Raw genomic sequence first — 72089 nt, forward strand, 5'->3', positions numbered from 1 at the left:
GATTTCACTCATTGACTCATTTCAATATCGGTCACGAATTGGATTAACAATACCAAAAAAATTAAGTAGAGGCTTGTCGAAAAAAGTACACAAGTCTCCCACAACTTAAAATTTTGATATTTGATATTAATTTGTCGCGTGCCTAAGTTATGCAAATTATATCCCTTTAATAGGAAAAAATGCCAGTGAAAGAGGGAATATATGCTTCGAAATTCATTGATGAATACACGCATTCGTCAAACAATGATGATGAAATACAAAGTATTATTCGAAAACGCATTCTTGAAGTTATATAATTTCATCAAAATAGTGCTCCCAATAGTATTCGGCACCTCAAAACGTGCATCAATTATACAATTTTTTTCTCTTGGGCAACTTTTTTTAACTTTCAGCAAAAAAAAAAGGTTAGAGAAAGCATGCCCAGCTAGTTAAAAGTGATACATAAACTATTTTTTGTTACCCAACCAATTAAAGCGTGCCAAGCCATTTTTTATTTTATTTTTTATTCTTTCTTTCTTTCTTTTTTGCTTTTTTTTCCTTTTCCTTCTGCCTTTTCTATCTATCATATTATTTCCTGCATGCTTATTATTTTTTACCCATTAGTCATTTGAGATAATAGATTACTCACTGACTAGTTAATCACTATATTTATTCCACCAGTAAAATAATAGAGAAATTTCTTTCAATGTAAAAAAAACACCTGCTTGGTATATATGTTGTTGTGCCCTATTTCTCTTTGTCTTACTTTTGTAATTAGTTATGTAATTCAGTCCCGCCATTTGGTTAAATGTTTAAGGTGCATGGATGGTGGATACTTGGACCATAAAATGAAGAACCATTGCAAACTCGTAGCTTTATGCCAAAGAATAAGTAGTTATAATTGTTTGGAAAATTTGCAACAATAGAAAAATGCATCTTTCATGATTTGAAGGTCTTAACAAAGGAGAATTAGAATAGTACTCATTTAAAGATCAACCTAAAAGTTTCAATTTTCCATCCTAATCTAGTTTATAGAATTAGCCCCAGCTCGTATCACACTTTTGAGTTGATAAAAATCTCCATTATATACACCCTCAAAGCTGTCTCTACTTCTTGCTGCCCAATGTGAACTGAGATGTCTGATTCTAATTGCTTGGATTATTTTCCCTAGAAATTTAAGTAAAATGCCAATTTGAATTTGAATTAGTCAACGCTTGTAAAATGAATTTTTGATCATAAAATAATACCTAGATTACACATATTTTTCTTTGGTAAAACCATGTATAAAAGGAGCATAAATAAGCATTAAAGACATAAGGAGCAAAAGAAAGAGAAGAGAATATATATATAAAGAGAGAGAGAGAGAGAATTTTTTAAGGCTAAATTGCCAAAAAGGCCACTTTATTTTTAAAAAATTGATGAAATAGACTGATTTTTGTGATATTTACTTGAATAAGTCAATTTTGTAGAGAGAAGGTGAAAATGCATTCACCTGAACACGTGAACGTGTTTTCACTCTGATTGTGCAGGAAAACGTACCCCACTAGATGCATTTTTCCCCAATATTCAAATTGCCCAATGACTACAAAAATGGCTAATTTTATTGTTATATAAACCCAAGCCTTGTCCTCATTTTTTCATTCAAATCCATTTCTATCAATTCTCTCAACTCCCAAGTCTCTCAACTGTCTTAAGATTTTAGTTCTAAGATTATCATTAAGTTTCTATCAAATTCTTGTTGTTTTAAATCTGTATTTTGTATTTTATTCATTTTAATTGAATTTTATAATGGCAAATGCTCTTATTTGTTTGGATGATAATCACATTTATGCAGTCCATTTGCAAATGGTAAGAAAGTATTTCTAATTTTTATAATTTTATTTAATTTCATTATTAAGTTGTTAAAAAGATTATATTTAATTTTTAACAAGGTGGGGAATATTTATCTGATGAGTTCTTAGGGCACCTCATAGAGAATAAGATTCTATCCCAGTTGACCGCATCGGGCACTTCACAACAGAATGGCGTGGCAGAAAGAAGGAATCGAACATTGTTAGATATGGTACGTTCGATGTTAAGTTATTCAAAATTGTCAATCTCTTTTTGGGGATATGCGGTATAAACGGTCTGCTATATTCTGAATGATGTGTCAACTAAGGCAGCATCAAAAACTCCATACGAATTGTGGCACGGAAAGCAGCCAAAACTTAATCATTTAAGGATTTGATGATTCCTGACCCACGTATTGAATAAAGATGTGAGAAAGTTGGATTCACGAATAGAATTGTGTATGTTTGTAGGATATCTAAAGGGAACAAATGGTGGTTTGTTTTATAACCCAAAAAAGCAAACTATAATAGTGTCAACTCATGTAATGTTACTTTCCTTGAAGAAAGCTACATGGATGACTTCAAACCTCACAGTAAAGAGGTACTCGAGGAACTTTCAAGAAATATACAAAACCCTACAAAAAAGTTTTAGAACCAACTCCTAATATTAGACTTGCAAACAATCAGCAGCATAGGATGCTTCGTCGCAATGGGAGGGTATCTCGTAGGCCTAAGTTCTTTCAATTTGGTGAAAGTGTTTTTAACACTAAGTCTACTTAACAGGAAGATGATAACCCACTCATGTATGATGAACAGATGCAAAGTGTTGATTCCAAGCTCTAGGAAATAACTATGAAAGCTAAGATGGACTCTATAGACTTCAACTTAGTGTGAGAACTCGTAGACTTACCGAAAGGGATAAAACCCATAGGATGTAAGTGGATCTACAAGAAGAAAAGAAATGCGGATGGAAAAGTGGAAACTTATAAGGCTAGACTTATACCAAAAGGTTATACTCAGAAAAAAGGTATCGATTACGAAAAAACCTTCCCTTCGATTGCCATGCTCAAGTCAATCCGCACATTGTTATCTAATGCAATGGCTATCGATTATGAGATCTGACAACTGGGTGTCTAGACAGTATTTTTAAATGGCTATCTTGAAGAGAACATCTATATGATGAAACCCACTGGATTTATAGCTAAAGGAAACAAGCATAAAGTTTGCAAACTGCTTAGATCCATATATGGACTTAAGCAAGCATCCCACTCATGGAATTAAAGATTTTATTAAGTAATCAGAACTTTTGGATTTGAGTAAAACATAGATGAACCTTGTGTTTATAAACGTTTAAGGGATGGGAAGGTGGTATTTCTCGTTCTATATGTCAATGACATTCTACTCATTGGAAATTATGTAGGGAAATTATCATTGGATAAACTGTGGTTAACTCAACTGTTTAGCATTAAGGATTTTAGAGAAGCTAATTTTGTTCTAGGCATTCAATTTCTAAGGGATCGAAAGAACAAAGCAATAGCACTATATTAAGCTTCATACATAGACAAGAAATTGAAGCGTTATGCAATGACCAATTCAAAGAAGGCAAATCAACCTCCGTATCAGGATTTCATCTCTCTTTGGAGGACTGTCATAAGACAGCGGAAGAAAAAGAGAACATAAGATAGGTTCCTTATGTTTTAGCAGAAGGAAGTCTCATGTCTGCTATGTTATGCACACGCCAAAATATTTGTTTTGCAATGAGGTTAGTAAGTCAATATCAGGCGAATCCAAGATCAAGATACTAGCAAGCAATTAAGCATATACTCAAGTATTCACGAAGAACGAGAGACTAAATACTTGTGTATTCTGGAGGAGATCTTACTCCTTAGGATATATTGATTTTGACTTCCAAACGTGTCATGATTCAAGGAAATCGACATTTGACTTTGTTTTTGTCTTAGGCGACGGGTCCATTGTGTGGAGAAGTGTAAAACAAAATTGTACTACTGACTCCACTATGAAGGCTGAATATGTGACTGCTTTTGAGTCTTCGAAAGTTTTTTATAGATCTTAAAGCCGTTCCTAGTATAAGAAAAGCTATAACATTATATTCTGACCACAATGCGACAAGAGCTAATACCAAGGAAACGAGAAACCACAAGAGGACAAGATATATTGATTGGAAGTATCATATCATAAAAGAGGCCATTATAGACGATGAAGACAACCTTGTGGACTCGTTTACAAAGACTTTACTTGCTAGAAGTTTTGAGAAACACGTAGAGAGCATGGGAATGCGTAACATAACTCATCTACTTCACTATGGCAAGTGGAAGACTATTGGATCTGGTGCCTGAGTGTAATATATTCGTTTGAAAACTTACAATTTTTTCAAACAGATTGGTTAATAAAACAAATTCATTAATTACATTAATATACTTTGTATGATTTTCTTCATATGTTTTTTGCATCCAAAGCAAAATGGAAGCAAATTTTACTAATTGGTTGTCTAACGTATAAACTAGTACTAAGTGGTATTACGTGATTGGATCGTAATATAGAAAAACAACTTATATTAGTAGATAAACCTAAACATGTCCTTAGCCTAATCAGAAATAAGCAAATTGATTGAAATACTAATATGTCGTTTATCAAGTCCAATTGGGAAGTTTTTTGTTTTGGGCATCGAAGCGGATGACTTCCAAAAGATAAAAACATAGATGTGACTGAATGGACTGACAGTACATCAAACTGGACCCAAGAAAAATAGATACTGAATATGTTTATGGATTTATTCACTTGTGACATTCATAATGTGGCATACCTAAATCCTAAGTGGATGATGGACTATATATGCTTGACTCGTACACTTTAATGTAAGTAAAAGCCTGAGTTCAAATAGATAAAGAACCAAAAGTTAGTGCGTTAGGTGTACAACTTCTTTAGTATGTACATCATTCACAATAATGGAAATCATAGCCCGATACATGGGTAAATGATATCCTCTCAATGACATTACATGGTTGATGAAAAGTAAACGTGGCCACAAGTCATTGGTCTTTATGATGGATTACTTTATTACTATTTGATAGTAATTTACTTTTCATGAAGGAAGATGTAATGGTTACCATAAGATAAAATATGGTCATATTGGGAGAACTAATATTATCCCAAAAAGATTAAGGATATCCTATGAGGGTAACACACTAATGATAAGGTCATTGGACAAGCACTAATTGAGTTGCTTTCGTAATGGTATGCCATTGGGGAGAGCTCAGTCATTATACTATAGTGGAATGACTTCGTAACTAAATGAGTTTATAATTAATAGGTGAAAATGGAACTTAACTATAAATCATTTAAGCCTTAATTGCATATGTTCAATTAATCCCTTCGTTAGCTCATTGAAACCATAAATGAATTGCATGTTGAATCAAATGAACAAAAATGAATAGAAATGGTGAAATGGAGAAATAGGAAACATTTGGAAATGATTATGGTTTTCTCCAAAATGAAAATGAAAATGGAGAAATAAAATCATTTGGAAATGAATGTGGTTTTCTCCAAAGTGAAAAATGAAAAAGACTTGAAAAATGAATATATGTTTTCCGAATTAAATAAGTTTCAGAAATAGAAATAAATCATTTGATCATAGTGAACCGTTGAATGCAGAAATATTAAATATATTTTCTCATAGATTTGTTTACAATAAAGTGTCATGATTTTAAAGGAATTAGACTTGGGTTGAGAAAATTATTTAATTGGAAATATGTTAAAGTTTATTTTTGGGAAATAGAAAAACAAATATTAGGTTGGATCAAATTATAAAGTATTGGGTTAATACCCCGGGAAGTACTTGTAATTGGACTTGATATGGAATATGCCCAAAAGATGTACTAATGGGAGACAGCAAACCCTCATATAATTAACTAGGGTAGCCACCCTCTACATCCTATTTGAACTAGGATTTCATTTTTCTAGTTAAAATAAACTTCTCTGATCCAACAAGAGTTCTATATTCTCTCCCTATAAATAGATGACACCGATAGGGCTATTAACACAACTTTAAGATATTCTTACTCTACCAAAAAATAGAGAGAAATTATTTTTAACTATTAAATTTATTTATTTGGAATAAAAATTTTGTCGATTTCTATTTGAGAAGAGAATTTTTGTTTTTACCCTAAAAGAAAAGAAAACTATTTCTAGTTTCTATGTTTGATTCGATTTGTTCGAGCCTACTCTCGAAGCAGTTCATGGTATGATAATAGAGGAGAAGATCATTTCGTTGAAAGCCGAGAACGACAAGGATCCATCTATCTTAAAACTTATGTGCGATTTCGGTCTAGGGTTTATTGCTATAAATATCACAAACTGGGTTAGTTTTCAAAATTTTTATTTTTCTTTGTTCAAGAAAATCATTTTTGAACTAGATTTTTTTTCCAACAATTCGTATTAGAGCAATGATTGTTTTATGTTTATAGTGTAAGCCGAGACTGAAATTCTCTCTCTTCTTCATGTATAATTATATTTGATAAAATGTGGTATTCTTGTAATTGTATGCACATTTAAGGGAATGTATGTGAATGAATATATGATATTATTTTATGAATGATAAAGTAATTTCACCAAAGTTGTGATTCTTAGAAATTTAAATGTAATTTATTATTAACTCAGGCATGTATATTTTAGATCGTGGGCTATCATCCATGAATAAACTAACATTGCCAAGCAATTAAAGCATGATAGTTGAAATAGTGGCGACAACATACTCATGCTAATGACTTGTGTCAGTTGACTATCCAAATGGTATTGTTTGTGGTAGTTAGCAGCTACATGCCTTAGACAATACCTATAGTGTGTGCAGTCTCGAAGGCTTACGTGCCATTCAATTGCGGCCAATATTCCGAGTGATTGATAATAATTACAAGAATTTCTGTTATACCTTTTCTCAAGTTAGACAGAAAGATATCTCAATTATCTGCCTTTTCTCTCAGCGTTATTATGACAACTTTAAAATACAGAGTAATTTTAATACCTTTTAATTTCATACAAGTTAAAGGTGATTGGTAATAATTTCTATTGTAATTATTCTAATTTATGTTAATTTTAATTTGTTATTAGAATATTTCACTTTGGTTGATTTATATACTAGAAAAGGAAATTTTCATCCATAAAGGTGACCGGTGGACTCAGAGGAAAAAAGAAATTGAAGTTCACATGTTGATGTTCAATGTCGTAGTAAAACTGTAGCATAGGACCTACACGATTGGGTTGAGTTGTTGTCATCTTTGGACACCCCAAATTGGCTTGTTGGACCTCAGAATACTCCTCAACCCAATGCTGGAGAGGACCACTAAGTTTGGACAACCCAAACCATCCACAAAAGGGTAGGAAGACTTGGTTTACACCTACCTCAACTACATGGGAGAAAATCAAGCAACTATCATCCACAAATGAGGGAATTTCGACAGCTGCCAATCATCATGGAGAAAATCAAGCAAACTTCACCATGAATCAAGGAACATGTTGGATCTAGTGCCTTAAGTTGAGTATTTTCGTCAATATACAATTGTAATTTTTCAAACAGATTAGTTAATAAAATAAATTCATTGATTACGATTTATATACTTTGTATTAATTTCCTCAAATGGTTCTTGCACTCAAAGAAAAATAGAAGAAAATGTTGCTCATTGATTTTCTTTTGTTTAAACTGATACTAAGTGATATTACGTGGTCGGATTGTATTACGGATGTAATAGCCCGTTTTTAGTTAAATCAGAATAGTGCTTTTGGGACCACAAATTTGACATGTAAATATTTATTTTATTATTATTTTAATGTCTACGATATGTTAGTAATGTCGTATAAAAATTTTATTAAGAAATTTCGACGTTTGCATGTTTAATTTCGTAAAAATGACTAAATCATAAAAGATGCAAAATTAGAGTTCTATACGTTAAAGGTACCAAATGGCTATGAAATTGAATGATTAAGGGATTTAAATGGTAATTAAACCATTTTTATTATGGTTGGACATTTATGGGCATGAATTAAGTGATTTTAAAGGTCAATATTAAAGGTTAAAAACGTAATTCATTAAATAAGTTTAGTAAAATAATGAAAACAAAGTTGTCATCTTGTTTTTCCCATCTTTTTGCACCGAAAATAAGAGTGAAAAACTCCATAGAAGGAGCTTGTATAATCGGCTAAGGCTTTCCAATGCATGTAAGTACAATTTCATTCTGTTTTTATTGATTTTTATGTTTTCAGAATCGTTGTAGCTTAACCTAGCTAGCCAAGGGACTAATTTACAAAAATATTAAAAGGTTAGGGTTTTTCCATGAATGTGTGCATATGATTTTTTATGTTTGATGGAAGAAAATGGATCTTTGTTGTTAAATAAATAACTTTTGTAAAGTGATTTTTGTTGAAAGTGTCAATTAGGGATTTATTTGTAAAATGTATAAAATTCATGGTGAAATGGTGAAATAATGGTTTATATGAGTTGCCAAGGGTTTATAGTGAATTCGGCTAGCTTAGTATGTGGATGAAATTGCATGAATTTCAATTTACGGGCTTAAGGACTAAATTGTAAAGAAGTTAAAATATTAGGGGTAAAATTGTAAATTTGCAAAAGTATGTATTTTGGACTGAATTGAATAGAACGAATATTGAATGGATTGAATTTTCTTATTTAGATCAAGTTAAGCCTCGTACGGATCTAGGTCGAGGGAAAGATAAACTATCAGACTAGTCGATCCTATTTCGTCGTTTTTGTGATCGAGGTAAGTTCGTATGTTTAAATAGAATTTTAATATATTTGATTTAATTTTTATTATGTTATTCATCATACCATGTCACAATAGAAATCCAACAACATTACGACGACTATCGAGTCCCGTTTGAACCTCAGGAATATATAGGATACAAATGACATGTCATTAAGGTTACCATGTTTTGGGTGCTAGTCCTGAATGTCCTACTAATGGCTGAGTTTTGGCATTTGTTATGAATACTCGTAAGCTTGTGTGAGCAATATTGTGTAGGTACGTTTTGATCGTCAACTTGTGTGAGAAGACCCATTTATGGCTAAAGTGAGCATCTATGTAAAGGAAACGAAAGAAATGGTTTCGACCATGTGTTTAACACACTTTGTGTGAGTTTCCCGCGTATCTGATATTATTCTAAGTGGTTTAACGGCCATGAAAAGGGAAAGAACGGTAAGTGTACCAAAAGCTAAGTTAAAAGCTTATGAAAAGGTATGAATTGTTGATGATTCAAAGTATGATTATTCATGACTAAGAAAAGTATGATTTAAATGATGTTATGCTCATGTTCTATACCTTACCATGTGATGATATTGCTAAGTTATGTGTTTAATCACTAACTTGTGTTGTTGTTGATGCTTAGGCTTGTGCCAAGCTATGTTGGATTGATTCATTTATATTTTTAAGATTATGCATTGAAATGGAAAGCTATGTTCATGATTTATGAACTTACTAAGCATTATATGCCTACGTTGTTGTTCTTTTCTATGTTTTATAGATTATCGGAAGCTCGATCGATTTCGAAGCTAGTCGGAGACCTATCACACTATCTAGAGAATATATTGATATATTTTGATGTTTTCGTCATGGTTATAATGGCATGTATAGGTGAATTATTTTGATGAGATAGTTGTCATGTTTGGCTTGTAAATGTTGTATTATGGTTGATAAACTTTTGGCATTTTGATGATTTGATGATTGGTGTTGAAATGGTCAAATGATGGTATGTTTTGAATGACCAACTTGGTACGTTTTGAATGACCAACTTGGCATGTAGTCATTGTGGTAAGTTTTGGTATGGAAATAGGTTAGAAATGTATGGATGGTGAATGACTAAATTATGCAAATGTTTAAGTATATTTGGTTGTTGTGATTGAGGTGCCTTTTGGGCATATTGGTTGTATGAATAAATGACCTATTGAATTGAACTCATTATGCATGTTTTAGGCATGTTTTAAAGGCTTGATTGTATGTGTGAATGGCTTATAGGTGTGTGCTTGATTAGGGTGAAGGAAATGGCTTGAAATTGGCCTATTTCTTCTCCACACAGCCAAAAACATAAGCGTGTGTCTCAACCGTGTGTGACACATGGCCATGTGACACGACCGTGTGTCCCCTGGAAGTCTTAAAGGGTTGGAAGTTAGACAATTACACGGCCTAGCACACGGGCGTGGGAGGCCATTTCGAGAGTTACATGACCTGGCACACGAGCTTGTGGCTTGGCCATGTGACCTAAGTCAGAGAGTTACACGGGCACGGACACGGGCTGGGACACGACTGTGTGTCCCTATTTCGATTGTTACACAGCCTGAGACACAAGCGTGTGTCTCAGCCGTGTGAGGTACATAGCCTGGCCACACGGCTATGTGGCCCCTACAATATGAAATTTTCTATCTTTTTCCATAAAGTTCTAAATGTTCTTGATTTAGTCCCGAATCATTTCTAAAGTGCTTCTAAGTCCCCGGGGGCTCGAATAAAGGATGATATACATGTGTTTAGATGAATTATGCTATGATTTATGAAACTTTTGGAATTAAATATTTTAAGTTACGATTTTACGGTAATGCTTCGTAACCCTATTCTGGCGACAGATACGGGTTAGGGGTGTTACAACGGGACAACTTATATTAGTAGACAAATCTAAACATGTCCTTAGTTTAATCCAAAATGAGCAAACCGATTGAAAGACTAATATTTCATCTATCAAGTCCAATTAGGGGGATGTCTTGTCTTGGGCATCGAAGCGGAAGACTCCTAGAAGATAGAGACATCGATGTGGCTGCCTGGACTGATAGTACATTAGACATGACCCAGGTAGAATAGCTCCTAAATATGTTTATGGATTTATTCACTTGTGACGTTCACAACGTGGCATACCTAAATCTTGAGTGGATGGTGGACTATGTATGCGTGACTCGTACACTTTGATGTAAGTAAAAGCTTGAGTTCAAATAGACAAGGAATCAAAAGCTGGTGCTTTGGGTGTACGACTTTTGCAGTATGTAGCGTTATTCACAATAGTAGAATTCATAGCCACAAGTCATTCTTCTTTTTGATGGATGACTTGATCACTATTTGATAATGATTGAATTTTCATAAAGATATAATTGTTGCCATGAGATAAAATAGGATCATATTGGGAGAAAAGATATTATACGAAAGAGATCAGGTATGAGTGTAACACACTTATGACGAGCACTGAATAGTTGCTTTAGTAATGGTATGTCGTTGAAGAGAGCTCAATCACAATACTATAGTGGAATGACTTCGTGATTAAATGAGTTTATAATTAAAAGGCAAAAAGCTAAAACTTAATTATAAATCACTTGAGCCTCAACCACATATGTCCAATCTGTCCCTTCACTAGCTCGTTGAAACCAGAATTGAATTGCGTGCTTGAATAGAAATGAACGAAATGAATAGAAAAAGAGAAATGGGAAACATTCAAGAATGATTATGGTTTTCTCCAAAATGGAGAAACGGAATCATTTGGAAATGAATGTAAATTTTCAAAAATGGAAATGAAAATGGAAACTTCTAATCCAATATAGGATTACTTAAAAAATGATGGAAGAATGAGTTTATGTTTTAGACTGTTTTGAAGCTTGAAAATGAAAATAAATCATTCGATCATAGTGAACATGTTGAGTTGTGACATATTGAACGAATTTTCTCGAAATTTTATCGAAAGTAAAATTGTCACAATTTTCAAAATTTTACTGGGGTAAAATTGGGATGAGAAAAATATTTAACATGTAAATATTAAAGTTTATTTTGGGAAATAGAAGAACTGAATCGGGTTGGATAATATTACAGAGTACTAGGTCAAAAAGGCCCAAGAAGTACTCGTAATTGGACCCGATGTGAGAGAGGCCCAAAACCCTTATATAACATGAAAGGGGTGACAACCCTAGTAGAAATACAAGAGTGAGTCATTCACTCCTCTCCTACTCTAAGTAGGATGTTGTTTTTCTATTTAAAATAAACCTCTACAAGGGTTTTACCTTCTCCTAGAAATTGAGAGCTGAAAATAAAAGCAAAAGCTTGAAAGCATTAAGTTGAAAACAATGACTAGGAGAGAAGAAGAACCATTGTGAGAGAGCAAGCAGAAGTTAGCCATGAAAAACCACCATTGGCTATTCATCTTTCATCTTTCCTTTATTTTATTTATTGTCTTGTTGTTGTGTTGATGAACATGATTGCAAATTGTCTTCTTACTTTCAATTTAATGATCATGGCTTAATGTTGTCTCTTTAAAATGATTATGAATCTTTGATATGTTATTATTGATTCTTTGTTATTAATGTTTGTGGTTATGATTGTTTATTCATTCAAGTAATTACATGTGTCAACTTACAAATGCATGGCCATCATTGGTAAGTAAAATGAATTAATTATTTAATCTGAGAAGAGGTAATAATTGATAGACACACAACTTGAATGGTGCATGTAGATGTCGATATCTAGAGATAATTTTCGCATGCATAGTCCTTATAAACTATGCCTAAGAAGGTGATCTTGATGTTAAATTGGCATAGATATATGTTAAGTAACTAAAAGATTGATGTAGGACTTCGAGAGAAGCATACAGTTTAAAGAAATTGGATTAATGAATCATCATATTGCCACGAATTAATCTAGCCTGTCCTCATTAATTCATGTTAAAGAGAAATAATTATTCTAACCTTTCATGTCATTGTTGTTAAACTTTGTTTTAAACTTGTCCATTGCTATTCTCTTTTGTGTTGTTATTTAATTTGTTTGCCTACTTAGTTTTATTTAGTTTAAGTCCTTAATTAAATCTTCTATTATTCACTAAATTGTTAATAATTAACTTTGTACTTGTTTATTTACTTATACAGTCCCTATAGAGATGAAAACTCTACACTTACTATTATTACTTGTTTACGACTGTGTCCAATTGCACATCATTTGAATATCGCGAACATATTGCAAAAGTTATTGGTAGGATTTTTTTTATTACCATCCTATGCAACAACCAACAACAACCGATGACCATATCTTCCGTAAAGGAAGGTGCCATCGATTTGTACCAATGTCTTACAGTACTGAAATGTTTCTCTATATAGCTTGAAAGTCAAGAAGAAATGATAGAAAACTATTTTTCCATTGACCAAACGATTACGGAAGTATGTAGGCTCCATTTATAGATCAGTTACGGAACTTGGCACGTACTAAAGCAGTACCTGACACCATTGCCATAAATCATTATATGATTTGTTCCACCCGTTATGCATATTCTCCATGGCCTTTTGTTTTGCGATCCAAGCCTTGTAATCGAACTAATTATGAATATTAGCAATTATAACTGGTATGAGAATCTTAGGACTCGCTTTCACCATAAGTAATATAATGTATGAGATCATGTCTAAATCCAACTTCAGATGATCTTGTGTCTTACCTATAACAACATGAGTATTTCAAAACTAGTATTTGAATATCATACATAAGGCCAATGTGTGTTCAGGTCAGACAGTCTTGTCACGTACCTGTGACAACACAAGTATGCAAAGCGATATATTTCTTGATTATTCAAAACTCTGTCTTCTTTCTCATAGATGCATTGACTTTCCATAGACATCTACTGTCACGCATTGCGCACTTGGCCTTCAATTTCTTCGATCAAGATTTAACAATGTAAAATTTTACCCCGTGCTTTATGTTGTATCGCTTCACTGTAGTGACAAAAGCATCTTTCGAGGAAAACTCCATCCGCACTTGTAAATTGCCCACATCTAACAAAAAACTTGCGTGCCCCAATCTTTTGCGAGGGAGTTCTGGAAACTCTAATCCACTTTCAACTGAGAGGTCCACATTATGTATATGGGTTGGAGGTATGTATGCCTTGAAACGCGTATCAATTGCACCAGCATTGTCAAGACCTTCACGATTGAAACCACCATCTTTTGGTTCATTTGGAACCGACCCTGGTTCAAAAAATAATTCAATTTTCAAACCATCAGGCCTGGACTCCCAGATTGGATCATTGTCGAATTCAGTGCCCTCTTCAATCTCAACTCTAGTCGCATGTCCAGGGTCAAATGTCCTTTCGTCGGTGCAGGTTGTAGGGAGTACATCATCCCTTCTTGTATACCTATCGTTACAACCAAAATCACTTGCGGATTGCCTACTGGTGTAACTTGATGGCGTACCCATATAAGTCTTTCCAACGTAGAACATCTGAGTTTGGAAGTTGAAATCAAAAGCACTAACAAAATGTCATGTTGGGGTGTCGAAGTTCTAGTTACGAAGAAGCCCCAATTGGTGGATGTACAGTGTGCCAAAGTTGAAATCTTGGATTGAAACATATGAATGTCTTCTCATTGATGGTTCTGATATTTCATAATGGGAGCTTTGCAACAAAGTCGTTAACGCACCATACAACCTTGTGGTTGGACTTTTAGCTTCCTCTTCTATTTCAGCATTACTTCATATTTCATGAGGTCCTCTTACGCTAAACATCTATATTTCAACGATGATATTTTATGGCTCAGATTGCCCACTTTTCGCCTAATTGTTGCCCAGACCTTGACCGCCTCCAAACGTACGAACATTTAAAGTAAAAATTTTGCAAATAAAATATCCAATGAAATGCGGAATTTGCAAGCGAACAGGTCAAATTGTAATATAGTTTTGTGTTACAACGGAACACCGGTAAGCATTTCGAGGATCGCACCAGTGGAGGCTAGATTAAATCTAAAAATATCATTTATAGTAGCAGGAATAAATATTAATCACTAAAAATTATATTATGATGATTAATTCTAACAATTAAGGGCATAAAGTAAAATTTAAATTACTAAAACAATATTGACAAACGAAAAACTGTCGAATAACAAGTAGAAGATCAACTCGCTTTAGTGGTTGCAATTAACTTCAGAATTCGGGTTTTATTAGTGAATTAGTTATGCACTAACCAGTATTACCTTTCAGCCTCTACTAATTAATTAATCGACCATTACTCACTTATCTCTTGACCTCACTTTCTTGACCAGGATAAATCACGATTTACTCGAAAAACTTATCTCTCGACCTCGTTTATCCTAGATTACTTCCTAGGATCATCAATCTTAGGGTTTAAGCACACATAAATTTATACCAACTAATTCATATGGGAAACCTTTTTTCTTCCGCTAATCACTCTCACATCCACTTATTAATCTCCCTAAAGGACTTAGCTATTCATGAATCCAATTTCCATATTCCCTAGAATCAATTCAATTATGCACAACACACAAAAAAAAAATTAAAATGAGTGAAGGATAGAAATTTTTTCGTTTGATAAACTGGATGTGCTTGGTCCCACAAAATCCTTTAATAGCTAGTGAGATATCGTCGTTGAAAATCAAGAGGTGAAAGAAAAATATAAAAATACTTTAAAACTGTGACACGCCAAATAGGGCCTGGGAGTTTTAGGGGTATTTTAGGAATTTTGGCCTATATGAACTCAGAATTTCATAAGTTTGGTAATCAATAATGTTTTGTAACCAATAACGTTTTCGATAATGGATTTCATAAAATCAAATCAATTTCTGAAAATGAGTTTTAAATATCCTTGATTTTGAAAATAGGATTGAATTGTAAAATAGTCAAAATTGAGAGTTTTTATGAAGCAATTTAACCAGATTTTAAAATCCAAGCTAAATAATCTCCATTCTCCAAGTTATTTCATGTAAAAATAACCCCAAAACTTGTTCTAGTCATCCCTTGTTCTCTCTTGCTATTTCAATCAATTTTGAACTCCAAATCCTAATTCTTTTTTATTTCTATCATCATTTAAGTTATAAACCTCTATAAAAGACCAAGAAAAATACCCAAGAATACCATAGTTTTCTCAATTGTCAAGCTTTCGAGTTTTCTGGGTTTTCGATCAAACGCTCAGTTTTTTTGTTAACTAAGGTAACGATTCATCTTCCTATTAGTTTTAAATGTTATTTAGTCTTTAAAACCAAGTTTTAACCATTAAATTGCATGTTTTGAATAAAAGCCGAAAATTGGGTCGTTAATGGTGGATTTTGGGATTTTGCATAAAAACGTGGTTTCAAAGTGTTTTTTTAATTATTTTTAACATGATTCAAAGGTTTCTAAATTTACTTTGACGTTTTGTTAAAGAATTCTTGAGTTTTAATGAATTTTCAGAAAATAGTCATAAAACATGTCAAAAAAGTTGATACCATGAATTGAGTATTTTATTGTAGTTTAAAGGTTGGGAATTAGTCATAGGTAATTTATAAGATGAACGGAATTGGTTTTAGGTGAAAATATTAAGTATAGATCAAGATATTCGAATTTAAAGTTTGCTATGTTATAAGTTTCGGTTACATGAGAACTTAGTTTAGACTTATGTTTTGTATGCTTGTAATGAGTCCTTGGCTGATTTTTGGATGTACTGTTGTGTGAATTTATTGTGTTGAAGTTTCGAATCCGATAAAACCTTCTACAAGTAGAGATAAAAGTAAGGAAAAGCTAGTTTGAGCTTTCGACTTTTAGGCGAAAGCATAATCGGCGAGTGTTTGGAGTAATTGCTTGTGCACATGATTCAATGCGTTATTTGGGAATTTGGTAGTAGCCTAAACCCCTACTCTAAATTCCGAGTGTAAGCTTTCTCATACCTTTGCTATATTGTGAATAATGTACTTATGCATTTATGAATATGTGAATTGAGATGAGATTTTATAACATGTAGTATGTGGTTAGGTTAATCGTTATGAAAGTGCAAATGTGTACATGATATGTATATGTTAAATGTTAGTGACAGTGTTTTGCTAAAGATGCAAATATGCAGTGATAGTGCAGGGATAATCGGTAAGTGATATGTGTTTAATTTTAGATATTTTGGCCTTATGATCTTAAAACCGTTGGATATAGTTGGTATGCCATAGGATTGTGAGTACTCACCTATATGTACAGTGATTTTGGTCATTGAAGCCCTGAGACATGTTGGAGGGATAAGGGAATGTGAGCTAAGCTCCATTCAATGGGACATGAGAGGGGAAATAAGGAGAGTATTAGCTTTATGCTTCACTTTTGGGACATGTTTGACTCTATAAGTCTATGTTTGGTGTGTTGGAGATTCGTGCATCCGATGAGAGATGATAGAGCTCACTTTCATGTTTCATAACTTAAGTGTCAAATTATCTTAACTTATGAATATGTGTGTATTGTGATATGTTTATATTACATGTGACAATTATGCAAATGATTTATAAAGATGTTTTAGAGTATTATGGTATATGCTTGAATGTTATGTGATTTTACGAGTAATGTAACATATGCTCAAACGTCATGAGATTATATAAGTATGGTGATATATGCTTGTATGTTAGGTGATTATATGTGCAACATGGTATATGCTTAAAAGTGAATATATTTACCATGTAAAAGAACTAGAAAACAATGCATGAGTAAGTATATTATGACACTAAAGTTGGAGTTGTCAAGGTTGTGCTATATAGTTGTTTCGTTAATGCTTGATGAATTGTTTGCATAGTAGTTGTTATAGGCATTCACTGGGCTTGTTAAGCTCACCCACTCTTTTTAAACCATTGCATATTAGTTGTGTGTCGGTGTAAGCAGTGTGGTTCCAAGGGTGATCCAAGGAAGTCTATTTGCTATTTCGCATGTGTTCTACATTTATTTACATTTTGGGGAACGAGGCAATGTGGTAGAGTTGTATATAGCCATGTTAACTTCTAAAAATTTTGCTAGTTTTTGGTTCAGTTTATAAGGATTACATGTTATTGTTATGCTTGAGTTCATGAACATGATGAGGGATTGACGTTACTATCTCGAACACGATATTGCAATATTGAATTTTTAATTAGGCCGTTAAATGATTCATTGTCGAAGCAATTGATGTATAATGTTTAGGAACTAAATTGGAATGGATTAATTACTTATGTATTCTACATTTTTGAGGTCTAGAGCAGAGGTATTGATAATCGAGTTTTCAAAATCGATACCTCTATGTTTTGAGACATGCAAGAAGTCAAAATATAGATTTGGTATCAATACCTTTGCTCGAGCATCGATACTCGGGGTTACAGTATTGATATTTCATGACAAGTATCGATAATTTTCAAGACTTTGGGTTTTTAATCGAGAAACAGAATGCAAGTTTGGTATCGTTTTTGCAGGTGGTATTGATACCATTTAACGAAAATATCAACACCCTAGTGTCAGTATCGATACCTACGTAACAGTTTTAAGATTTTGTTAAATGGACCTTATGCATGTTTGATTATTATTTTAAAACCTTTTGATGTATGTTCAGCATGTATAATCGATAAATAAGAATATGTTCGGTCAAGAACCTATACAAATGATAAGAGTATTCCAAAGGGTCGAACTCAATGGATGAGGCCATTGAGCAATTCTAAGCTAAGAGCATGCAAAAGAAGGAGTCTAAACAACTAATTGCTAAAAACTATACTATGACAAACCATAAAATAAAGAGTTCTTAAACTAAACTATTGAGTACTACCTAAAACACTAAATTGTAAATGACACAAAGTTATGAAATTCACAAATAACTAACAAATGGTGGTTGGTTGACTTTTAAAATGTTCTAAATTGCTTAAACTTGTAAAATGTTTCTGGTTTACCTCTTGGTCTCAACTTTACCAAATTAGAAAAATTAGTTTGGTTTTATCTCTCGATCTTACCGGCTAACTCGAGACTAAAGAATCGGTGCTCAAAAAGATCTCTTCTTAGTCTCACTTGCCTAAATATTCCCTTAGGGTCATCCATTCTAAGTTTTTTTGTTCATTCAATTTAGTCCAATTTGTTGCAATTTAACCCCTTAACCAGAAATTAGCTTACCCATATCTCTATCAACCAACCCCCTTAAGAGTTGAGTTACTCATGATAAAAAAAACTAAACTAACAAGCATAAAATTAATAAACATGGCAGCCATTAAAGGAAAGCTCAAGAAAAATTTAATGAAGAAAACTTAAAAATAAAGTAAAGATGAGCATCTAACAATAAAATAAGAAGCAAGGAACATTAAAGTTGAAAGCTTTAACAATTAAAACAAAAGATGTAATAGCCCGTTTTTCAGTGGTGTCAGAAATAGTAGTTTTATGACCACAAATTCGATGAGTAAGTCCGTAATTATTATTTAATTCATACGGGTCAAATATAGTTTATAACGAATTTTGATTTGATTAAATTTTACTAATTGAACAAATAGTTAAGTATAAGTGGTTTGTCCCGAAAGTCAAATGGTTTTAGAAAATGAGATTTTGGGACCTCATTTCTATAAATCGAGCACGTGAATATTTTTATTAAATATTTATGGAGTTACTATATAGGTATAGTGAATTTTGGTCCAAAAATTTTAATGTTTATATAGTTAATTAAATAAAAAAGAGACTAAAATGTAAAAGACACAAAATTTCATCACTATTGATTATTATTAGCTAAAGTGCATAAGTTTGTGAGAGGACTTATAAGACAATTAAGCCATTATTAAGGTTGGTGGACGGTATTTGATATTGTTTTAGTTAAAATAATGTTTTTGTTAATTAATTTAAATTATAAACATAAGTCAAAAACATAAAAACATAAAAACTCTTATCATCTTCTTCCATGTTTCTTTGTTCCACTAAACCACCATGGTTGAGAACTCAAAATTTTCAGTCTAAGTTATATCCTATTGCATGGAAAGCAATTTTAATCTGTTTTTAATAATTTTTATGTTTTGAAATCTTCACAATTAGGTCCAGCAAACATGTATCTCCGATTTCAAAACTATTAAAGATTTTAAAACTTGCCATTGATGAATCTTAGATGTTCTTGATAGAAAATGGTAGGTTTGGAAGCTATGAAATGTTTAAGGACTATTTTATAAAGTGATTTTGTTAATTTTAATAGAATGACTAAATTGTTAATATCTTGAAATTGATATGTAATTTCCGTGATTTTTGATAATAAGTGGTTGTAATTGAATTTATTTGAAGTTGGTTTAAAGTTTGAAGTCCAAATTTGAAAGTTATGATAATTTTATTTTAGGGACTAAATTGAATAAAATGTAAAAGTTAAGGAAAATTCTATAAAATGAAATCTTAAAGATTATAAGCATGACTTTGAGTAGTATTATGAGATTGGTATTGATATTTCGAATCTTAAATATTATCTAGATCAAGTTGTTGACTTAGGCGAAACAGGAAAACCTACTGACTAGTTTCTAGCATTTAAACTACTGCGGTTGATGTTTTGAATACTATGATAGGTGAATTTGTTTCATATTGATTTGTGTAATTGTTGAATGGTTAAGGTAAGATATTTGTTTATATTCTATGATTTTATTAATTATTTTATATACTTACTCGGGTTACTACTCTTCTGTAGATTTTGGACGTTCAGAACGTGTTAATTGGATCAGCCTATCAATTCGGTAGAATTTTGAAGTTTGATAGCTGGTTACTTGTGGCATGTATATAGGATGATCACACTTTGCGAAAATAATGAAAATGTTTTGTCACTATGGTTGTGTATAAGTTTAAATATGTAATCTGGTTATGTTAAGTGGTTGGTACCAATTTGATATTTAGTAGGTTGATGATGTTGGTAAAGTTTCAAATGGAATTATTTGAATGTTTAGGAAATGGCATGATTTGGTATTTGATTGTTGGTTGAACTAGACAAATGTTTAGGTTGGCGTATTTTGAGTTGAGATATGAATTGATTAAAGGCATTAGCAAATATGGTATGTTTTGCTTGATGAGTTAGGTACTTATATTTCAGGTTATTGTATAGCTTTACTTATTGATATTTTAACTAAAGAAATGATGAATGTATATGTGTGCTAGAACATGATTGTCCTGATATAAATGGTGATGAATGCTTTTTGTTGCATGATTGAATTTGCGGTGCCAAATAAGGCATATTGGTTAGGCTTAGATTGAATGTTAAATTAGCATGTTTTGACATGTTTTAGTGAGTTTTGAATTTATATAAATAGATGTAAATGGTATGGCTTGATTTCTAAGAAACGATGGATGACATTGCTTGATTTTGAAGGTGTTTTGGGTACACACGACCTGTGACACGGTCTGCCACACAGCCTTGTGCCCCACACAGTTGTGTACATGGTTTGTAACACGATCATGTGTTGTGTTTAAAATTTGAAATTTTAGGTTCACACAGCATCAGTTAGTTACATGGTCTGGAGACACGGCCTCCTGTCTTCTTTTACATGGTCTGAGCTCTGCCACATGGTTTGGCCACATGACCATGTCCCTGCACCCCACGGTCTATGCCTTGCCACATGGTCTGGCCACACAGCTGTGTGACCCCTATTTTGCATTTTTACTTGTTATTTTGTAAATGTTTCAGATTGGTCCCGGTTTAGTTCCAAACTTGTTCAAAGGCTTTCGTAAGCCCAATTAAGACTCAATTTTGATTGTAATACATGTTTAACATGGAATTAACTTGTATTTATTGATTATTGATATTATTGAATAATTTGCTTGTAAATGTTCCGGTTTATTATTGTAGCATCCTATAGCTTGGGTTCGATGATTGGACCAGGTGTAGGGTGTTAGAAAATAAAACTTTAAATGCATTAAACAAAGATGAAAATGTCAATACAAGTAAAATAAATAGGCTGAAAGTGTAAACAAACCCTTGATATAGTAATAACTAACTTAACTAACAAGAAGAACAACTAAAGCAAGAAGAAAATTACAAAAATTTTAATTCTTTAGCTAAGGAAGAAGATAGAAAATATGAAACCCTAGAAAAGAAGAACAGAAAACTAAGAGAAAATGTAAAAAACTAAAGAAAAAACTATCCTAAGTGTGGCCTCCTCTCTCCTCAGCCAATTTTGGCTGATTTAACAATAATTTCTAACCCAAAATTATTATTGAAATGCTCTTGAACTAGCCTCTCCTGATTGGTGCTTCAGTTGGACAACCATTACCCCTGGTGTCATTTTATGTCCCCTGACGATAGTGATATCACGATATCGTTTTCAGTCTTGAAATGGGGGTCTTCTTGTCACTTGGATATCGCGATACCCAAGGGGGATATCGCAATACCACTATAGCTTGCCTTAATCCTGAGACTGATGGGGATATTACAATTACAATGCCTTGATGTCGTGGTACCCTTGCTTTGGTGATATTTTCGTATGATTTCGGGCATTCGGCACGTATTTACAACACTCAATAGAACATTAAGGCCCCCAATGGCACCATTGGCTAATTTGGGTCTAAATATGAGTAAAACAAGGCAATTTTCACTTATTCAATTGAAACCTAAAAACTATGAAAAATACATGAAATTACTCGAAAAAAATCTCCTTAAGTATAATGGGGAAGCCTAATTTGACATATCAAATTACGATAGATCATGTTGTAACTCCGGAAGCTTGTGTTGCGACTCGGCTATCGGTCCTGCTGCTTTTGAGCCTAAAAATTGATGGCTTGCACACTCAATTAAAGTATTAAAACTACCTTAAGGCTGATATTGGCCCAATGGGTCAACCAACACGAAATATTACACAAAAACACTTATTTTGCAATAATTCAATTCTAAGTTAAGAAAAATGAAAATGCAATAAAAGATACTAAAATAGCTAGAAAACAAACTCGTTAAGTGCCGAAAAGTACCTAAGCTGCCACTACAATTTATGGCAGGTCAGAGCTTTGAGAATTGAATGTTTAGGTTGAAAGCCAATTGCGTTGTGTAGGCTGATGAAAAAATGAACACAAGGTCTGTGTCACAAATTTCACCGTCGTAATAAACAACAACATTAACTCGTCTACTCATTTTCAACAAAATAACTTGTTTCACATGTTTAAAACCAAAACATTATGCAGAAAAGTAGAGTATTAATTATCCATTAACAACAACAACAAAACTTAATTGATATAATTACATGTTTTGGTCAATTTATGAAATTCAATTCTTTCATATAAACAACCTTATCCTTACGCAAATCTCCTTCTAGTGATAGTCTGCTCGAAATTCCAGGTTAGAATGTCTTTAATAGATTGGCCACTCATTTTATAGCAAATACTACCCTGGATATCGAATATAACTTGACATGGCTAGAATAGTTTAGAAATTACACTTCTGAGAGATGTGTTGTTAGGAGCGTTTTAAAATAAAAACAACAGATGTAGACCGAGATGTCTAAAAATAATCCCCAAGATTCTCGAGATATCTAAAAAATAAATATCGAGATTCTCGAGTTTTGGAAACTTTTCAAGGAGTAAAATTTGGAGAAGGAAAATGCCCCATTAAGTGCGCGTTTTCAATCATGTCAGCTGAAAATGTGTCCGGTAGGGTGCGCTTTCATTGCATCTTTCTACCATATCACCAAAAGCGCGCGCCTAGTGGGGTGTTTTCCTCCTTCCAATTTCACCGCCTAAAAAGTTTCCAAAACCTAGAAATCTCGACATATTTTTCAAATATCCCAAGAATCTAGTGATATTTTCTAATTAACCAAGGCACTTATATTTTCTTTTTCACTCATTGCCCACCTGGTTGCCTATATAGAGGGAGTTTTTACTCCCCTTACTCCACCAGCTCTCTCGGCCACCTCCCCTCACCCGTAAAAACTTTTGTATACCATTGTTTATATTTTACTTTCAAGTGTTTAATTTTTTCAACAGACAAATTTATTTATGTTTGAGGGAGATAGTGTGCTAGTTTAAGGGTGTGTTTGAGTTCAGGAAATGTGGTGGCGCTCCGAGACCCACACATTTCATCTATCATGTCGGGACAAAACCGTTGCATTAGAAGCCCATTGTATTGCAACTTAGGCTCTAAGTTCGCGGTGCTTATACGGTCATGGGTTATAGTCTAACAACAAGTCCTAGTTGACAGACGTTAATGTGCGATCATAGGTTTATGACTCGGGAGCCCACTTGACGATGGTTATTCGATTACAGGTTCAAGTTTTGTAAAACCGATACATAAGTTTGAGATCATAATCGTAGGGATAAACTCAAGGGTTTTCTAGTATAATCTACTTATTCTTTTTCTTCATCACCACCAAATGCAGTATTAGTAATCTCCTTCTTATCTGAATCCGGTGATGAAGTTGGGGGAAAGTGCACAGTCAGGGGGAGAATGATTGTCGTGTCGGACAAAAGTTAGAGGCTATTTTGGGTCGACAGCGGTTGCTGTGATTAAATCACTCATTAATAAATACAACTATTGTCACCCGGACTCAACCTCCAGCTTCTCTCCACCGCCATTGTCGCTCACCCCCTTACAGAGCTCTTGTATCCAACTCTGTCATTGTTTCAAACAATATGAAGGTTATGGATCCTACTTTTGGTGGTGACGAAGAAAAATTATAACTTGGTTATACTAGAAAGTCCCTAGGTTTTTCCCTACGATTATCATCTCAAACTTCTATATCGGATTTACAAACCATCATCTTCTGGTAAGGTGGAACTTGAACCTGTGACCACATAATCATTACCAATTGGACTCCCAAGCTATACTCCAAACCCTGACCCCACATTAACATCCGTTAACTATGAGCCCTTGTTATACTACAACCCATGACCGTATAAGCATCGCGAACTCAGAGCCTGAGTTTCAATACGATGGGTTTCTAAGGCAATGGTTCCATCCCGACACAACAGTAGAAATGTATAGGTCTCCCAATGCTATCGCATCACTGTCAACTTAATATACCTTTAAACTTTCACAATGTCTACCTCAAACTATAACACAATTAAATCAGCCTCCCCATATTTCCCAACCTAAACCATAAATTCCTTTAAAAAACCCTAAACTTGCCCGAGGAGAAAGAAGGTGAAAACGGGTCCAACTGGATGCGTTTTCACCTTCTCTCTCCAAAACTAGCATATTCCAATAAATATCACAGAAATCGACCCATTCCATTACTTTTTAAAAAAAATTGGCTTTTTTTTTTTGCTAATTTAGCCATTTTAAGGGTAAACTACCTAGTTGGTCATCCAACTTTTAGGACGCTTTTATTTTTGTCACCCAAGCATTAAATCTCTAACAACAGTTGACTGTACACACCACATTATGTTTACACTTTTATTTTGGTTATCCTACTTCCAAGTCGCTTTCATTTTGGTCACAAGAAAATAATTTTTTTAAAGTATTGATCGGGGTAAAAAAATTAAGGATTAAAGTGAAAATTGATAGAAACTAAAATGATGCATTAAAAAACTTTCAGATTGTACTTGTTTAGTCCATTGCTAAAAGTTCTTTATTTGTTTTCAATATTTAAATTTTAAATTTCAAAAATCAAAATCAAATAAATAAATTATTGAAAAAATTTATCCCTTCATAATGTCAATTGATTTGTTATTATAATACTAAAAGTATTAAATATGATTTATTTGAGTTTATTTTATTTTAAAAATATAAAATAAAATTTTAAATTTTAGAAGGAGATTAAATTAATTATTTCAATATTATAATAACAAATCACTAATACTATCAAGGGATAATTTTTATTATTATTTTATTTAGTTGATTTTGATGTTCTAAAATTTAAAATTTCAATATCGAAAGAAAAAAGAAATTCAGAACTTTAGGAAAGGGGTTAAACAAGTACAATTCGAAAGTTATTCTAATGCATTATGTTTGTTTCTACCACTTTTTTTACTTTAATCCTTAATGTTCTTTTTTACCTCAATAATACTTAAAAAGGAATTTTTTTGGATGACCAAAATGAAAGTATAAACATGATGTGGCATGTATAGTCAACCACCGTTAGAGATTTAACACTTGAGTAACGAAATTGTAAGAATTTCATTTTAGGTGACCAAAATGAAAGTGCCCTAAAAGTTAGGTGACCAACTGGGTAGTTAACCCCTTTTTTTAAGACAAAAAAGATGTGATGTGTTTTTGTTAAACTAAGTTTTATTTTATAATATGTTTTGATATAACAAATTAAAGTGTTTTTGGATAAAAGTTAAAGTTGAACAAAATTGAAAAATGATTTCTCAAATAAAGTCTAAGAGATAAAATTTTCAATCCTTACTTTGAACTCTTAGAAAATTTTTAATCAACTTTAAAATCAAGTTAAAATGATTTTGATCGGTAAAAGTTCTTTTAGTAAAAATTCTTTTAACTATTCAAACTATTTTTCAAACAAGTCAAGTATAGCTCCAAACCAAAAAGTATCAATACTTTTTGGCTAAGTATCGATAATTTTCAAAATATCGATACCCTTTTTAAAAATGATACCAAATTAACATTCTATTTTTCACAAATTCATCTAAGTATCGATCTGGTATCGATATTTTTCATATGATATCGAAATAATTTGTCTGGTATCGATATTTTAGCTCCAACAGTCACTAAATTTTGCATTTAATGCAAAAATTATTGATACCATTTTATCTGTTATCGATACTCGCTATTGTAAGTGAACTAAATGCACTGGTTTTCACATCCCCAATAGTTCTATTCATATCTCCAACAACCACAACGGTTGGAAATCAATTAAGGGGTATAAATACCAACTTCTAAATATTCTACAACAACAAGAAAGCAGATTAAAGCGAAAAAAAAATCAATCAAACAACCTTTGTGCCAAATATTTCCATACTTTTTTTTTCATACACTTGATTTATTTTCATTCTATTTGCTCAAGTGTTTTTCATTGTAATTGAGCTTAATTTGCAAACGCATTGATCTTGTAAGGATTATTTCTTTGTTTGCTTCTTTGTATCTCTTTGAAAGGGTTTGTATCTTAAGGTTTAGGTAGAAACCTTAAGGGAGTTTTTAAGGTTAAATACTATCTTCAAATCTTCAAAGGTTATCAAATTAGTGAACTTGGAAAAATCCTTAGTAGTGAAAAGCTAAGGTAGTGAAGTAGGCAATTATGGTCGAACCATTCTAAATTATTATGTCAAAATTTTCTATCCTTTTTCTTTAGCTTTCACAAATTTTTTAAAAGTCAATTCACCCCTACTCTTGACAATTTGAATTTGATTATTTGAGCTAACAATTTTAATTGAGTAATGGAGCATATCAAGTATCACTTTTAACATAAAAAGTTTAGGTACCAACTTAGGAAATATAGTTTAAGTATCAATTTATGGAATAAGTCAAAAATATGGGCAAACTTAAAAATTAAGGGTAAACTATAAAATAGTCACCCAATTATTAGTATGTTTTGTTTTGGTCACTCGGGTTTAAAGTTTCTATTTTAGTCACTAACGTTATCAAAATGTAATATCTTAGTCACTCATCTGTTAAATCACTAACTGAAACCTTTTTAATTGGCATAATAACAAATTTAGTCCTCTAATATTTCTGATTCTATCATTTTGATCCTAATTCTAAAAAATCAACAAATTTATCCCTCATCTTTATTCGTTTTGTTAATTTAGTTTTGATGCTTAAGCATTCAAAAATAAAAATTTTAAATTTTAAAATTTTAAAATTTTAAAATTTTAAAAAAATATTTTTCGATAAAAGTACATACAAATTATAAAAATATTTAAAACAAATGAATATCCAAATTTCTATTTTTCTAACATGGATTTTATTTATTAAAATAATAATTTTATAAATAAAATAATAATCTTATAAATAAACCAATTTAAGGGAAAAACCATGAAGAAGACTTCAGCATATTCAACTCTTCCCTTTTTTCAATATTAAAGACCATTACGTTCAAGTTGGGTCAAAACTACAGCCTAGTGGTGGGCACAATTGGGGATATATAGGTGAGGATAAAGTCTTAGAGACCCATTAGATGGAAGGCCATACCGACAGCTCCACAATTGATTTTTAGTTGGATGGTGCAATGGCGGAAGATGTGAAAATCGAGGAATTTGCAATAAGGGTTATTGGTGCTAGAGGTTGTTGATGAAGACAATGTCCAACGCTTGGTAAATTTGGTGAGGAGTAGGAAAATATATATTAATTTATTTATAATTGTGTATGTATTTTTTATAACATCTTATATATTTTTATCGAAAAATGAACTTTTAAATATATATATTTTAAAATTTTAAGAATCAAAATTAAATTGATGAATTTGTAAAGTTGATGGTTAAATTTGTTGAATTTTTAGAAATTGGATAAAATTGATAGAATCAGTAAACATTGGAGCGCTAATATTGTTATTATGCCAATAAAAAAAGGCTTTTGTTAGTTATTTAATAGATGAGTGACCAAAATATAAAATCTTAAACTTTAGTAACCAAAATAGAAACACGTTAATAGTTGATTGACTATTTTATAATTTACTAAAAATTAATATATATTTTTGATATAATGTCTAGAATTATCATAATTCCTCTCCAATCCTTAATTAGAAGGATAAACGTGTTTCAACAAGCTCGAACACACATATTCTTACATTAACAATAATGTCAATGCTAATCGATCTAAAATATTAAAATTATATTTTAAACCATAATGAATTTAAATAATCCTTAAAAAGTTAAAAGCATATTTTAGTTGTAAACCCAACCCCACTTGTCCAATAAAATATTACTTTAAAGACAAAAGGTTAATATGTAGTTTGCCCTTGAACTTGTTAAAAAGTACTTAATTGTTACTTGAACCTTTTTTTGTACCTAGTTGATACATGAATTTGTATTCCGTCACCCATGTTGGTACCTTTAAATTAATACCGCTAGTTTGTGTTGATGAGGCATTAATGACCAATCCTATAATGACACATGGCGGATATAAATTAAAAAAATAAAAAATATTTTAAAAATATAAACTAATTTTAAAAAGTATACTTTTTGGACAAGTTTCGGTACAACTAGGTGCTTTTTGGACAAGTTCAAGTACAAACTAGGTACTTTTGGACAAGCTTAGGATAGGGGTGAGCAAAACTCGATTTGACTCGAAAAACTCGAAAAAAATTTTGAATTTCGAATTAAACAAATCGATTTATTCGAATTTATCAAATTATTTGAGTCAACTCGAATTCTTTTTTCAAATTTCGAGTTCTAATCGAGTTTGATTTTCGAATTCAAATAATTCAAATAAATCGAATACCAAACTATAGTATTTTACATTTTTACCCCAAACTCCCAAACCTCTTTATTTTTTCCCAAAACTTTTACTCCCTCTCACTTCCCCAAAAAACTTTTACTCCTCTCCCATCCCATCCCCTCTACCCCAAACCCATTTCCCTCCAAAATTTTACTTCCCCATTTACATTCCCCCAAAATTTTACTCATTTAACCTGCAAAACTTTTTATTCCCCCCCCATAAACTTTTACCTCCAAATAAAAAATTAAAATAATTCAAAAAAACTCTCTAAATCTAAATAGTAATAATTTTATCTATATATACTATTTATATTATTAAATTAAATTTCACATTTTGTATTATTTATATTATTAAATTGTTTAATTATATTAAATCTTTATAAATTTTGTTAAAATTTAATTATTTATGATGCCATAAATATATTAGTGTTAAAATTTTATATTAGTATCAATTTCACATTTTATCTTTAAAATAACTTTTATTAAAAAATCACATTTTTTTACATTTAATATATTTATTAATTTCAAAATACATAGTGACAAGAATAAAAGATAATTGAAGCAACTAAGCAAGTAAAGAAGCTAACTCATATATAAAAAAATTAATAAATCAATTATGAGGCAATGAAAGTTAATAAAAAATTTGATTACGGTGGGTGACAGTGATTATAAGGACCTAGAATCATTTTTTTAAATTTAATTCGAACAAATATATTCGATTCAATTCGAATTCCATCTCACTCGACTTGATTCGAGAAAAATTCAAATCGAGTTAAGATGATAAAATAAGATTTGTCAACTCGGTTAACCCAAATTTTTTTCATTCGATTCGATTGAATGCTCACCCCTAACTTAGGGGATAAACTATATGTTGACTCTTCAATATGTATGACATAATACAAATTCAAGGACCGACTAAATAAAAAAAAAAAGATAGATAAGTTGAGGAGTAAACTGTATATTAACCCAAAGACAAACTTACCTAATTCAAACTGCCACTATTGAACCCAAAGAAGAAGAAATGAAGCCTGCCACTATATTCAGTTTAAGGGCTCGCTCTCCTTTGAGTTTTAGAAGGACTTTTTCAATAAAAAGTCCTTTTTTCTTAAAAGGAACAAAGAACGGCCTCCGTTTCAGAAAAAAATTCGCCAACGGAGAAGTCATTTTCTCCAAATGAAGAAGTTAAAATTTTCTCCTTTTCTTCAGCCAAAAGTGCTTTTGGCTGGTAATTTCCATTTTTCTCCCCCCAAAACTGTTCTTCCCTCTGGTTCTTTGCCTGAGATATCAAGTTCTTTGCCTTTGTTTCTTTTCCTCTGGTTCTTTGTTCCTCTTCCGCCAGTAAGTTACTTTTCTTCTTCTTCTCTTTAATTATTCATTCTGCTTTGTTTTTAGTTGTTTTCTGATTGTTTAGGGTTTAGCAAAAATTTTACAGAAATTTTACATTCTTCAATTGTTCACCCTCTCTCTATTGAATTTGCTTCGGGTTCGAACCCCAACGCATGGATTCATTAAAAGCGCTTTGTTTAATAGGCACGATAATTCTGATATTTGATTGATGAAATTGGTATGAAATTGGATTTTGTTTGGGCACCTTATGTATTGAATTTAACCCATTTGTTGTGGTTTCAAGACTAAAAAAAATACCACGATGTTATGTTAATGGGGTGGTCTATGGCATATGCTTCATGTAGGCAACCCATCGATTCTGAACTTGTTTTGCAAACGCTAAAAGTTACTTTGTTTCTTTGTTTCCATTTTCAATGATATCGCCAATGCCTATGGTTAGCAACTTTTCTCACCACAATTTTCCTTTTGTTTATTCAAAGTATTCTAGTGCTGCTTTTGCTAGCATATACTTCACTCTAATGCTCATTTAATTATTTTTTCGGGCATAGTGAAGTTGTTGTTATCTTGGTCACAACGCCTTGGTGACACTTGTAATGCTTCGTGGCGACCAATTTGCTTATGGATTTGTGTTTACATAATGCATTACTTTATATCTAATATTCGGACATTGTTACGATAGAATGTTCTTTCAATTTTAAAACTGTATGAGCAAAATGAAATGGACTAGGATCTTGCAAAGGAGTAATCACTTTGATAATAAGTATTATTTAATGAAATCTTCTACATATTCCTTAATGTTTTTGTCATTGAGTTTAAGTTGGATTATAGGTTCAATTGTATTTATTGTTCCTTGACTATGTTGTGTTGCATGTATGTATTAAAATCTGACATTGCACCAATATCGATTGTTATTCATGTCACATGATGAATGAGTAGTTTTCAAGTTTCTTAATGAAGTCAATCAAAGTGGAGAGCAGCAGTGTTCTTATGAGTTGTATTTCTTTGCGAGAGGTCATACAAGAGCCACTAAAATAGGAAGTAAAAGTCAATTCCACCCCTCATCTCGAGGCGTCCTCTCCTGGACTGGCATGGTACATTCGACCCATTTGGTCTAGGAATTCCTCCCGTCCGTGTCTTTTTGCACATTTTGATATGTTGCCACATCCGAAATCATGGAACAAAAGCTTGTTGCACAACATGTAGAAATGTAGAGACTTGGTACGAAAACCGGAGAATTGCTTGCTACCCATGGGACATTGAGGCAGAACTTCTTTGTTGCATAGCATGAATTGCGATCTTACATGCTCGGATAGGAGTCAGAACATCTGAAAGAGAATAACAAATGAGGAGCCTTACGGATAAAATAGCTAAGATGAAGTAGAACGCAAGCGGTGAGCTGTTAAGGTAGAGTTGCAGCAGCACACTCGATGCTTAGAATTTGGTGTTCTCTTTATGTTATAAGTTGGACATTTTATAATAGAATGTTCTTTCAATTTTAAAAGCTGTATTAGTAGAATGAAATGGACTAGGATCTTGCAAAGGAGTAATCACTTTGATAATAAGTATTATATAATGAAATCTTCTACATATTCCTTAATGTTTTTGTCATTGAGTTTAAGTTGGATTATAGGTTCAATTGTATTTATTGTTCTAGAGGCTACACTAGGTATCAACTTTAGCACGATGACTTGTTTAATTATTGGTTATATTCTTAGTTCTTTTAATGCTTGCATGCTCTTGATTACCGTATTCTTCAAAATGAAGGAAATGAATTATCTTAATTTCTCTAAAAGGATACAAATAAAGATTGCTACAGGTTTATCTAACTAGGATGGCATATTGTAATCTGAGAACTTCAAAATTCTCTTTGTTTATGTGGGACAGTTTTATGTTTAAGGTTTTATGACATATTTGAGTTATTTTTTCATTAGGTGAAAAGATTTTTTGCAACGCTTATTGTTTACACATTGTCCAACTTAGAACGGGTATGGATCTTTATCAGAAATGAAAAAGAAAAATTCTTCTTGAATTAAAAAAATATATTATCAATGCAAGAAAAGCATCAGTATTCACACTATGAAGCACTTGACTGTAGCAAAACAGACACTAATGGTTTAGCACCCTTTCTCTTTCAATTTTTTTTTTCAAATGGTAAATAGATGTGTATGGAAATATTTAGGGATCAGAGTTATCATTTTTCTTTGAAGGTCTTTTGATAGACAAAGTACCTCACTTGTTCTATTGAAGTTTATGTTTCTCTTCACCTTTATTTTTCAAAAGAAATGAGTGTGTTTTCCACTCTGGAAATTTTTGTTGGTTGCAGTAGTAAGGTTGTGTAAATATATCAAAGGAGTAATCACTTTTGAGTGAATTTATTGATAAAATCAATAGTTAGTACAATATCTTTTTATAAATGATTGATTTGGCTTAATTTATTTCCCCTTGACGATACACAATTTTTTCCGAAAATATGTCGGTCGAAATTATGCAGATTTTATGGAATATGAAGATATTAACTAGGCATATGAGAATATTATTGATTCAGAAAATGCGCATGGTCAAGAAAGTGATAATGACGACGATGACGACGACGATGACGGTGAATCAAACAATTCAAGTGGTTTTGAAATGGAATTAATAAGAGATGCTCTAGCTTCTAGTTTAATGAATTCACTTTAAATTGAAAATGCTATTGTAAAATTTTTAATATTTATATTTGGTATATAAATATTATTCCTTTTTAAAACTTTAATCCAAATATATGTAATATTTTAATTTGTTAGGTTTATGTTTTCTATGTTATGTTAATATGAGTTATATATTCAAATACATTTTAAAATAAAATAATACAAATGTGTTAAAAGTATTAATTAAAAATAAAAAATAATTATTATAATAATACAATTGTGTCAATATCTAATTACAAATATTTAATTTTATATTTAAATATTTAAATATAGTTTATATATTCTAATTAAATTTAAAAATAATTAATATTAATTATTTAGAAATATTTAAATTTAATATTATTTATTAAAATATTAACAATAAGTTATAATAAATTATTTTTTATATTTTTATTAAAATATAATAATATTAATTAATTTAAACATTATTTAAATAGATATTCATTACTTTATAATATCATTTCTAACATGGAAATTTTATTATATAAAATTACATTTTAACAGCCATTCTAATCGCTTAAATTTTTCAACACCACCCTAGTGAAAAAAGGTAAGCTCATCATATAATCTCCGGCTGGAGAAAAAATACCAATCGGAAAGCCCATTTATAGTATCCTCTTTCTCAATTACTATTAGACGAGGAAGTTTTGCCGCCGAGGGTGTCTTACTAGCTTTAGGGTTTTGTTGAACTGATCGGATAGATTGATTAATGTCAGAGAAGTTGAACAATTGAATACTGGACATGGGCAGCCGGCTTGAAATTTGTGAAGAGAATGAAGGGGAGCATGTCGAGACCCAGGATTTCTTCTTCGAGAAAATCGGCGAACCCGTGCCTGTCAAATCTCAACCGGATTCCCAGTTCGATCTCCAAAGTCCTCCTTCTCAGCCCCTTGTCCTCTCCCAACGTTTCCAGCTCCTGTTTCTAGCTCATTCTTCTGGGGGTTCTCTTTCTTGCCTTTTTGCTTTTTAACATCTTTCTTTGTATTTCTGCTCTTGTAGGCTGGTAATATAAACTGTACCGAATGTTTTAGGGTTCTTGGTGGCGAGGACCAAAGATGTGATTGATTTAGCCAAGGACATTAGGGAAAAAGCCTCCTCTTCAAGTATTGAAGATCTGAGTTTGGTGGAAGTTCCCATTGGCAAGGTTCACATTCTTGCTCTTTCCACCATCGACGACACCATACTTGCAGTTTCTGTGGCAGCTGATATTCATTTCTTCAGTGTCAGCTCCCTTCTTAATAAGGTACTCTTACTGTAGCACCTGATATTCATTTCTTCTGTGTCAGCTCCCTTCTTAGTAAGTTACTCTTTAATTAAGAGGCTGTTTCTAATATGACATCTTGTTCGTGCATGACACTGCCTGTATGTAGGATATAAAGCCATGTTTCTCCACTTCGCTCCCTCAGTCAAGCTTTGTCAAGGATATTCGTTGGAGAAAGAAGAAGGATAACTCTTTCCTAGTTCTTTCAGATGATAGAAAGCTATATCATGGAACTCTTGCACATCCTCTTAAGCATGTGATGGATAATGTTGATGCTGGTATCTCAGAACATCTATCTTTCAATTATTAATCGTCACTAAAACATCACAGTGATTGGCTTTTTTTTTTCCCTCATTTTCTAGTAAAATACAGAGGTCCTTGCATGCTCCTCTAATTTGTTTACGTTTGCCCTTCCTTTTCTTGACCTTTCTATGTTTTGTGGTATTTGCACCTGGCTTGTTATGTATTAGCATTGTTTGAATAGTATCTTATGAAAGATTGCTATTTCATCAACTAATCATCTTGCTTCCTCTTTCACCCCTCCCCGATTGAAAATTTTGTGTTCTAAGATCTAACAATATTTGTTTTGTTTTCTTAGTTGAATGGAGTGCAAAAGGTGCTTTTGTTGCCGTGGCAAGAGATAATAGCCTTAGTATTTTGTCATCCAAATTCAATGAAAAATTGTGCGTAGCTCTTTCATTCAAGTCTTGGGTTGGTGATTCCAACGATGATTGCACTGTAAAAGGTGGGGTTCTTTTATCTATAAAATTTCTTGTAGATTTTTATGTTGTATTTGCTTTTTGGTTTTTCTTACATGTTAGTCATGGATTACTCCTGTTTGTAATTTTATGCATCTTGATGATTATATTAGACGTTACATTCTCTTCTTTGTTAAAAAAGTTAAGATTTCCTTTTTCCTTTTATTTTATCAAAAGTGAACTAAAATAAAATCTTGGAGAGCTCTTTGTGGAGTCCATGCTGTGGATTTAATGCTTGATGGCATTGATTTGCATGGTGAATGCTATTGTGTTTGTACAAGTGTTTTGAAGTGCTTAACAGTATTTTTTAAAACATTTGGAGCTTAAATTCATTGTTCTGATTAAAAATTTATAATTGAGATATCACTGTCATTCCAGGTTAATGTTTTCGTTCTGGTAGCTACAGTAGTTAAAGTGCATTTGATATTATTAAAACTTGCTTAAAGTCATATCCTAATCTATATATGGTTTTTCTTTTTTTTACAAATCTTTCATGTTCTTAACCTTTGAAACTGAACAGTTTTTTTGTGAATAATTTTGTCAGTGGATACTATCAGATGGATTCGTCCTGATTGCATTATTCTTGGATGCTTTCAGTTTACCAGAGATGCGAAAGAAGAAAATTACCTCGTTCAAGTAGTCAAAAGCAAGTCAGGCAAAATCACAGATGTTAGTATAGTTCAATAGTAAATTGATAGTTTTCTTTTGAATTTGTTTGCAATAAGGTTTAGTTTATCAACTTTTTTGTTTGTTGCAATTAGTATGATGATTAACGATCAGAGAGGTTAGTTTGGAGTCAACTGCTATTTGAATAGTACTGTCTGCATTTCATTTGTCTTTAGAGTTGCATACCTAAATTATATAGGTTGCTTTGGCACCAGCTTCTGGGCTTACCCTTCTGGTACTATTCTTTTGTTGTTCTTGATTGCATCTTCTTTAATTCATTTTGTTCTAGTATTGTCCCTTCGTTCACTAAACCCTTATCCTTTTGTCATAATCCTGAAATGGCTTTGCTATTGAGTGAAGATCCAAATTTCTAAAAGACATCAATTGCAATAGCAATTGTTAAAAAAATTAGTCACTTTTGCTTATTATCCATCTCATGCACCTGCCACAACCTAGATAAAATGATATCAGTGTTATGGTGGATTGGATCTGGGTTAAGAGGACGTAGAGCCAGCTCATGTTTGGGGCGGGCAAAAGTTTGCCTTGTTTTGCCAATTTTCATAGTGTTATCTTTGCATTTACTTTGCTTTTGGAGTTTTAACTTATTATAGATGGAGAATGTGGGAATACTATAATGGACTCTTACATTTTTGATTATTAGCATCATTAGCGTTTGGCTTTTCCTACTGTTATTAGTACTTAAAGTTTCCATGAAAAAGTGCCCGAAAAAGTATCTCTTTAATCACCATGACCATAGGCTAATGTATTTGCTTAATCACACTTTGTTCAAAACGAAATGAACATAAGTGTTCTACCTCTTGAAGGAGATGTTCTTGGGATTTCTATCTTTAATGGGATCATGATCTTTATGAATGGTAATTATTTCTGGCAATGCTCAGTTCTTGATTTGGATTACTAATTAATTAATAGGGCTTATACCATTATATTCAAGAAATGTCTTAGCACATGATTATTTGGCTAAGTTGGTTGGTGCATGATTCCTTGTTCAGTGAGTCCTGTTTGAATCCCCTTACCTAAATAAAAAATGTTTTTACATTGGACCGTAGCCAGCTTATTACTTTCCCTGGTTATGAACCTTTGAGGATGCAAATGCCATATTCATTCTCTCTTTGTAATGCAATTGTTGTTATACATTAAACTTTTATCAAATTTATTGCAGGCTACTTCTGATTTGGTTGTTCTATCCTTTAGTGATTTGTTTGCTGGTCTAATTGATGATATTGTGCCCTTCGGAACCGGCCCTTACTTATTCTTGAGTTATTTGGAACAATGGTAATGTGATTTAGTTTCATACTCTTGCACTTTTTACTCCTTGTTGTCATGTGTGTTGCAGGTGAATGCTTGTAATCTTTTTTTATTTAAACTATAATTATATATATATAAATGTTTGATACGACTACAATTAGAAATATAATGAGTAAAGAATCCTAAGTCAAGTAAAACGTTTTTAATAAAATTGATGCAATAGTTCTTATTTATACGTTAAATAAATCTTATTGTTATTAATTTACTGTTTCAATTGGAAATTATAATTAATAAAATTATTAAGAGTGAATCTAGAAATAAAATGAATAACAAGGAACTTTTTTTTTCTCAATTTATATATGTATATCATAGATCACAGATATGCATATAGTTCAAGTGAATCTAATCTCTTCAATTGCAAGAGCTAACTCGGGTACTTAGTCACAGTTATCACTTGTGAAAACTTTAAATTTAATTCCTTTTGGTTCTTTGTTTTCTTTGCTATTGAGATGATTTGAACTTGCACATCAATTTCATATAAGGAGAACTCGTCCAGAGTTTCTGTTTGTAATTTAATACTTTTACTAATCAAATAACTGAAATTTGGATGCTATCGCTCCTTTTCTTCCTTTTTACGTATACATTCTATAATGTGAAGATCGATTGACTATCAAACTCATGTTCCTTTTTTTTAATGTACTCATTTCTTTTTCCCCGTTTACTTTTTGTTCTAGCTCTTCGGGAATTACATTTTTTTTTGAATCAATCTTCAGGAATCATTTACTTTTTGGTTAAGGGGTAATTTTTGCTTTTTATTATTACAGCAAGCTTGCAATTGCTGCTAACAGAAAGAACACGGATCAGCATATTGTGTTACTCAGTTGGTCACTTGGTGAGACTGGTGAAGCTTCGGTTGTTGATATTGAGCGTGATAATTGGCTCCCCAGGATTGAACTTCAAGGTTTTCAACCTGTCTTTTTGACCATGTAGGAATAGCTCAAGTTATTGTTTTATCTTTTGTGTTCTCCTTTGCACAGAGATTCAAATAATTAATTTGTAAAGCATTTTGAACTGTCCCTTTAGAATATGGATTTGACAAACATCTTCTGTGAAGGGGTTGTTTGGACTTAAATCCTAGTCTAGAACTTGAGCAGTGATGCTTCAAATCTTGTTAAGTAGTCATGTTTTTGTGACCAATTTTCTATCCTTTCTTATATTTTTCTTGAAATTTGCTTTTTGATATCTGGAAACATTTATTCTGACTTGTTTAGTTTGAAACTTGAACTTTTTAGATCTATGTTCTAGTAGACATAATTACTGTGGCATTTTCGACAATATAGTGTTATCTTATACTTTATGCTGAAAGATTTTTATAATTTGTTTTCAAATTAGTGTGGCATTTTCTACAAGATTGCGTCATCTTGTGTTTTGTGCTGAAAGATTCTTAGAATTTGTTTTCAAATGTTTTTACCAGCAATTATTTTTTGATGCTTTAATACAATTTTTTTTGTTTGGTTTGTGCATAGATAATGATGATGATAATTTGATCATGGGGCTTTGCATTGATAACGTGTCTGTGTTTGGGAGTGTTAAAGTGCAACTTGGAGTTGAAGAAGTTAGGGAGCTTTCACCATATTGTGTTCTTATATGCCTTACTTTAGAGGGCAAACTTATTATGTTCCAGGTTGCAAGGTAGCCCTTTTTTTCATTTCCAATTTTTTTTATTAATTATATGTTTCAAAGCAAAGTTTTTTCTTGAAACTGCTGACCAGTCTTTGCATTATGATGGTATCATCGTCATGCTTTACTTACAATTAGCTATTGGTTTTACTGCAGTGCCAGGGAAAATGATGTTCCACCTGATGTTTCTGCCCTTTCTGCTAAAGAAGAGGATACCCCTGTTGTGGTGTCTGCTGAAATTGATCCACCTGAACTTACATATGGACAGGGTGAACAAAAGTCAGAACTGATAGCTTTGTCTCTTCCATTGATGGATAAAGGCAAAACTGAGCTTCTCACCAATGGAAGTAGTGATGTAAACCTTTCTCAAATGAATGTGAATTCAGTTACACATGCTACTGATAATCTATTCCATAATGATGATATTAAAAAAGCAGTGTCTTTGAAGAACTCCCAGTCTTCGGAAGCTGTAGGCCAACAAAAACCTCCAACCTCAATGCTGTACCAAGAAGCAGGTACTCAACAAAAATTGTTTTTTGGAGGGCAAGGTACCAATTCAGGACAATCATTTCTGAGGACTTCTCAATTAGAGGGATCTGGTAATAAGGTGAGGGATGGTAGTCAAACAGAAGCTCAAAAGATTCCAGGATTTGGATCTGTTACTCCTGTGGCGAAAGTTTCAAATGACTCCTTATTACAACCAAACCATGAGAGCATACCAAAAATGTTTGAGCTGGTTAAGGAACCAGTAGGTGAAGCTGGATCAATTGGTTTGCAGAGTACATCTGTTAAGTTGTGGCCAAATCCATCATCCCAGCCATTTTCAAGTGGAAAATTCATGGTTTCAAAGGAGTCTGATGCCAGAGCTTCATTTTCATCTCCAAGTAATTTTCAGTATGCTAGTTCTCAGAGTACCAGAGGTGCTACAAGCATTCCTGGTGGCAACGTTGAAAAACCTTCACATCTAAAAGATACTACTGGTATATCAGTTTCTGTCAATAAAATTTCAGGTACACCAGTAGATAGTGGGGCCCAGAAATTTTCAATAGGGGGAGGAAATATTGAGTCAGTACCTTTAATTCGTGGCTCACAGTCATCCTCCCTACTAAATTTTGCAATGGAAAAGTCTTTCAACCAAAAGCTTCATCCCCCCAAGGATGAGTATAAATCTGCAACCCAGTCAAGGATGTTGAAATCGGAACCACAGTTATTGAAACAATTCGGCAATGTACTGTACATGTTTTTGTGGTTTTCTTATGCATTGTTTTAATTTGTGCTTGCATGTGAGTGTTTATCTGTGGATTGCTTTATGTATAACTTGTTAGCTATTAGATCTGTACTGGCCTATATTTGCCTTTTGATGTTGAAATATCATAGGCTTAAGTCTATTCATTCATTGTTTTGTAATTATTTTTTTTAGGAAATGCATTTTAAAAGCTGCCTGATTTTCCTTTTTGTCGCATTATTTTCTATCTCATGAAAATGAATTTTGGCAAGACATGTCATATAGGGTATTCTTGATCTGTACATGCAAGAGAGAAATCTGGTTCTTCTGTATTTTTTTCGGAATTAAATGGTTGCTATCTTTACAGCTCTTACCTTTCTTTTCCTCACCAGATTAAAGAGATGGCGAAAGAACTAGACACACTTCTGGAATCTATAGAAGAAGCTGGTGGCTTTAGGGATGTTTGCACTGTTTTTCAGAGAAGTTCAGTTGAAGAGCTGGAGCAGGGCATAGCAGTTCTTTCTAAAAAATGCAGGAGTTGGAAGGTGACTTCTGTACCAGTGATTGATGGTGTCAGTTAATTCAATTGTGTTTTATGTATTTATTTAGCTGTTGCATTTGTTTGGTTAATAACTTAATATGCTTTCTTCTGTTGATGCTATGAATATCTAAAACTCCCCCTTTCCTTATTGATGCCTAGGATTAGAACTCAGCATGGGATAGGAAAAAAGAGACAATGACCGGCTGACATTTTTTTAATCTCCAATTTTGGAACATTTTAATTTCCTGGCTAGCTTGTCTTTGAGGATCTAGAAATTGAATATTCATCTATTAAAGCAGCTTTCAAGTTAGTCTGACATGCCTTCATACATTTTTTCTTTGAGAACTTTTGATTTGTTTGGTTGTTTTCAAAGTTTCAAATTTCTTTTCCTTTTTCCTCTTTGTTAGATAGAACTAGAACATGAGATGTTAAAGTGGCTGAATATTCTGATTGTTTTACATGCTTTTGTTCTATTGCTTTTTTCAACTTAACTGTCTGGGATTTGTAGAATGTAATGGATGAGCAGCTTGGGAAGATCCAACAACATCTTGATAAAACTGTACAAGGTATCTTCAAGCTTTAAAATGTCTCATTGAAATACAAGCATTTTGATTTTTTGGCAATTTATAGACAATTCTTTTATGAATTTTGGTTTCTTAATTACATATCTTGTATACACTTATCTTGCTGCTGCCTTGAGTATGCTTTCAACAATCTGAGAAAGCAATTTATTTTTCAATGTAACATTGGAGATAACTTTTGCTTTGGAAGTACATTAATCAACCTTTGAATTGGTGAGAGGACTAAGTTAGCTGCCTAGAGGGCCTGATGATTTGTAATTTGATCAAAACCCATAACCTGTCCAAAGTGGTTGGAAATTGAATTTGGTCTAGTTCAAACTGGAAAAAAGAAAAATGTAAAAAAAATGAATCGTAGGTGACCTAAACGTGAAATAGTTTGAACCAAAAGTGAATGAAACTTGAAACCACTTGAATGTGAAGTGATAACACAAAAGGATTCAAACCTGAGGCTTGTTTGAACCTGTACAATCTGCTTTCTTCTTTCTTTTTTTTTTTAAATTAAAATTTATAATGATTAAATTCTTGAGATTCACATTTTGTTTAATTCACATTTTTGACATCCATATGAGATGGGTTTGTTATGATGCTGTTTATACTTGTGCTGGTTACCAGTTTTAGCAAGGAAGATATACATAGAAGGCATTATTAAACAAGCTTCAGATAGCCAATACTGGGACCTGTGGAATTGCCAAAAGTTGAGTTCTGAGCTTGAGCTTAAGCAGCGACATATATTGAAATTGAATCAAGTGAGTTGTCAGTTAATAGTTGTTGTGAAGCATCATGTTTGATTTGAGGCTTAAAATTTTGCTTCCTTTTATAGGATTTGACCAATCAGTTAATTGAATTAGAGAGGCATTTCAACACCAGTGAGCTTCATAAATTTGGTGATGATGATGGAGTTCGTGATGGTCGGAGAACTTTACAGAGTAGATTTGGGCCTTCAAGGTTTATTTTTTGTTTTTTCCCCTGTAGTTTTCTAGCTGTTATATTAGCATCTCTAAGCATGTACCATTATCAGTGATGAAAAAATTGGATTGGATTTCAAACTGGTTGGACTGAACAGTTCAATTAACATGAATTTAAAAACTAAATAAATAAATTTAATGCTAAATAAGCATTGAATATGCTAAATTTTAGATAAATATATACAACGCATTGAATATGCTAAATGTTAGATAAATATAGACAACTGGCTAAATAGTATTATCGTTGATAAGTAACTAAGAGGTTAAAAGTTCAAATATCGGTATTAATTAAAAATATAAAAGAATAAAGCTAAAACCGATGTAATCCTAGTTTTAACCAGTTCGACATGATTTTTAATAGTTCAAAGTATTTGGTTCTAAGCTCTGTTACATGGAGTCTTCTATAATCTCTGACTCTTCTTCTGTAGGGTTGGACTCTGAACTTTTATATAACACCATTAGTCCTCTAGCAAAAGCAATTGATTTAAAAAGATCATTTTACTTACAAAATATATATAGTGATGTAAAAAATATTTTAAAAAATAAAATAAAATAAAATAAAATAAAAAATTTAAATATGAATAATTATATTAATAAAAAAAAGAAGTGAATAAATTTATCTATGGTATTGAAGTATTTGCATCATATATTTTAGCTTACGATATTATGGTAAGTTTTTTTAGATTTTTTTGCCAACTTTTTGTGTCCAAAGTTTCACAAATACATGATAGTATTCAATAAGAAAGGCAAGTCCATGTAGTATAGGTTTTGGAGTATACACCGGATTGGGTAGATCTGTTGGTTGTTGAATCTATCAATTAAGCTGGTTTGGTTTTTTTTAACACCAATCCTTGTCAAAGTTCTCTGGCTACTACAAATGTAACATGCTTTGTAGATTCATGATAATCTAGTTTTTACAGATTTTAGGGAAGTTGCTGATCTTGGTACTTTTCATTGCAGACGCGTTCTGTCCCTGCATTCTTTACATAGCACAATGAGTTCACAACTAGCAGCTGCTGAGCAACTTTCTGAATGTCTCTCAGAACAAATGGCTATGCTGAGTGTAGAGTCCCCTGTGAAAAAACAGAATGTTAAGGAGGAGTTGTTTCAAATGATTGGAATAGCTCATGATGCCTCTTTCACCTCTCCGCATGCTACAAAACCTAGCAATAAGTCTAAGAAACTTGTTCTTTCCTCTGGGTCCCCTGCTTCTAGAAATCAGTCGAGGCGAAACCAATCCAGCGCACTGAAGAGTTCTGACCCAGAATATTCTAGGAGGAGGAGGGAATCACTGGATCAGGTAATTCTTTGAGTTATTCCATATTTTCATTATTTTATAGTAGACTTTCTACCGGATCTGCTTTTAGCCATGGGTGTTTAGTTGAAGGATGCACCTGATTGTTGTGAAAGTAGCTTCTGGTTGATTCGAAAGTACTGTTCATTTTATAATTAATCCTGCTATGAACTAATTACAGTTATTTAACTTGCTTTTTATTTTATTTTATTTTTCATTTTTGTTAGTTAAAACTAGAATCCTTATCCATTATCCTATTCATTTAATCCTCTTTTATGTAATCTTATATATTTTTGAGAACAGACCAAAGTCAAACTAGTCAGCTAGATATACTATATTCTTTTCTCCATCCATTTTAATCTAAGAGCTGTTGCATATTCTGATGTGTCAATAAGTTTCTATGATCCTGTGACAGAGCTGGGCTAGTTTTGAGCCTCCAAAAACAACTGTAAAAAGGATGCTTTTGCAAGAATCAGCAAATGTAAAAAGATCACTTTTAACCGATAAACAGAACTTTAGCCCTTACGCCTCCGAGGAGTTGACAAGCTTATTCTCAAAGGAACTCAAAGTAACTTCAACCATGTTGCATCAATCTGGAAATGAAGGTGAGGCATTGCTAAATCCGTACTATTTTTCTTAAAGTCATCTCTCTGCTTATACCTATTTAAGCTGTTTGCTTATGCAGCAAGCCTCTAATTGTTACTTCCATCTTGTTTAGTTAAAACAAAAATTCAGGATGCATTACCGAGACAGGAATCTGAATTAACTGTTTTCCGATGGGCTAATAATAGTTCTCTATTACCACCAAATTATGCTGGGTGGAAATCTTCTACTGTGCAAACAAGTAACTTCAATGCTCTGTCATCAGCATCAGGATCACAACCTATGTTGGTGCAGAATTCTTCTGGGGAAACACACAGTATCCCTGTTGCTAAACTAAACTCCGGAGCTTCTCAGGTTGAGAGATCTAATATATCATCTTTCAATGAGAATGAAATCCAATCCACTCTACAGTTTAGACCTAATCTACACCAAGAGTCATCAATCTCCCAGGTGGCTTCATTGCCAAAGAAATCTACTGACACCTTAAATTCGGATGGTAAAGGGACTGTGCTTGCTAATTCAGCGCTGGGGGATGTGAAACATGTCTCATCTACCACAAAGAGTACACTGTTTGGTTCTAATAGTAACAACTCTCAGTTCATACCTCCTGCTGCTGTTTCTGCATCTCCTGCCCCCTCAGCCAAAGTTTCACAATTCAATGTTGTGACAAGCAAAATCCAGCCGAGTGAAAAGGTATCACAGTCTTTTGCATTCTCTAAACCCGTTGCAGATTTGTCATCTTCAGTATTCAGTTCCTCAACTCCATCATTATCATCACCATTTTCAACTATGACAGCCTCATCACTCACATCAGTTAATGTCTCATCTACTGAAACTAGTCCAACATCGGCACCAAAATTTTCCTTTTCAACTTCATTTTCTGCGGTGCCTACTTCACCTGCAACACAATCTAGTGAACCAAGTTCTGTAGTTGCAGTAGATGCTAATAGAAAAGCTTCATCTTCCTCACCATCATTAGTTCCTTTCTCTGCTTTTGTTTCCTCTTCTGATTCCTTGTCTTTTCAGCCTCTCGAAATGCCTATACCCTTGCCTGCTGATTTATCTCCCGTGAGTTCTTCTGAGATTTTAAAAGTTGAGGCCCAACCACATAAGGAAATACATGACTTAAAAAAAGATGGGGATCCGATTATACGAGCACCACCTCTGCAACATGAACTTCCAGCAACAGAATTGAGCTTGAAGCCTAAGTTTGCTGTCTCATCACCAAAGACAAGTGAAACTCCTACTGGAGTGTTATCTGGAAGCCAAACCCGCATCATTGATCTTGCAAGTCCTGCAACTAATTTGGCATCAAATCCTCAGCCGCTGCAGCCTTCTACTGGAGATAGTCTTTCAGCTCCTTCGTCAATTAGTATTAATACCGCCAATGGAAAAAGCGGAAGTTTGGATCTCACACAAGAGGATGAGATGGAGGAGGAGGCTCCTGAGACAAACCAAATGACTGAACATGGCTTGGGAAGCTTAAGTAGCTTTGGGATTGGCTCAAACCCTAACCCAACTGCTACTAAGCCAAACCCATTTGGTGCTCCATTCGGAGTTGTGGCTACAAGTGCAGCTACCTCTTCATTCACCTCAACTGTTAATCCTGGAGAGTTGTTTAGGCCTGCATCTTTTAGCTTCCAATCTCCACAGCCTTCCCAATCGGCTCAACCTGCAAGTTTTGGTACATTTTCTGGTGGCTTTGCTTCTGGCGCCCCTGGTCAAGCTCCTGCTCAAAGTGCTTTCGGCCAACCAGCACAGCTTGGAGCTGGACAGCAGGCTTTGGGATCAGTTCTTGGTGCTTTTGGCCAGTCAAGGCAGCTTGGTACTGCTCTACCAGGAAGTGGTTTTGCTTCCGGGAGTGGTTTTGGTGGTGGTTTCGCAAGTCCTCAATCTGCTGCTGGTTTTTCTAATGCTGCAACAGGAGGTGGGTTTGCTGGTTTGGGTTCAGGTGGTGGTGGGTTTTCTGGGGTTGCTTCAGGTGGTGGATTTGGTGGTCTGCCTTTAGGCGGTGGGGGATTTGGTAGCTTAGCTAGTGGAGGACTTACAGGTTCTGCCTCGGGTGGTGGTGGATTTGCTGCTCCTGCCTCAGGTGGTGGTTTTGCAGGAGCTGCTGGCTCAGGTAAAATTTGGTGTTTATTTTGTTTGTCGTTGTCTGGCTCAGAATATTGTTTAAGACTGTGACTTATGCCGTAAGTATCTGTGCAGGGATTGGTGGGTTTGGTGCTTTCGGCAGCCAACAAAGAAATGCTGGTTTCTCAGCCTTTGGAGGTGGCGGAGGACAAACTGGAAAACCTCCTGAGCTTTTCACACAGATGAGAAAATAGTTTTAACGAATTCTAGATGGATTGGATTTTAGTTTGTCGTGGGAGTCTGAGTATATATATCTTAACAACTCAACTGGTAGGTTTAAATTAATAGGAAATATGATCTTTATATAATTGTTGAAGGTTTATACATTAATTGTTGAGCATTTTTAGTCTGCTTAAAATTTGATATACGTGATTGAATTGAAGTGAAAAACTTTGCACTATTGTAAATGTATCTTTAATTTTATTTACTTATGTGCGCATGTGGGAAAACATGCAAACATAGTGGATCAAGAAACGCAGGCTTGGATTTATTTCCTACAAAAAAAAAAAAAGAAACATGCAGAGGTCAATAACTATGAAATCAGTGGGTGATGGAAGATTATAGTTAGTGAATCTCCACTTGGAGGTTACATTACAACACGGGACATCAATACAAATCAAACTCATGTGACCACCCAACATTTGCCTACCCCTTAGATTAAAAATTAGAAAATGGCAGCAACACTAGGATGATCTTCAACAACTCTCAATCAGTAGTAACAAACCAAAAATCTGTAGATGCTAGTATTTGATTTTTGTTTTCTCATCATCTTATTTCTCTATAAGAGGAGTATTAATAAAAAGCAACCTTAACTCAGATTTGTCCAATTAACACTTAATGACTTAAGCAAATAAACTCAATTTAATTAGGATTAACTAAGATTATTAATCAAATGTAACTAAGATTAACTAATATTATTAATCTCTTAAATTTGGCTTATGCGCTTCGCCTTATCTTCCAATAATGTTGGCAACACATAGTAAATAATAATTCTTAATTATCATTAAATAGTCTAGTTTAAACTCTTTAAATGAATATATTTACTAATGTATAAGTCAAGAAAGGCATCTAGCCATACACCATGACTACCGAAATGTAAGAGAGTCAATAACTTGGTATGACCATTTTACCCTTCTATATGTAGTTAGCATGAATAATTTCCTTTTTACCACTCTTCATCTCAATAGGTTTGAGTATGAACTTGTGTCAACTCATGTTTAACTATTATAATTAATTAAGCCGTAAATATGTTAATTCATGTATCATTATTGTTTATTCTCAAAATACCTTTATGAATCATATTTAAATTGGCATGTTACTATGGACAAATTCTTAAATAAAGGTATAATACAAGAATCACGAGATAAACTCCCTATTCAATCTGGGTGATGAATATTTGTTGATACCTCAATTATCTCCAAGCACTTAATGCTATACAAAATCTTCTAACAATGAATGCCTCATAGTGGAAAATGAGTAATGGGGTTAAAATATAACACTTGGTATTAAGATGACTTTGGTGATCTCAAGTCAAATGTACAATTAATATGATAAGATTTAATCACCGATAGATTGTGTATCCATATGAAGATTCTCATTATAATGTCTCCAATGAACTTGTTTCTCTAACAAGCCTTTGCATTTTAACTTTAAGCATCATTATGCCTACAACTTATGAGAAATACTGCTTGACCTAGTCAAGGAGCAAAACATGTGCTAGTCTATTTACATTAACAATGTGCTATCTTGCCAATACTATGATTAGGGATAATTTAGGTATATTGCAATTTGTACGCAATAAGAATCTCGCATAATGAACTTTTCATGATTTCTTTTGCACTGATATTTATATACCAATGTCTTTATCATATTATTTAAGATATTTAATAATCAAACAAACGAATTTACATAAGCCTAGTATAATAAATAAAAAAATGCCACAACAAATAAATAGTCACTTACATGAAAGTATCCTTATTACATCAGATGCTCTAGGGCATACTATTAACAATTTTTCACTTGCACTAGAGCTAATTGCCAATGTACCTAATGCCCATAACATTTACATGGTGAAACTATATTTTCTTAGAACGTGCCTTAGTGAGAGGGTTAGCAACATTTTGACCAATGGGGACTCTTTCTATATTTATCTTATTCATACCAATGATCTCTCTTCTGAGATGGTAGCGTTTGAGAATGTCCTTAGATCATTGATGAGACAATGGTTCCTTTGTTTGTGTAATGACTCCATTTTTATCACAATATAGAGGTATCAGATCAACAATGCTCAATATCACTCCAAGTTCTATGATGAACTTCTTATTCCAAACTGCTTCCTTGGTTGTTATAGAAGCGACTATGTGCTCATCTTCTATGATGAACACGTATCCAAATTGAGATTTACAATTGTCTTTATTGAACTAAAAGCTAGCATCACAGTACCCACTTGTAAATCTCCTCCATATACCAAGAACATATCTGCAGTCCATCTTAAGTACTTAAGGATGTTTTTTAATAGCTACCCAATGTTCCTCTCCATGGTTAGATTGAAATCTATTTGCGATACTAACAACAAATGCAATATTTGTAATGACCCAATTTTAGTTAGTATTGAAAAATGCGATTTCGGAAACCAATTCTATAACCCAAGTCCGTGAAATAATGAATACAAAGATTTACATATTTAGTATGAAAATATATTAATGGTAGGTAGAGTAATTAAATTGAGAAAATCATTAATTGTAGTACAAGACTAAATTGCAAAAGTGTAATCACCATTGAACTTTTAACTTAGAAAATAAAAAGTGACTTGGCTAGAAATTAAGCGAAGAACTATAGAATAATTTGACCAATATCACATTGAATTAATAAAATGGGATGTACATGTGCACTAATTATCTTTAATGTGATTATTTTATTTTATAAGTGGTTAAACTTAGTTAATTAAAAATTGTTATTTCCTTAATCAAAGTATATATTCAAGTGAGTGGGGAGAGAACAAAACACTTAATCTTTCTTCATCTTTGTTTCATCTAAACTTGATAGAGAAAAAGGAAAATCTCCCAAGCTTTTTAGCCAAATCTGATCCAAATTAGCTAAGCTAAAGACGATGTTGGACCATCTTGAGCTAAAACAAAGGGGAAGGCTATAGACGAGTGATCTACCACAATTCGTTGTGGCAAATTGAGCTCTTTTCGACACTTAATGAGCTTATATTAAAGTAATTTGTTATCTTTTTATTTAGTTTTTCTGTAATACCCCTAACTCGAATCCATCGCTGAAATAGGGTTATGGAGTATTACTGAAGTTTACAATTTAAATGGACAGAAAAATTCAAACATTTCATAACATATAGCATTCATGTCAGAAACCAATCATAATCATGCATATTGTTCCTAATACGAGCCCTCGAGGCCCAAAATACACTTTAGAAACAAATCGAGACTAAATTGGAAACATTTAAAAATTTCAAAGCTGTAGGGGTCACATGGCCGTGTGGCCAAGCCATGTGACTCACACGGCCAAGAGACACGCGCGTGTCTTAGGCCATGTGGACATTCGAAATAGGGACACACGGCTGTGTCCTAACCTGTGTCTATGCCCGTGTAACTCACTGACTTGTGCCACATGGCCAAGCCACACGCCCGTGTGCTAGGCTGTGTGAGTATACTGACTTGCATTCTTAAAAAGATATAGGGACACATGGCTGTGTCACTTGGCGGTGTGTGACACATGGCTGAGACACATGCCCGTGTCTTTGCCCATGTGGACGAAAATAGGCCATTTTACAAGTCATATTTCTCACCCAATTTGACATCCACCTACACTCAACATTTTGCATATACACAAGTCATAATTAGGCATCCAAAACAAGCCAAAATCAAGCCTTAAACATGTAAAATAATTATATACAACCAATATTCCCTTAGGCACCTCAAATGACAATATGCAAACATGTCAACCATGTATCCAAATTTACCTAAGTGACCAAATACATATATGCATAATTGTACCAAAACTTATCATTTTGCATCTTTTCATGTCACTTAACTTACTTACCAAAACATACCAATATTTCCAAATGGTACCAAATATACCATTCTAAACCAATCATCAATATACGTATAAGTTTTCCATAACAAAGCACTAAATCACAGCAAGGTATATAACATATCTTATATGCATATTCAAACCACATTTTACTTTCCATCATTCTACCATATCAAACACACATCAAATATGACAAGGCCACATATATATACACATCAAAATATACCAAACACAAGCCATATACGTGGCCAATCTCAACAAAACACTTATATGCCAACACTGGCCGAATTAACCTATACATACCATTATAACCGAAATTAAATAACCGAAAGTACCAAAAGAGTTGATGGGTAATGTGATATAGCTCTGACAAGATTCCAACCTGAACGAGCTTCCGAATCACTATAAAACACAGAAAATAACACAGAGTAAGCATTTAATCTTAGTAAGTTCGTATAACATAGAATTTAACTTACCATTTTGTCATATTAAGGTAAGCATACAAAGCATATCCAAACTTAATTTGGCCAAAAACCTAGACACATATCCTCATCAACCATATTAGTCATGTAATTCATATAAATATCCAGAAACATGTATGAGCTCAACAATAATCAAACTTCCATGTACATATAATTTCCAAATCATTTATTTATATATCATGTACAAATATTTTTCATATATCTCATGTAAATACATATGGCAGTTCGTATTGAACTCATGTAATCTTGTAATAGAACAATGCCCGTTGAACCATTTAGAATATCGTTGGATATGCGGGTAGTACACACGAGGTGTACTGAATTGTAATCTATCAATTTATGTACATGTATGCTCATACAAGCTGTAAACGTTAAGCTCCTTCGAGCTGAATAACGGTAAGCTCCTCTAAGCTGAATAACAGTAAGCTCATACGAGCTGAGTATAGGTAAGCTCATAAAAGCTAAAATCGGTAACCCTAATGACATGTCATTTGTATCTTACAAATTCTTAAGGTTCAAACGGGGCTCGAAAATCGTCGTACGTCATCGGATATGTGATCGGTATTCATATATGATGATAATGCAAATAACATACGTCTAATTCAATCAAAGCATATAATTACACAATTTAATTACACAAACTTACCTTGATGAGTGTACGTAGATACGGAAGCGACTAATCCAAGATTTTATCTTTGCCTCGATCTAACTCCATATGAGGTCTAACCGGATCTATACGAATGAATTTAACTCAATTCAATATAATTCACATTCAATTTAGTCCAACACAAATTTTTGGAAAAATTAATTTTCCCCCTATACTTTTAATTCTTTACAATTTAGTCCTTATCTCATAAAAATGAAAATTTGTACAATTTCATTACAACCCATCATAGCCGAATTATATACATTCTTATAACAACCCACATTTTTCAAAAATTTACAATTTTACCACACAATTTATCACATTTTCAATTTAATCCCTAATTGATAATTTTATAAAAATTCCTTTACAAAAGTTGTTTATCTAACAACAACCATTCATTTTCTACCATTAAACTTCAAAAACCTAACATGTTCATCAATGAAAAAAATCAAATACTTTAACAATTTCACAAATTAGGCCCCGAGCTAGTTAGATTAAGGTCCAACGATCCCAAAAATATAGAAATCATTAAAAACAGAACAAAAATTGAACCTAATTGGAAAATGAAAGCTTGGCCGAATAATAAGCACAAAAGTGGCTTTCTTATTCTTCAAATTCGATTGAAGAAACAAAGAAAGATGAAAGCTTTTTAATTGTTTTAACTTATTATAACATTATTAACCAAATTACAAAATTAACCTTTATAAACATTCTTTATTACACTAAATGCGAAGCCATTATCGTCCACTAACATAATAATGGTCTAATTATCATATAAGGACCTCCATTTTAAATTTATATAGCTATTAGACACCTTTAGCTATTAGAACACAACTTTTTCACTTTACGCGATTTAGTCCTTTTTATCAAATTGAACATGTAAATGGTAAAATTTCTTGACGAAATTTTTTTATGGTAATAATATCATGCTGTAGACCATAAAATAATAAAATAATTTTTTTGACTTTAAATTTGTGGTCCCAAAACCACTATTTCGATTTTACTGAAACGGGCTGTTATAACTCTCCCCTTAAAGGGATTTTCGTCCTCGAAAATCTTACCAGAAAAGAAGTTTGGATATTGCTTTCTCATAGCTTCCTCGGGTTCCCAGGTGGCTTCCTTTATTCCGTGTCTTTTCTAGAGAACTTTCACTAAAGCTATGTTTTTATTTCTCAATTTTTTAACTTCTCGTACAAAAATTTTGATCGATTCTTCATTGAATGTCATATCAGTCTGAATCTCAACATCCGTCAGAGAGATAACATGTGAAGGGTTAGATTGATACCGTCGTAACATAGACACATGAAAGACATTATGAATCCTCTCAAGCTCTGACAATAAATCTAATTGGTACGCAACAGGTCCGATTCTTTCAGTAATATCATACGATCCGATAAATCGCGAAATCAGCTTTCCTTTGTGACCAAACCGAAGAATTTTCTTCCAGGGCGATACTTTCAAAAATACTCTATCACCAAATTGGAACTCTATATTTAAATTTAATAAAATGAACATTTTAGTTTGTTTTATGACCTATTAGGCCAATTGGGGCCTAAAGGAGGACTAACATGTTGATTGAGTGTGTAGGACATCGTTTTAGGCCAATGAGTAAGTGAAATTCCCATGGATGTCACAACACCCGACTTTAAGATTATAAAGGATCATTCTGTTATTGATGTCAGGACAACAAATATTCAATATTGCGACAACCAACTTCGAACCAAGGGATGTTATATTCGAAGGTCAATGTTGTGAGAACCATTCTATGATGTTGCGACACTGGTTTGACGAGGCCCATTCAACGATTTAGGGTGTTTTTCATCCGCACAACCTTAATTAGCATAATTAGTCAAATTTAATTGACCAAATTCGGTCATCTAACACACTACTACAAATATTAGTGCTCAGGACCTAATTAAGGGGGCCTCTCTTAGTTAATTTTATTGTTCTTAGATTAGTGTTTTATTTATGGAATTTTCTGTTCAAACTTAATTTCAATTTAGTTTTAGTTCTTTTTTTTCTTCAATAATTTTAGTTGTTTATTTTCGTACTGCTTTGATTGATTCACATCAACATATTTTTAACGGGTTTTACGGATCAATCATCAACTTCCAACCTCAGATATGGATCTCTCTTTTCCTTCTTTTTTTTTTTACTTTCAATTGAATGTTTGGAATACAATTAGGGAATTGTAGATCTAGAATGACCATGAACTGAAAACCCTAAGAAGATTAACAAGCAAAAGTGAGAGAAATTGGATAAGGGTTTAGGTTTTACTTCAATTTAGTTGGTTTAGATTAAGTGAAATTAAACATTAAGATTGATGACCTTAGGAAGTAATCTAGGTAGATAAGGCCAAAATGATAGCCTACCGAGCATCCCTTAATCTATCTTGGTTTAAGCTATCAGGTGAAAAGATAAGTAGGTTAAGCCAATCAGTTAATTTAATTATAGACTGAAAGGTATTAGTTAGGTTAATTGTTAGCTAAATTACTTAAACTTGAACCCAAAGTTGTGGTGCCCCAAACCCGACTAGAATGAATCAACTCAAATTTGGAACGTCACATTAGCCACTTACGTGTCTCTCGTTACCGGTCAACCAACACACCATAAACCAACTATCACACCAATCTAAAACATGCTCAAATAAGTTATTTTTAAACAAACAAACCTAAATCATGCTTCATTCGTCATAATATAATGAAAAAGGACAAGGAGTAAAATCATCAATTTACACAACATTAATGATAAACATGTAAATCGTAAAATTAATCCCATAAGTGTCTAGGCAATTTATTTTAAACCATTAGAGAAAATTGCAGCTCAAAACGACATATAAAACCCATTTAATTTCAAAATAAAATTTAAAGAATAAATCATAATTTTATTCAAAATATCCAGTAAAACCATTTTAAGAAATTGAACTTACCATATTAAATTCAATATACAAAACTAAGTCATGTAAATTTTCAAAGCATTTCGTGTTGTTTCAAGCCTCCAATTTTATTATGTAAAAATCAAAACTTATTTGCAAAAGTTTCAAAAGATGCCCCAAACTCTCTGATCATCGTGTCACTATGTCGTGATTCCCATGTTGTGGCATTGACTCGGTATCGCAATATCCTATGGGGGTATCGCAATATCGACTCGAAAATTTGCAGGAAAATTTCGGTACTTGTGTTGGACACTTTGACACCTCATACACATACCAAATCGAGATTTCGTGCTATTTTCCCTATTTTAACATGTCATATAACTTACATAAAACATGTCAATCATGCTCAAACACACAGGATCATACATTAACATGCTTTGACATCTCATGTAAATTGCTATGCTATCATGCAATCTTAAAGTCACAATTCAATTACTCAACATGTCAATTTTTTTTGTATTTTAAGCATTTCTAAGTGCATAATTGATACAAAGCATACCAAATGGTCATTTTGGACTTACCTCAATACTAAGTGAGCCAATCCACCTGCAATTTACATGTTAGCCAATAAACAAATACACAAACCTTACTAATTGAACCAATAACATGCATTCTCAAATCATCCATTGAAAACATTCATCTAAACCAATATTATAAGTTCTAAAAACCATTTAAACAATCCATATTGTCCATTTACAAACCATTAATAGTTTAAAGTCTAATACCCTCTATATTAGCCCCATATTGCCTTCATTATTAAGTTGGAAACACATCAAACATACTCAAGGTAAATTGTCTTGCTGTAACCTCCTAGAGATCAGGTTAGTAGAAACTGGGATTATTGAACCAAATGGGGTCTCGATGGTGAAGTGTGGTTGTAAGAATTGTGTCATGTAATTCGATTTGGTTTAGTGGTTAAGAGTTTTGGGTGTGTGCTTGAGATTCTGAGTTCGATTCCAATGCCTTGAGTTTTAAGTTTTTTTATCCTTATATCTAGCTTGCCGCATATAAATTATCTTTTGTTTTGTCTGAGATGTTAGTAAGAATGAGCTTGTTGGTTCAGTGGTAAGGCTTTAGCTTACCCTTAGGTTACGAGTTTGAGTCTTGTAGTGTTCAAGTGAGAATTAATTTTTTGTCTTAAACTCTGGGGAAAAATCTGATGTGGATAATTAATGAGTTGGTAGGTAGTTTTTTTTAAAAAGAAGGGATTATATCCTAATTTCTCTCTTTGTATTGCTGTCTACTCCTCACTATTTCCCATTTTACATTTTTATTTTCATTATTTATTATTATTATTTTGTTTTGTTCTTTCTTTTCCTTTTTGATTTCCACTTTTGGTCATTTTCTTTTTCAGTTTCCGTTCATATTGCTATCATTTTTTTAAATTTTGATTTCTCTTTGTTTCTTCTTTGTCGCCCCTCTTTGTTTCTTCTTCTCTTCCAAGTTTATTTTGTCTTGATTGGTGCCACTGTCTGTTTTTAATTTGTTTCAACTGTGCATGGTGAGGAACGTGAGTACTGAATCTTTCGATGAATTATGCCCTATTAATTGTTGTTTTTCTGGGTAAGTGCTAAATATCCAATTTTTGGAAGGCTGATTAGTGTAATTTTAATTCTGTTAAATCGAATGCTCTAGGGAGTAAGAGTTGTTTGATTGTGAATGTTTGATAATTGATTAGTTGTAAATGTCATTTTATGTTCTAGAATCCTCGTTGTGGTGTTGACATTGGAAAGTAATCAAGTGTCTGACTCGATCTCGTAAAATTAGTGAATGATGTAAAGCTGAAAAACCCATTGTTGACGCCATACGACCGTGTGCTAGATTGTGTGAGCGACACGGGAGTGCGTCAGGTCATGTGGGTCACACGGGAGTGTGCTAGGTTGTGTGCCAGGCCTTACAGGCTAGGCTAGTTAGGCCGTGTGGGCCCATTTTCAGTAAATTTTAGTTAGGGTCGTATTCTGAAGTGCGTTTTGAGGTTATTGATTCTGTAGTTTTGAAAAGTGATACGTGTAATGTCTATTAAAAGAAAACTGTTCGTTTGATATGAATGCATAAATTTTGGAGGTAGGTTGCCTTATACAATGCGGTTCTGATATGTAAATTAGTGAGCATCATTGGCATGTTTCTGGTTAGTTAAGTATATACGATTATTAATATGTTATTTTTTGTTCAATTCCATTAGCACATTGTGGCCATTCTGATTAAAGTTATTTGTAATTATTAAAATCTGACAGGTAATCAATAGAATTAGGATTGGGACGACGTTTGGGAACTAGGAATGGTTTTCTCGCTTAAAATGGTTTGATTTTGTTAATAATTAAATTTTCTAGACTTTTGGTTTTTGGAGTAATTTTTAGATTTAATTTTTGTTTTAGGCTTTTTGGGGGTTTTTTTTGTTCTTCAATTAAATATTTTTGCATGATTTCTGTTAATTAACAATAAATGCTTGGTTTTTAAAATTAAAATTTCGTAATAATGTGTTAATTAAGTGTGCAAGACAACATTCTAGGCTGATGAGTTAGTGGACTGCTGTAGATGTCACAACAGTTAGAGGGAATGTCGTGACAATGAAGCTAGCGTTAACACTTAGAATAATTTCTAGCACAACTCCAAGAGGTGATAACCACCAAACAATGTCGTGACACCCAACTTCAAATGGAGAGGGGGAGCATATGGTCATCGATGTTGCGACAACCATTAGCCCATGTCGCTGCATCCAACTTTGAACCTAGAGGGGGAGCATATGGGGTTAAATGTCGAGACACCAGCTATAGGGACACCAGTCAGACAAGGCCCAAAATTAATGCAAGGGTGCTTTTGTCCACATAATCATATTTAACTTCTGAATCAGCCTGTAATTGACCTAATTAGGTCATACTATAGATACTATAAATAATAGCTCAAAATACTATATTGGGGGGGTCTATAGATTTCCTTTACATAGATTTTAGGTTAGCTTTCAAAAAGTTAGGGTTTTATTTTCATGTTTGCTTAATCATAGAATTTCTATTCCAAAGTTAAACGATTGCAAGCGAAGAATGTTCCAGACGCGTGCCTTTACAATGATTTATTAACAAGCATTCTCACCCTATTCTCTATATTTATATCTCTTTCATTAATTCTTTTAATTGAATGTTTGTATAGATATTAGAATAAACTTGTGCTTTTATACATATCTTGCATGGATCTTTTGTTTAGCTGATTAATTGATTGAGTGAGTAGTTATCTGAAATTGAGTATTTATTCAAGTTTACTACATAACTTAGTATACTAGGACTGACGACCTTTGTAAAACATCTAGACAGGTGAGATCGAAAGGATATCCTATTGGGTAAGCCTTTAGTAGACTTGTGCTGAGCTATGAGATCGAAAGGGTATCCGTATGCCTAGGTAAGACCAAAAAGGATCTTATGTAGTAACTCTTAGTGAAGATGAGATCGAAAGGGCATTCCTAATTAAAGGTGGTAAATAACTCTGTTAAGGGTAATTATCATCTTAATTAATAACTAGTAATTCGAATGATTCTAGGCTAAGTAACTCGCATCGTTGAAACTAGGAATAGGAAGTTATGGTTGTTTAACTTAGGTTTGGTTTTAATTAATTAGTTTACTAAAATCTTAATTTAGAATTTTCACTACTATTTCGTAACTAGATTAGAATAGTAGTTATTTCTGATAGTTAATTAATAATAGCTTTCACCAACCTAGCAATCCCTTGGGTATGGTCGTCGAAACACTTCCTAGTGTTTCGTTGCAAACTAAAACTGTATTACAATTTTACTTGTTCACTTGGAAATACCACACTTATTTTATTTATCTAATTGCAATTTTAAACCCTGACGCACGCATGTTGGGGTGCGGTCACTTTCCCTAAACTATATGCATGCTTATCATACATATGCATGAACATAGATTTGTAGTCAAATAAATATCATGCTATCATAAATAAAAGTATAAAATTTAAATGACCCTGACCAGTCAAAGTTTCCATGATTCGATCTTAAAAAAATTACAAAATTCACTCCAAGTCATACTTTGGGTATTCTATTTTGCAACCACGGACTTTTGCTGTAGTAACGATTCATGTTACTATCTTTCCACCATTGTCTCCGTGTCATTGACGTTGCCAGCCACCACCGAACTATCTTGAGTCACCACCCGATAGTTGTTAACCATTGCTGGACACCATCGTCCGCCATACGCCACCGTGTTTGGTCACTGACGTCGGCCTCCGCAGTCAAACATTACCGTTGGACCATCGACAACCTCCTACTACTGGACCATTGTTGGTTTACTATCGATTTGGCTGGGTCAGTTTGGTTCCATTGAAAAATATAGGTTACATAAATCCTATGTCCATTTTTGGCTAACATAGTTTATTCTAAAATAATAAAATTAAACCCTGCATGGAGATGATAGTCCACGATCTAATTTATACATACCTGAAAAATTAATAAAATAACATTTAGTTTTCTAAGAATCACAATTTTGACAAAATTACTTTATCATAAATAAAAATAAAATAATAACATATAACTGTCACACCCCAAATTTGGGCCCAGTAGTTTTGAGGTTAATTTAGGGATTTTAGCTCAAAATGTGTTCAGAAATTTGAAGCATGGTAAACCGAAAATGTCTTCGTCTATGGCTTTTTGAAAATTAAACCAAATTTTGAAAATGAAGTAGAAAAGACCTTTAATTTTAAAATGTGGATTGTTTTGGAAAAGGGGTTAAATTAGGAGTACCACAAGGGTAAATATACCAAAGTTTAAAATTGACCTCTTTCTTCCCCCACCTACAACAAAACTCACGAAAACTATTCCCCCTCACCTCTTGTTGTCGTCCATTGATTTCCCAAACACCATTCACCTAATTTGATTTTCCGAACATCAATCCTTTAATTTTTATCATCTTCCAAACATAAAACTTCCTTAGAATTTTAAGAAAAATACCAAAAACATCATTAATTTAACTATCGTTCAAACTTGTGGGTTTTTCAGATTTTCAATCAAACATTTTTTTCCTCTCAACTAAGGTAATGTTTTATTTTCCTATTAGCTTTTGATGATATTTAGCCTTTTAAATTGAGTTTTTATCTATTGAGTCAAAATTTTTGAATAAATGCCAAAATTTGGGGCGTTAATACTAAAATTCGGGAATTTGAATGAAAACAATGTTTCAAAGTGTTTTTGAACTTGTTTTTGGTGTGATTAGAAGGTTTCTAAACTTTCATTGAAGTTTTGTTAAAGATTTCTAAAGTTTTATTGAGTTTTTTGTGAAAATGGCCATTATACGCTGAAATTTCAGAACCATGAATCTGTGTTGTTTTGAATAGTTTGAAGGTTGGGAATTATTCTTAGAGATGTAATTTGATGATTGGAATCTATTTTATATGATGGGAATGAGTAGAAGTTGAGATTTTTGCATTTTGGTAAGCTAGTCGAAATTTAAGTTTCAAGAGGATCTAGCTTAGGCTTGTGTTTTTGGTTGATTTAGGCGAGTCTATGATTGAATGTTAATTGTGTTTATTGTGTGACTTTCTTTGGTGAAGCTTCAAAATCATTAGGACCTTTTTCGAGCAAAGTGAAAGGCAAGGAAAAGCTAGTTTAGGCCTTCAACGGCTAGGTAAAAGAGCAAATGGTGAGTGTTTGGAATTGCTACTTGTAGACATGATTCATAGTGTTAATTGGGAGCTTAGGAGTAGCCTAAACCCCTACTCTAAGTTCCGAGTGTAAACTTCTTATACCCTTCATTTAAATTGCAAAATATGTGTGTTGTGGATTGAATATTAAGATGTGATAATGTGACATGCAATATATGCTTATAATGTGAATATACAGTGAAAATGTGTAGAAAACGGTAATCAAATATGTGTATAATTGCTGATATTGTAATAGTTCGATTTTAGCTAAATCAGAAAAGTAGTTTCGGAACCATAAATCTGAAGTCGTAAAATTATTTTAATATTATTTCCAGTATTTACAGCATGTTATTTGATATGTGTGAAAATTTCGTGAGCTAATTTTATCGTTTAATTGCTCAATTTGAAAAAAAAAGACTTAATCGGGTAAAATGCAAAAGTTGCATTCTACTTGTTAAATGTATTAAATAGCTATAGAATATTAAATTAGAGGTCTTTATGTTGTAATTAGACCATAATTAAATTGAGTGGAAATTAATGGGTATAATATCATGAAATTTGATGGTTTTTCATTAAGGTTAATTTAGTAAAATGATAAATAACAAAAGTTAAATAAAGAAAAAGCTAAAATTTGGTGTTCATCTTCTTCCTTAACTGAAAATAAGAGAGGAATACACCATTTTTGAGCTTTAAAAGGTTAGACCATAGTTCCTTATGCATGGTATGTATTTTTTGCTCGGTTTTTGATGATTTCTATGTTTTTGTAATCGTTGTAGCTCAATCTAGCTAGCCCGTACCTTTAATTTCAAAATTTTTAAATATTTTGAGAGTTTCCATTGTTGAATATATGTGTTATTTGATGTTTAATGTTGAAATATGAAAGCTTGATGATAGTTTTACATGTTTTGTAAAGTGATTTTTGACAAAAATGTCAAAAAGGGATTAAATTGAGAAATGTGTAAATTGAGTGGTTGAAATGTGAAATAAATGCAAGTTTTGGGCTGCTAGGGACCTCTAATAAATTTGGCTAAGCATGGGTGTATTGAAATTTTGTGTAATTTGTGATTTTGTGAAATAGAGACTAAATTGAATAAATGTGAAACTTTAGGGGCTAAAGTGCAAAAATGTCCAAATAGGTATTTTTGAGTGAAATTGAATGAATAAGTGATTAAATGAGCTAAATTTGAATTCATATATATCAAGAAAGGAAGAAATTGGGTTTAGATCGGGGGAAATCGAAAGTTGACCAGTAGTCGATCCGATTTGTTCATCGTATATACAAGGTAAGTTCATATGCAAATAAATACCTTTAAATTGATTTATATATGTTTATTTGTTATTAAATTACTTTGGATGCTGAATATTTGAATACGAGAAAGTATCAACAGAATTACGACGTCCAAATGGCCGTACGAAACATAAGAATAGTATAGGATACATATGTCATGACATTAGGATTCCGAGGAGTGATTTCATGTAAGAGCATGTCTGGGACATTGGCATCGTATATGATTTCGTATAAGACCTTGCCTGGGATAATGGCATCGATATATTATAACATGTAAGACCATATTTGGGATATGACATTGTACGGGCTTTATGTACTATTCGAGTATCCTTATCATTTCGAAACGGTTCAACGGGAAATGTTGTGAAATGGATGAATATGAGAATGAGTAATCAATTCAGGTATGTATGATGTTATATGAAAATTGAAAGATTAAGGTAAGTGATGCTTATGGATCATTAACAAGTGAGTTAGATGAGGAATGTGATATTTATACATGTGATTAGCCATGATTTTTCATTGATGAGTTGGTTATATTTACTTCATGTATTATAAGTTTATTTGTATATGGCTTACTAAGCTTTTAAAGCTTACTGTGTTTATTTTTTTTACTATTTTATAGATTATCGAAGCTAGCTAGGACTCGGGAATCGTCGAGAAACGTCATCACACTATTGATCATCTTGTTGGTACTTTTGAAGCTTTGTATATATGGTATCTGACATGTATAGGATAGTGAACTTTTGGTATATTTTGAATTGTAATTCTAGCCATGTGAGTTTGCTCTGAAATGGTGTATATGATGGAGTTGTGTTTGGGATTATGTTATGAGATGAATCATGGTAATTGATGTGTATGTATATGAGTTATGTGTTTAGTATGCTATTATGATAGGTGACATTTTGATGATTAAATGATGGCAAAGAATGAATATGTTTTATGATTGATTGGTTGGTTATTAAGGTACGGTTCTAATTGGTAAATAATGACTATGTTTTAGGTATGTTTCGTTGGTTTTATATATAGTTATAAAGTGACATATTGATGTTTGTATTAGGTTATGAAATAGAATAATTAGCTTAATATTTAATGGTGGAATTGGTATGAATTTTGAGGCTAATTTGCTAGCCGAAGAAATGAGAAATGAATTGGTTGAGTATATGAAGTTTTGGCATTATGCTTAGTATATAAATTTGGTATGTTTGGTTCGGCAATTGAGCTTAAAAATAGCTATTGTTATTCTGGTGAATTGCACATAAATTAGTAGTATCAAAAGTATATTTGGCCATGTTGTAATGTTAGCTATTGTCTTATAAGCTAATGAATAATATTCCGTGTGATATGGGTTGACTATGTGATTCAATTCTACGAATTTGACTAGTAGAAATAAGAGGATGGTTATTAATTGAGTTCAAAAAAAATTGTAAAGGAGATTATATTACTTTGTGCTTGAATTGTAATGAATGACTGTTCTGAACTGTGTTTTGATCGATAATGCCTCGTAACCCTAATCTGAGGACAAATTCAGATTAGGGGTGTTACAGATATTTTTGCCTTGTGATCTTTGATACCATTGGATATAGTTGGCATGCCATACGATTTGTGAGTACTTACCCTTGTGTTGTGTTTTTGGGGCATTAAGGCCCAAGACAGATTTGGAGAGATAAGGGAATGTGAGCTCAGCTCCATTCACCAGGATACGTTGGTGCGTTGGAGAGTATTAGCTAAATGCTACACTTTTGAGATATGTATGACTCATCGAGTCAATGTTGTGTTGGTGATAGAGCCCACTTTTATGTTTCGTAGCTTCAAGTGCCAAATTATCTTTAAATGTGATATTATGAAATGTGATGTATGCTTAACTATGTAATTGTAAAAACAAATGATTTGGTAGTTATTAAATGAGTATTTTAGTATGTCATTATAGCAAATTATGTAAGTACCAGTGCTTTGATCGTTTTTTTAATCCATGATATCATGTTTATTTGGTGGTTTTTTCGATCATTCACTGGTTTTGTTTAAGCTCACCCACTCTTTTTAAACCTTGTAGACAGTTAATGTTACGGTGTGAGCGGTATGGAATTCCAAGGAAGTGATCCAAGTTAGGCTTAGTGATTGAGTAGGTGAACTCGTATTATTATTTGAACTGTGGGAATAAGGCATTGTGGTAGACATTTTTGGTTAATTTCTTTTATGTCTTAAATAGTTGATATGATCTTAGAGTTTTAGGATTTGATATTATGTTATTGGGTTGTCTTGGTTTTGAAATATTGATGATGCTTTGAGCTACAAGTTCAAATGTTTTTGATGTTGAATTTTGAGGTTATAGATGCATGTTGAATTGGTATATGTATGGTTGTGTTAAATGCTTTGTTTTGCTATGAATTTTGGTGTTTTTTGCAGAGGTATCGATAATCGGGTATTCAGTATCGTTACCCCCATATTAATTCACATGTGCAGGAAGTTAGTAGCTTAATTTGGTATCGTTACCAATTCTCGAGTATTGATACTCGAGGTAAAAATATAGATACTTTTTGAATTGTATCGATAAATTACTGGGTTTTAAATTTTGTAGAAAAATATAATGATAAAAAGGTACTGATTTTCTAAATAGTATTGATACCAGTTTGAGAAATATCGATACCTGTGAGTGTGTATCCATACCTACGTGATTTGTTTGGAAATTTGCGTTAAGTGGTCTTTAAGCATGCTTCTAACTCGTGATATGATTGTGTAATGTATGTTTAGTATTTTTAACATCGTCTAGGTATTTTAGACTTAAAACTTCTATAATTGTTTAATTATGATGATGTGTGCATGCAATTGAGATGTGGTGTAAAGTGTGATGATGTGACGTTGGTTGGTGTCCTGTTACTCGAGCTCAGCGACCGGTCCAGGTATAGGGTGTTACAGTAACAATGCATAACAATAAGATAATAACAAACATTAATTTGCATACATTTCCCTAGACATGCATATAATTACTAGAATGCAACATCTTATAAAAAATAATTATAAATGAATAAGAGAGAAAATTTTCGGTATGAATTATTCGAAAACTATAAATTAATTTTTTGGTCAATTCCATTTAGAGAAAACCACATTCATTTCCAAATGTTTCCCATTTCTCTAACTTCATTGTTTCTATCCATTTTTGTTCATTTGATTCAACATGCAATTCATTTCTAGTTTCAAGGAGATAGCAGAGGGACCAATTGCACATATGTGATTAGAATTCAAATGATTTTGTAACATCCCTCCTGACAGAATGTTAATATCTGAATACTATTTAGAGAATGGGTCGAAAAAGATGAGTCTAGAAGTGAATAGTGTTAAATCTAGTATAAAGATAAGAACCATTTCAAGTGCGCCCGTGATGCTTTTGGATTTGGCGAAAATTGGGTTAGCACAAAATGAATAATAAGTAAGCCATTAAAGAGATGTTTTCCCCCAGAAGCCTCTGTTGATGTGCATAGGATGGGCGAAGTCTGTTATAGGTAAATGGACATTGTAACGAGAAGCATATGTAAGTAATGAAGAACACCCCCTAACGATGGCTTTGAGCCAGTTAAGTTAGAAGGAAAGCACTTGATTTGTTTCTTGAAATTTGTAAGATTTGGATAAGACAACCAATTGACTGATATGACATTTGTGGAGTCCTAATAAAGTCAAGAGACAAGTCAAAGCATATAAGACAAGAAAGATATCTTATCTCTCTCCTCGAGAAAGCAGAACCAAAGGAAGATAGGAAAGCTCCTCTAGATTAAGTATAAGGCCTGACGAATGGAGAGTCCTGTAGTCTATAAGAAAGTAACGTGTTATTTTCCCTAAAAAGACTTTTGACATATATGTGGGCTTTAGTCAACAATTAAATCTAATGCAAGACACTGTTCGGAAATGAAGCCTAGAAAAGCACATAGTGGACTCAGCTAATAAAGTTGCTGCCAAGAAGGCGTGATTCTCAAAAGTGTGAATTGTTATGCCATCAAATACGCTCTAATGAAATAACTAAGGATAAGGGACAAGCTGAGACCCAAGGGGTGAGTCTCGTATGTGTTTTCGTACGCCAGCTATCATGTATCGAACTAGTGATTACATAGATTAATACACATGTCGAACATCCACTAGAACAAAGGACAAAATCTAGTTGACCGGGTAAGTGGAGATGACTGTTCCCTTCCTTCCCCATGAAGTATTCTCTGCCTATATAAGAATTTGTTGAGGGGGAAAAAATCCTCTCATCCTTTAGGATGAACTTGGAATGAGAGGATAAGCTCTGAGATGTCCCTGTTAAGGTAAGTTTCGTAGCCTTGCTACCATTAGAGCAGATCTGTTTAGCTTAGTAAAGAAGATGGTAAAACTTTGTCTAGAGAATCTAGTTAAAAGGAAATGAGTTAGATGAGTAGATCGTGAATATTTTTCTGATGTTTAACGTCTAGGGGATGCCGATCTACTCGAAGAAAGCCTAGGTCTGAAGTTTGAAGCTTCCAAAAGTGGGTAGTGTGAAGCTGTCTCTTTAGGTATGTTTGCATGTTAATCTCTTCTATTCCAAACGATCGTTTTGTGAAATGAAAACAAGCTTGATACATTGATACTGTGAAAGGATGAATGTCTGATGAATTTGTATGCGATGTTTATGTGGCGATGCGCAAATGATACGAGAAGAAAGCATATGCATGATGAATGTGTAAAGAAGGCATCAGCCTGAAGATGTGTTTATGTCTGATTAAGGAAAACATATGCATGATTATGTTCGAAAGTATGATTCTGTCATGAACAAGTCTCTACATGAAGTTCAAGTACATGAGTTACATGTTGAAAATGTAAATGCATCAGTGTGAGTAAGTCAGTTAAGCATGAGTTTGGATATCAAGTTTGCTTACGTGTGAGTCCATTGGAATAGTAAACACAAATTCTGATATGGAAGACCATGGCCACGGCAAGAAGACCTCGTAGTGTAAGACCTAGTCTAGGACTATGGCATCGTATGGGGATACGAAGACCATATAGTGTAAGACCTAGTCTAGGACTATCGCATCATATGAGGATAAGAGAACCACATAGTTTACCTCACTAAGTTCTTGTGGACGTATTATGGGTGCTTTTGAATGCATGAGTTTCTTAGTAAAGAGTGCGCCAAGGCTACGCTAGGAAGTGACAGTTCGTGCTGATATGCATACAGAGGAAGGATGAAAGAAAGAGGAAAGCATGAAGAGAAATCTATATGAAAAGCTTTTGGATTATATGATATCGATTAAGTTAGAAAAAAGCCATTGGGAAAAGTTGGAGTCTGCACATAAGTTGTAATACCCTGTCTGTATACTTGATAACAGTAAAGCAAAAACAATTAGTTTTATTAATTGTAAATGTGGTTTTACATTGTACAGGGAGATATACATAATAAGAATACACGAGGAAATTCAGTAAACGAAAGTAGAAAATTTTATTAAGTCACTGCTCGTCTAGTACTTAGGCGAATAGAAGAGTCTCGGTTACATTTGATTTAAGAAGTAATACCCAATACTCGAATCTGATTGATTGGGTCAGGTGGAGGGTATTACAGATTTATAATAAAATTCTAGTTTTTTTCCTATTAATTTTAAACTCATTTAGTCACGAAGTCATTGCACTATAGTATCGTGACTAAGGTCTCCTTAATGACAAACCATTATAAAAGCAACTCGGTCAGTTCTCCTCTAATAACCTTATCATAAGTGTGTTACCTTCATTGTAATATCCTATACCCGGCCTAGTCGAAAAGCCCAAATACGGGATCCCACACCACCGTCTCATGTCATATACAACGAGTGAAAGTCCATTATAAAAGAAACATCTTTCATATGATCATTCGTATAGGTTTTAAGTCAATTATATTTTTTAATTATCAATGTTACATGCTAACCATACATCAAATAGTCACGTAGGTATCGATACTGACACTAATGCATCGATATTACTACAAGCTGAAGAAAGCATTTCGGCTGGATTTGTAGGAGAATCAACTCATTTAGAAAGTCCCATCTAGAAAGCTAGAAGCTTGCACCAGCAGCTAGATTAAGAGATCTTAAAGACCCATTTTTTTTCCACATAAAACATTGACCTTTTGTCTCTTCCTGAAGTCATACCCAAATCCCAATATTCTCTCTTCAAATCTCTCCAAATATCCCTACTTGGTATCCTCCATAACAACCTCCAAGACCCATTCAAACTCTCACCCAACAGAGTTCGAAACCACCTCAAACTCCTGCCGCCTCATGCTAGCAAAATAAATATCCTTTTTGCTTGCAATGGGATTCAAACCCAAGCCCCCCTCAATAGCTCAACATGCCACTTGCCTCATTGTCACAAGCTCTTTTGTGTCACATTTTGTTTTCAATTAACTAAAAGGTCTAAAGGCCAAAGTCCAGGTTCCTTTAAAAGAAAAACCAAAATAAATTGCAAGAGCCAGGACTTGAACCCCTAAATTCTCAGACACTTCCAAACACTCCTAAATCACTTAACCACTGAAGCAGACATTCATTTATGCACAGTTTCCTAACTGTTCCCTTGCTCAAGGCCCAATACTTCTAGGCCCAAATTTCGGGGTGTTACACATAAACAATATCTTGTGTCTACCGATGTTACCTTTCTTGAAAATGCGCCATTTTTTCCTTTGTCATCTGTTCTTAGTAGTCCTTAGGAGGATGATCTGCTAATTTACACTGTGAGCCATTCGGTTAGTTCTGGCCACTAATAAGATCAATCTAGCTGCTGAATGTTTGTAGAAAACCAAGTGATCACAACTGCTTTTCTGTAAACTAAAATCTTAGACTACCTCACTAAATCATCCAAACCAATCCCTGGGCTCTATTTCAAGCCATAAAAAGATTTTCAAAGACGAGAAACCTTCCTACTCTCCCCTTAGCAACAACCCTGGTGGTTGCTCCATATAGACTTCCTTCTAAAGATCACCATGTTAAAAGGCATTCTTTATGTCAAGTTGGTATCAAGGCCAATCATATGTGACTACCATTGATATAAACAATCGGATGGAAGCCAACTTAGCCACCGGAGAGAATGTATCAGAATAATCAACACCATAAGTCTGAGCATTACCTTTACCAACAAGTTGATCCTTTAGACATGCAACAGAGCCATTAGGATTAACGTTGATAGTAAACACCCACTTACACTGAATAGCTTTTTTACCAGTAGGCAGATCCACCAATTCCAAAGTACTATTACCATCTAAAGTAATCATTTCTTCCACCATTGCAGCTCGCCAGCCAGAATGGGACAGGCTTCCCAAATAGTTCTAGGAATCGAAATAGAGTTTAATGATGTAATAAAGAGCTAGTTATAGGTGAAAAATAGTCATAAGAAACAAAGGATGAAATAGGACAAGTACATTGTCGTTTTACCTTTTCGAATGGAAATAGGAAGATCAACAGTAGAATCAGGTTGACAAATTGGTACCAATATGTATATAGAGGATCATGTAATTGTAGGTAAACATGAATAATGCTTAAGAGAGTTGTTACTTGATTAAACATATTTGTGTTGGGGGAAATGTAACAATCCATGCCCGACCCGATTGCCGAATCTGGACTACAGGGTGCTACCCGCTAGACCCAAATCTATAAACATATTATTAGTTGAAGAAAACTTATTTCCTAAAATGCCATTGTATTTTAATGAAAATAGATTCATAATCCAACTGTCTACTATTTGGAATAACCTTACAATGAGTATGTATTTACTTAATAGTTATAAAATTCATTTTTGAACTACAACTTGTTCACAAAATAATCTTCAACATACTAACTATTCACCTACGTTGAACATGACATTTTAAATGCAACTAGATACAAAATTGACTAAGACCTGAGGCTCCACCTCAAGGCCGCCCATTGTATACACATTACAACTGAGTGGCAGAATTGCCTTTGCTTGACAACTTCTGACCTAGTCCCCATTTGTACTATCAGGTTTCATATTTTAACCTGAAATACATGACAACATGAAAGTAAGTCCAAAAGAACTTAGTGAGTTCTCATACCTTTTCTCCCAAAACAATTTTACTTGAGATTCATTATTGAAGGTTTGTAGAAGGATAGTTCACTTATCCTTTGGTGTAGTGTCCACTTCATCTGAATTGGCTTAGTTGTATATAGAACTTCACTCCCAATAATACAAAACTCCACTTAACTCCAACCAACTTAATAAACCTAAATTTCATGTACAACTATATGAAGCCCAAGTCAATTACCAATTTCCTTGAAACGAGCACATAGACAATGAGCCTTTGAACAAATAAATCCTGCAGATTTCCTATTCACTAGTTATCTTCGCGGCTTCCTACACTTCTTTTCCCTAAAAGGGAAACTTTATGGATATCTTCTTGCAACTTTTGAAATATAACCATAGATAATCTCTTTAGTATGCCTTCCTCCAATAATTACATAGCAAATCCAGGGATGTAATCCCATATGAAAACTCACATTAGTGGTAGGTCCAAATGGACATTGATTTGCAATATGGTTCTCGTAGGTCCTTATATGGACCCACATATACAATTTATAAAGAAGGCCCTAATATAGATTAGTAAGGCAAGTCTGCCTATTTAAATCAATAAAATAGATTTGGTGGTCTACCACAACTCACCCTTGTTTTTAAAATGGGACTCCTTCTTGGGGATCTTTTTCTTTAAATTAGATAACCCTCGATATACGGAGTATCGATCATGAGATAGACATGACTAAAGGTTATATTTTTCATATAATTTTGGCATAATAGAGGTTACACATAGCAATAGACTATAGGAGATTGAAATCTCCTTGGCAGACTCATACTAGTGGATCATTTCGTCGTGGAATCCTATTTTTAACTAGCCCGAATACATTTCCATGATAGTCATGATGGACTTCCCAATTACGGTAATGTCATGGCCATATACTTTCATTTGTTCCACCAAGGTCTCTCATATGTCCCCCGAGGGGCTCTTAAACATCCCATAAAGGGCTCTTATACGTCCCACACAAAGGGCTCTCATACAAGTGTGCACCGAGTCTTCGTATCATTTATCTCCTATATTGGCTCAGTCCAATCGAACCTTCCTCAAAGCCACATAAATAAAATTCATATGCAAACCCAAGCATGATCATCTGAACCTCCTCACAGCCACATGCTAGAATGCATATCATACACACATTTCGCCAATAAAGACTAGGAATTATATGACATACGACACACCAACATTTCTATTGACATATCATACATACTACTTGTCAATCGTATCACTTTAATAAGCATTGGTGCATTATGCCAATCATTTCATTAACGCACCATAATTAACTTATTTGTAGTTATACACTTTTAGATCATCACACATTTGTAGTCAACACATCATTAGCTCATTGTAACGAAATCATCGTTTGTACAATATAATACTTATGGAAAGCAACATGATAACTCAACTTTCAGTTATAGGTTAAATTTTCGTTTATATAAGTCTAAATACAACATTTTTAGCACACAACTTCAACAAAGAACATCCATTTAAAGTTGAGTTTTGGAACTCACCTGGATGCAGACTCCAATTCCTTCCACTAAGCTTTTCCCTTGCTTCACGACCTCCAGCATGCAAGATTTCCAATTTCCAAGACTAAATCCTTAGTCTATCCTTTTCATGCACTAACATTCCTCAATCTTTCTCTCTTCCATGGAAAACCAGAGAGAAAAGAAGAAGAATAGAAAAACAAAGGAATCCTCCACAAAAGAGAATGCTTCTCCTATAAATATAGTCCCTCCGATCCTTTTCACTTGAATCAATTCACAACCACATGGAAAACACCTTAATAATTTTGTCTCCCACTAAGAAATTGTCTAGTTCTTAACCAATCGGACCATGGTTGAAATCCAACTTTTCCTCAACCAGCCTGCTACTTGTTCTTATTTGCAAAAAGAACTTGCCAGATTAGCAAACTTTTCAATTTTGTACACCAACTCTTTTGCTTCATATGACCTTACAAAACTGGATGTGATAGGAAATCTAATTTCTTAAAAAAGTAATAAGTAGAACGTAGTATCTAAATCAAGTGCAAAATCAGAATATAGAGAGATGGAATTATCTATGTGTCAGATTACGTGGTTACAACAATTATTGAACTTAGCTTTTGAGCATCATTGCTAGAAAAGCTATGGTGTGATAACGAAGTTGCTCTTCACATATCTTCCAATCCAGTATTTCACGAAAGGACCAAACATATTAAAGTTGATTGTCATTTTATTCATAAGAAGATTCAACAAAACCTTGTGTAAACAGGCTATGTCAACATAGGAGATCAACGAGGAGATATTTTTACAAAAGCCTTGAACAGACCACAGATTGATTATATTTGTAACAAGTACTAGACAACTACAAACATGTGCTCCCTAATAGAGTAATAGACAACTATTATATTCCCTTATTCCCTATTCTATATTTCTTCTTATTTCATTATAGACATGAAAGATTTCCATCGATTTGTAATTCATAAAAAGAAAGAAGTAAAAAGTTTCACTACATTGAAACATAAGCTCAAAGAAAAACAAATTAGAAAAACACAGTATAAATGCTTGCCAACGGACAAGCTATACTGAGAAAATCGCCAAATCTTAAGAATACACGCCAGAAAGAACTCCACCATGAATACCCATCATAACCAAAGCTCCTGCTCCTAAGGAAGACATCGGCCACCTGCAAACAAACACGTTGATTGGTGTGTGGTATCCGCTCGAAGAGTCCATCGCAAATCGTCTAACTCGTTTAAACCATTCATAATAGATGAGGAAGACAATTGAGTCAGTCAAGACTCGAAGAAAAAAAGATCACAAGCCTCGAGCGAATCGATACACAAGATCTATGCGAGCAAGTCCTAACAGACTTTATTTATTGCATAGATACAAACATGATACAAACAGCAACAAATAGTTACATTTGGAAACAAAATCAGTGCATTTAATGAACAAACCAGTCCACAAAGAGCTCCCAAGATCCCAAGTCTAATAATCGGCATTTAGAACGCAAATCATCAGCACATTTTATTTAGTCATCTTGTTAATCACGTTTGTTGCATCTAAAACTGAAGAAGTAAGTAGTGCCACGGACAAAAAGTTCTGAAAGTGAGGCGAAAATCTCCAAGCCAACTCACTTTACATTCAAGATCTTAATT

At 33.2% G+C, this 72089-nt stretch overlaps 3 protein-coding genes across 4 annotated transcripts in view; 1 reads left to right on the forward strand and 2 right to left on the reverse strand.

Annotated features, from left to right (window-relative positions):
* The first annotated feature begins 33415 nt into the window (after positions 1-33415).
* LOC105790920 (nuclear pore complex protein NUP214) lies at positions 33416-46283 on the forward strand. 2 transcript variants are annotated; one of them, XM_012618732.2, is made up of 18 exons: positions 33416-33824; positions 33915-34126; positions 34254-34422; positions 34743-34889; positions 35447-35571; positions 36749-36861; positions 37659-37795; positions 38361-38526; positions 38671-39742; positions 40132-40284; positions 40789-40846; positions 41474-41607; positions 41682-41806; positions 42787-43126; positions 43536-43725; positions 43839-44416; positions 44750-45845; positions 45932-46283. In XM_012618732.2, the coding sequence occupies exons 1-18, from the start codon at positions 33626-33628 to the stop codon at positions 46048-46050; spliced, it is 5133 nt and encodes a 1710-aa protein (XP_012474186.1). In that variant the 5' UTR covers positions 33416-33625; the 3' UTR covers positions 46051-46283. The 2 variants fall into 2 exon arrangements, with proteins under 2 accessions (XP_012474186.1, XP_012474185.1); XM_012618731.2 differs by having other exon boundaries at positions 33417-33824; positions 43839-45845.
* A 21599-nt stretch (positions 46284-67882) lies between these two features.
* LOC128043008 (uncharacterized mitochondrial protein AtMg00820-like) lies at positions 67883-68787 on the reverse strand. The gene is made up of 2 exons (XM_052634800.1): positions 68761-68787; positions 67883-68191 (listed from the first exon to the last, which is right to left on the reverse strand). The coding sequence occupies exons 1-2, from the start codon at positions 68785-68787 to the stop codon at positions 67883-67885; spliced, it is 336 nt and encodes a 111-aa protein (XP_052490760.1).
* Positions 68788-71780: 2993 nt separating this feature from the next.
* The window catches only part of LOC105790923 (pyruvate kinase, cytosolic isozyme), a 3436-nt gene continuing 3127 nt past the window's right edge, over positions 71781-72089 (reverse strand). Inside the window, exon 3 of the mRNA XM_012618734.2 lies at positions 71781-72089. This exon is cut by the window's right edge and continues 788 nt beyond it. Coding sequence (XP_012474188.1) covers positions 72065-72089 — 25 coding nt within the window. The 3' untranslated portion in view covers positions 71781-72064.

This window comes from Gossypium raimondii, chromosome 8 (assembly GCF_025698545.1).
Source record: "Gossypium raimondii isolate GPD5lz chromosome 8, ASM2569854v1, whole genome shotgun sequence".
Taxonomy (NCBI): Eukaryota; Viridiplantae; Streptophyta; class Magnoliopsida; order Malvales; family Malvaceae; genus Gossypium; species Gossypium raimondii.

What these genes read in the sequence shown, in the direction of transcription:
- LOC105790920 (XM_012618731.2), top strand. Translation starts at nt 33,626, where the DNA reads ATGGGCAGCCGGCTTGAAATTTGTGAAGAGAATGAAGGGGAGCATGTC. An exon ending in GCATCAATCTGGAAATGAAG is followed by an intron (nt 43,726 to 43,838) that starts GTGAGGCATTGC and finishes CATCTTGTTTAG; the next exon opens with TTAAAACAAAAATTCAGGAT. An exon ending in TGCAGGAGCTGCTGGCTCAG is followed by an intron (nt 45,846 to 45,931) that starts GTAAAATTTGGT and finishes GTATCTGTGCAG; the next exon opens with GGATTGGTGGGTTTGGTGCT.
- LOC128043008 (XM_052634800.1), bottom strand. Translation starts at nt 68,787, where the DNA reads ATGGGCGGCCTTGAGGTGGAGCCTCAG. An exon ending in GCCTTGAGGTGGAGCCTCAG is followed by an intron (nt 68,192 to 68,760) that starts GTCTTAGTCAAT and finishes TTCGATTCCTAG; the next exon opens with AACTATTTGGGAAGCCTGTC.